Source organism: Setaria italica, chromosome II (assembly GCF_000263155.2).
Source record: "Setaria italica strain Yugu1 chromosome II, Setaria_italica_v2.0, whole genome shotgun sequence".
NCBI classification, from domain to species: Eukaryota; Viridiplantae; Streptophyta; class Magnoliopsida; order Poales; family Poaceae; genus Setaria; species Setaria italica.
The window spans coordinates 42147984-42216950 of record NC_028451.1 but is presented as its reverse complement, the minus strand read 5'-3'; the positions used below and the strand labels follow the sequence as shown (position 1 = coordinate 42216950).

The following is a 68967-nucleotide window of genomic DNA, read 5'->3' as shown; positions in this document are numbered from 1 at the left end:
GAAGTGTATAATCACCAATAGCATTAGATAAACTAATAGAATGGAAACTTTTAAGCAACAGCTAAGCTCATTTGCCTCGATCCCATGCAAAGGGAAAAGAAAAAAAGAGGTTTGACTGGATGTTAGTTTTCCTGTGGTTTTCCTATGAAATGAGCAGCATAGGAATTTTTTTTTCAATTTTCCCATACTCCAATCCTCCATTCCAAAGGCATAAACAGTGCTCAATCCTATAGGAAATGGAATCCTTCATTTTTCCTCCAAACTTCCTCCAATCCAATCCAAAGGAGGTCTGAGTTTCTTTCTCTAATCCTTTGCTGTGTGCTGTCTCAATCTCTTCCTCTAATCAGTTGCTGTGTGTTGTCTCCTCTTGGTATATGTTTTATAATTTGTTTATATTTTTTCTCATGATAATTCCTTTTCCCAGATCGTTAATGAGCTAGACAGTAAAAAGAATCAATATATTTCCTTTAATAAATGGCTCTTGTACTGATTATGATATAGGTATCCGGTTTTTTTATTGCAAAAGGCTAGCAGAACTATAAATCGGGTGTGATAGAATGTTTGTTTAGTGTTCCGATTCTAGCGTAATTGTTAATTAACTTGAAATTAGTACAAAGTAACTCAATTAAATTGACATTTTGGTTATTTCGTCTAATTGGACGTGTGAAGATCAATTTTTTTCCTGCGATCCAAACAACGCAAGCTTTACATTCATGTGTTTTTGGAATCACGTAGTTTTGTCCAGTATGTTTTTTTCATTCCTCTGTTTTACATTCCTGTAATCTAAACAGCCCTAAAACGGTACTTGTTTTACATTCCTGTAATCTAAACAGCCCTAAAACGGTACTTGCCATTACGCGTCGTACTCGTCTTGGGACCACTACTCGTGTCGTACTCGTCTTGGGACCACTACCTGTTGCCCAGCACGTGCCGCCCATATCTCGTTTTATTTTATCCAATCTGCTCCTCTATCTCCGATTTGTACTTTAGGGCTTGATTCGATCTAATTTCGAGGAGGGTTGTGCCGTATTTGAGGTGGAAACGAATTGGGGTCAACGTAGAGGAGTCCTGCTCGAAGTAAAAAAGCATGAGGGGAAGCACGTGGGCAGGAAAAAGAACTGGATGAGTCCCTGGATAAGGGTCCACTTTTCCATGGAATAAATTGAAGTTGGACCCACTACCAATGATAAATACATAGATGTGGCCTGTGTCATCGCTCAATTATAAGAATATGTCTAAAAAGAACTGGATGAGTCGCTGGATAAGGATCCACTTTTTCCTGTTTGGTTCATTTAGTCCATGGACCATTTAGTTAGATCTGAGGTCGGCATATGCTGGTCTCTACCCTGTTTGAATCCAGGGACTAAAGTCCATTAATACAGATGAACAAAGATGATATTACCCCTAGTCAATGCATAAGGGAGGGTTCGGGACGGGTGGGAATGGGCAAAATGAGGGGCATGGGTGTCTTCTAGGGCTTTTAGTCCACTTTAGTCCACCCCCTTGGACTGCAAACTAAAGGGTTTAGTCCACATGTTTAGCACTTTAGGGACTAAAAGGGTCCAAAATGGATGGATTGAAGTTTAGTCCATGGTAACCAAATAGGGTCTAAAAACAAAAAGACTCCAAATTTCAGCATGGTAATTCATTCACATTTCACACCTCTCTCTATATATAATGCTGGCAGATCCTCAAATCCTGCTCCATTAACCAATTTGGCTCCTCCGCTTGCCACATAATCGAGATATCTCTATTCAAGTTACATTAACACCCCTAAACTTGGACTAAGATGACGCCGCATCTAGCTGCAGCATCCTATGGATAGAGATGGAGGGTGACTCCTGTGTTTCCAATCTGGAATTTTTACAATGGTAGCCTGGTTTTAGGTGCGGGAACTTGTTGGGTATTAGTATGCTTAACAATAGCAGATCAATAGCAAGGACCCAATCTCATAACGCACACCGCCGTTGTCAAACAATGAAGTAGTAAAACACTATCGTAAATTAATTGCCTATGCAATTTCCTATATGTATGTGAAAAATTTTCATGTCCAAAATGATATCTCAGTTATAGCAGAGATTAAAAAAAAAGCAAGACGAATGCTGTCTCCAACAATCGATAAACAAAGGATAGAAAAACCATTTTTTCCCCTTGAAATTTCACCAATAGTCTCAGTGTCTGAGAATCAGCCACCCACTCATACATTGACAATGACGCAAAATGTAGTCTCAAAGATGATGGTTAAGGTCTCTGAGTCACCAGAATTAAAATAACTGGATAGAGTTTAACATGGATCTGACATTGATCAAGCAGTGGTCTTACTCTATTATTAACTGGAGAATTCACCTCTAAGACAATTCATTTGAAGTGAGACGCGGACTTATTATTAAATGCTGACTAAGGGGTTCCTGCATGGCTGGTTGGCCTGCATGCATGCATGCAGTGGGAGTAACGGGTGTATGTGGGAAACGGACTTTGTATTTGTGATGAAATGTGAAGCAATCAGCCTAGTAGCTGACTACGCTGCATCTGCCTCTATCTACCTAAAAAGGGAAAAAAATCAGAATAACATGTCAGCTGCTGCCATCCAGTTGCATAGGAAACATTCATGAAACAAGGCTCATTATGCGTGGGAGTTTTGAGCTAAGCATTCGAGGTTGGTTCGGATTTAAACAGATAAGCATCTGGAAGACATGCCAGATTACATTAGTTACATCTTGAAGAACAAATACTTCTAAGAAAAATAAGGAACAATTTCTAGCTAAACCAACTCTTGGGTCTTGGCCCCATTCGTTGGCATGTTCGAGCCCCAGGCAAAGATTGACTTGGTGATTTGTATTCTGTCTGTCTCTTGGTAGAAGAAGAATAGCGGAGCTAAGCTAGTCGCCGGCGTCCGGGGCTTGATGGCCAGCCCAAGAGGTGGTGGTGCCAATGCAATCGCTGTCGAGTCGGCGACGCTGCCTTGGACGCTCAGCTTCTTCGTTGGGCAACACCTTGGGCAATGTTGGAGGAGGTCGACGCGCCGGTCTCTGCCACCGCTGGAGCTTTAGCCTTCAACACGTAGAACCAGTCCTTGTAGATTTCATCGAAGTAGACACGGCCAAATCCATTGTTTCCAAAGCCAGTTCCAAGGCTGTTTAAGAAGACCAAATACGCCTCGTCATATATATCATACCCATATCCCACGAAGAGAACGTAATGGGCAAATCTGATTTGTCCATGAGTTTCAGCCTCAGTCTCAGCCTCGCAGTGGTATATTTCTTCAGGTTCGAGCGTGTGAAACTCCTCGTCCACACGAAAACACCCCACAACAGGCTTCCCTTGCCTTATGAAATCTGCAATTCTGTGAAAATGTGCTGAGGCCTGCTTGAGACAGCTTGTCAACTTGATGCGTCGTTCTCCTTCCCAATTGGCAGAGGTTGCCAGAGCACCCTTGTTCCGAAACAAACTGCGGATTGTCTCTTGACGCACATCTGATGGAAGGTTGGCTGTGGACTCTTCCGAGATCTTCCGTCCAGTGTGTTCTTCGTAATCCCTCACCAATGAACTTGAACTGAATTTCACATCGCAGGTCTTGCCTTCCATTGCAGCATCTTGCCGAACAGCCATTTCAGCACCTGCACTGAACGCCTCAAACACAAAGTATCTCCCTCCTGAACACGAACCTCGTCGGGGAGCAGATTGATTCCATTGTATCTAGCATTGATCCAGGAAAACTCCAAGTTGCCATTCGACATTGGCACCAGAGCAGCTTGCAATTTCGCTGTGAATGACATTTTACTGCAGACATGAATTGAATATTTTGACTGCTTGCAAAACTTGACAGAGACAATGTATCGTAAGTTGAGTTATGAGTACAAGCGCAGATAAGGAATCCTAAAAAAGAAATTTGACAGAGTTCGTAAGAAATTTGTCAAAAAGAAATTTGACAGAGTTCGTAAGGAATCCTAAAACGGCGAAGGGGAGAGGCGGCACAAGGACGACGAGGCCCAAGACTGGGGCTTGGTGGCGTGCGGGCGACGCGCGCGGAATCGAGGCATCCCTCGTCCGCGGCGGAAGGGCTGCTAGCGACGGCGGCCGTGGCGAGGCGGCAGTCCCGAAAGGCGGCGCCTTTTGGCTGAACGGGGTCGTCGACGGCACTGGCGGCTTTGGTGGCGAGCAGCTCGCGGCGGTCGCGACTCCGCGCGGACCAGGGTGGCTGGAGTCGCTGGACGGCGCGGCCGCGCGGGGCACGGTCTTGCCATGCCCGCGGGCGTGTGCGCTGTTCACGGCTTGCCGTGTCCGCGGGCATACGTGCACCTGTGTCCTGGGCTCCTGGCCACGGCGAGGAGATGCCGAGGCGCGGTCGCCATCGGCTCGCCGCGGCGGCGCTCAAACATCTTCTTCTGGATCAAAATCAAGAAATTGTTTTTCGCAAAAACGGAACTTTTTCCTCCTGTTATTACATCCACAGCTCCATCTTCCTCGCGCGCCCCCCACTCCGCCACGCTTCGCTGCGCCGCCTGCGCCCCTGCGCGTGACGCACTGATGGTGCGATGCCCCTTGCCACCTCGCCACTCCACCGCAACGCCCTCAGTGCCGCCTAGCCCCGTGCGTGCGTTGGAATTTCTGCTTCGGAAAAAGTATACTGTAGGGAACCACACATCTGGAAAGTAAGCTTTGTACTGCCGCCGCCTCCATCACCGGCGGCATCCCAGCTCGGCCGCTCCCGCAACACAACAAAAGGAAATATATAAAAATCATTTACTTTGCCATCAGATACCTTCGTGATATGGCCATGTTTATCTTATAGAGCAACACAAGAAAAAGAGAGACATTTTCATTTTCTTCTTCTATATAAAAAAACTTTGTAGACTATAAAATCTAGTGGCACCTGCAACATTCTAATATACTCTCCAGATAAAAAAAGGTCGGCTCTAGTTTTATCCTAAAATTTTGTTAATGGGTTTGACAGGATTTATCGAGAAAAGTGTCAAAAATTTAACCGAATAGGTGTATAATAAAAATATAATATAAACCTAATGATACTTATTTGGTATTACAATACATGTACTTTTTGTATGAACATAGCCAAACTTGACTTATATCACGCTATGGCAAAAGTCTAGACTCGAGAGGAAGGAATTAGGAGAGAAGAAAACAGGAAGGGTCGTTGTTTTCGATGGGCCGAAGGATCGGTTGTTGGGCTGAATCTTTTTGCCTCCTGTTGTGTTATTGATTGGGCTTAACTTTTTCGGCCGTTGATGGCTTGTTTTTTGTGGGTTTTTTCTTCTTTTTTTCTTTTTTATTTTAGTATTTTACAAAAATATATACCAAAAAATTGCAAATCAATTTGAAACGGCTATATCCAAATGATACAATGGAAGGTAACTGTAGCAACCTTACCGTCGGTTCAACCGGCGGAATCTCCCTCCTCTGTACAGATTTCAAGAAATCATAACTAATTCATATGAATTGGGCAGTACACTTTCAAAAAATTATAACTAATTCATATAAATTTGGATGGAGATAAACTTTGTATGAAAATTGTAGATATCGACGAGATCTACAATTTGTAGTTCAAATACTTTTCATTTGGTACCATCTTGGTGCTCAAATAATTAACACAAGTTTCAGATTAAAATTGAGCACCAAGATGGTTTCAAATGAAAACAGTTTGAACTATAAAATTGTAAATATCATCGAGGGCTACAATTTTCATATAAAACTTATCTCTATCTGAGTTCATATGAATTAGTTATGATTTTTTGAAAGTGTGCTACCTAGTTTCAGATCTAAAATTTGAATTTTAGATCTAAAATTTGAATTTTAGATCTGAAACTTGTGTCGATAATTTGAGCACTAATATGACATTAAATGAAAAAGTTTAAATTACAAAGTTGTAGATCTCGTCGAGATCTACACTTTTCATATAAGTTTATCTCCATCCAAGTTCATATAAATTAGTGAGATCTACATTTTTCATATAAAGTTTATCTCCACGAGTTCATGTAAATTAGTTATGATTTTTTTTGAAAGTGTAAGATTCTGCCGGTTGAACCGTTGCTATAATGTGACGCCGTTTCTTGGTTATAACCGTTTCAAACGGTACAGAGTTGTAATTTTTTATTAGGTATATATTTTTGCAAAATATTAAAATAAAAAATATAAAAATATAAAAAATCTTTTTTGGGTTGTTGGTGCAAAGCCCATCCGAAGAAGTCGCACGGCAGGTTAAAAACTCTTTCTAACGAACAGAAACGCATCCGAGCGGGCCTGGCTTCCATCGGTTATCGGAACGCCGCCGCCACGACCGGGCAAGTTGCTTTCTACGCCGCCGCCAATCTCCTCCTCTTCGTCCTCCTCCATGTCCACCGCCCGCCCCGCTCAGAACTCGCGACCCGCCGTCCAGAGCGAGCGGGACGCGAGGCCGGTGGACGAGCGCGTGCAGCGGCTGCTCGAGGCTTACCGCCCATGGGAGGTGCTGGACGGCATGGCGCTGACCATCATCGACCAGACCTACGCCGCGCTGGTCGAGATCCTCGGCCTCGACGCGCCGCCGACGGGAGGCGGGCCCGTCAAGGCGAGCCACCTCCTCGAGCCCCCCGACGACGCTGACTCTCCGGGGCTGTTGCCGGTGCTCGTCGTCGTCGAGGCCAGCGCGACCCACTGCTCCGTCCGCCTGATCGACGGCGGCGGCGGCGGCCCGGACCACGCGAGGCCGCACGCCGCCCTCATGAAGGCTGCCTCCCGCCAGCGGCAGCACGGCGTCAACCGCCGGGCGATCGCCAACGCCTCGCCGGGGATGATACACCTGGCCCGAGCCGCCGCCGCCGTCGGCGGCGGCGACGACGACGAAGGGGGCGAGGGCGCCGACAGGTGGAAGAAGGCCGTGGGCGACGTCCAGCTGGACGTCTCCGAGAAGGCCCTGCTCGGGGTGCTGGACGCGATGAGGGCGCACATGGACACGGCGATCTGGCTGGAGGACGGGGTGATGACCATGGCGAGGGCCGGCGGGTGCAGGAGCCGCATCAGGGCCACGGACATCATCAAGGTGCGCATGACGCTGGGGCAGATGAGACGGGAGCTCGACCTCAGCGCCGTCATGCGACGCTTCCGGAGGCACCGCTGCATGATGCAGAACTTCAACCGGCGGCGGCCGGCGGCCGAGATGGATGTGGACCAGGTGGACGAGGAAGATGTGCTGACCAAGAGGTTGAAGGGACTGCACGTTATGGAAAACACCAGTAGCGAGGCAACTCACGGCGAACAGGGAAACAACGCAAAGTATCCTTTGTAAGTTGTAACAGCTGGGGCAAATTTTGTTCTGTATAAGCTTCCTTTGGATTGCACCTGTGTATTACTCCGCAGAAAATATTATTTGAGAAATGTTATTTATCTGTTGATAGATTTTTTCTGGGGGGGCAAAAGTCTGTTAGATTTGCAATGTTCCAGCCTCAGGAGAAATATTCTGGCAGTGAAATAAAATGTGTCCAAGTTGATAGGTAACATGTTCCAAACTATTGGATTTTAAACTTTATATGTCATGCGAAATCACTTTAAAATTTGAATCAACAATACTAAGTTTCTATAGTATCTGCAAATTCTTAGGCTAATTTTTCCTCAGACATTTAAGAACTGTGAATTTTAAAATGCAAGTGAGCCTTAAAAAAGAACGCCAAGAGGAAGAACGCAGCAAAGATGCAGATGAACCGTTTGATGACAGTGGCCTGGCAATGGCATGTCTAGTACTCTAGCCTCGCAGTTCGACTTCCAGACGGTTTACGAATCCGAGTTGCTTGCTGTCCGTAAGAGCCCACGCAGGTTGCAACTCCTGTTTTAAAAACAAAAACCTAAAACGATCTAACCCGAGTAGTCAGACATGTTAGCTTAGGTTATTATGATACCAGACAACCATCAAATAAATTGCTTTCGACGTCGCCGCCGACATGCCGGTCTCCTCCTTCAGTGTCTGCGCCGCTCCGAACTCGCGACCCTCCGCCGCATCACAGCACGAGGGGGAAGAGTCGCCGACGGCTCGGCGCGAGCTGCAGCTGCTGGAGGACCACCGCCCATGGGAGATGCTGGACAACATGGCGCTGGCCATCATCGACCAGACGTACGCCGCGGTGCTCGAGATCCTCCGCCTCCCACCGCCGCCGCCACAGGAGGGCGACAGGCACGTCACGCTCTCGGTCAGCCAGTGCGTCGGCTCCACCGACCCCGACTCGCCGGTGATCCGCGTGGAGGCCAGCGCGAAGCACTGCTTCATTTACGTGATCGACGGCTTCCACGTCGGCGGCGACGTCATCGGCCGGGAGCTCGCGAAGCACGCCTCCCCGGGGCAGCGGAGCAGCTGGCCGTCGCGGCACCGGCTCACCCGGGCGAGCATCGGCGCCTCGCTGGGCACGCTGTACTTGCGTGTTCCTCCGCGCAAAATATTTGATTCCTTTTCTGTCCGGAGGTTAAACACTGATAAAGACAATACTGCTCAACAATAATGCAAATGTACTTCCTCCAGCGAAATGACCGAGAAAAAACAACCGGCACTTCTCGCAGTGCATTTGAGTTGCTAAAGGAGAGTATTCAGCTAATTAAGAATCTAATTGGATATTTAGCAAGTCTTAAAGACTCATATGAACAACTGATGAGAGCAAGAAAGACATACTCAAGGCATCGTTAAAAATGTATAACTGAAAGTAGGAGCATTGTAGCCTACAGAATAGAGTAAGTGATTATTGATTAACCGTCGAAATTATAAGGCCAGCTTCCGAAGATGAGACGAGGGTGTTCGTCTGTACTCCCTCTATTTCAAATTGTAGGTCGTTTTAAGTTTCCTAGATACATAGTTTTTGCAATGTATCTAGATATATATAGATGCATAACAAAATCTGGGAATCTAGAAAAGCCAAAAAACTTCAATTTGAAATGGAGGGAGTAGTCCATAATATAGGATAACAAGATGTTCCTAAAAAAAAGGGTAAGGAAGGCTATTGAACCTATTTATAAGGGATGCTTTTGACTTGTGAAAGGGAAATATTCCACAATTAACTAAGTACTTGTGGATCTCTGGTGAAATCTTAGAGACTGATCATGGACAACATATCGGAGAAAGCAGGTAAGACAAAGCTGAAGACAGCTAAAATTGTATTACTGATTCATGCTTCGACAATTGTTGCCTCACACCAAATTCTTCATGATATCAACGAGCTGAAGATAGGATTTGGAGAACTGAAGATGACAAAGACAGAGAGACCAAAATTTCTATCGCCCTCACAGATCCTCAACGTCCTGTTTCGATGATGCCGGGCGACCTTCATACTCCAACTTCGCCCCTAATGTTGCAGTGATAACCCTGAATTTCAGCCTTATCTTCTCCATCACATCTTGAACTTGTTCATTCTCCGGATCATACAGCGGATAGCTGCTCACCAGTGCAGCTAGTTGCTCAATGTTCTTCCTGACCCTAGCTGAGAACACGTTCTGATCAATGCGAGCTGCGGAGGCCCACACATCCAGACAGCCCTGATAGAAACCCAGCTCTTCACCGACCTGGAAACCCATCTTTAAACCAACCTGTCTGCCCTCTTCCTTCCCTGATGACAGGCCATCATGATAACCATTTTTGTAGCCCTCCTGGTAATGTGTCTCATCTAATAGTACTGATGGCTCAAGAAAATCAGCATCACTTTGAGGTTGCTGGTCCATAATGTGATCAGGAACCTAATTTTGCTATACAGCAGATAGTTCTTCAAAAATCGTGATTCCAAAAGGCCTGCTTCATTGACAAACAAAAGGTTGAGAATAATAAGTTCAATGAATACATACCACAGGGGGGGGGGGGGGAATAGCTATTGTGCTGTAAAGTAAGAGAGGGAAACCGCAGATGCATTAATGTCTTCTCTAAAAATATCACCTATATTTGTAGCACTTGACATAAGGAAAAGTACAAATGATTCATTAAAAAAATTCAAGAGACTGTGAGTTGAACTTCAGGAATCAGGACACACCAGATTCATTATTACTATGGAAATGCAAAAGGATATTAAGTGATGGTACATGTACCAGAAAGCCATTATCACTCTGACATCACACGAACGAAGTTCAAGCATCCATAACTCTCTAGTTTTGTGTAATCTGTTCCTCGGGTTTGCGAATGAGCATAGTGAACTTCCGAAATTTTCTGTCACATGGTGAGTCCTCAAACAGCTCTCAATTTTCAAGGAAAGGTCGATTCCCCAATTTTCGCAGGCGTGGAACTACGGCAATATCTAGTTTGGACTAGACCAACCCCACAGGATATTCAGTTCAAGAGCGAGCAAAAACTTCTAATCACTAGGAAGCCACAAGTCGCCGAGTCGCAGTTACAGCTCGAAATTTGGATTGAATCAAGTAAACTTAGGGATTAGGGATTACGAGAAGGAGGCTAAGTTCTTCGCGATACCTCTGAAGCCGCCGCACCGCTCGTGCCCCTCCCCTGGCCAAGCCGTCCGCTCCAACGACGGCGCCGCTCGCGCCCAAGCGCTGCTTGCCGCCGCCTCCGGATGGGGTAAGCGCCTTCCTGAATCCACTTCCGGTTCCAGGTTCCCTCTCTTACTTTATGTCAAGCGCTACAAATATAGGTGATACTTTTAGAGAAGACATTAATACATCTGCGGTTTCCTTCTCTTACTTTACAGCACAATAGCTATTTCCCCTCTTTATGTATTCATTGAACTTGAAGGACTGGAACGGCGACATGGGTGGTGAACAGGAGCCTTTGAAATTTCTTCGAAAATATGATCTATATCCCAATTGCCACCCAAAACATACCTCGTGCCTAATCACTAATATAACACAAGTCAACTCGTGGCAAGCTTACTCTAGAATGATTAGGAACGCTCAAAGCGTAGCGGAAGCAAAGTAAAGCGAGGCATCGAAAAATTTGCACAAGCGATTGAGCTCAAACGCTACCAAATCATTACTCGACTAAAAATACTTGAATTAATTAATTAATAACTAAGCATGATTAGCAAGTGACAAAATAATTGAACAAGGTAGCACAGATTAACTAGCAGTAATTAACTTAGCAGGAATTAAAAGCACTGGACCGAACCTTGATGGGCCAGCTGGAAATGATGAGTTGCTTCTCCTTGGGCCACACGTTGGTGCTCTTGGCTAGAGTGCTGGTGTCTCCGGCCTGCTCTCACACGTGCGTGCGTGCGTGCTGGGCCGCTGGCCACCAGGCTGAGCTGCGGTGCTCGCCAGGTCTGCTGCTGTCGGCCTGCCGGCCTGGCCCGCGAAGCACGAGCAGGACGTGCTGCTGCTGGGCAGCCTGCTGGCGCTAGCTGGGCTCGTGCTGCTGGCCTGGCCCGATGCGCCGGCCTGGCGCAAGCACGCGCTGCGAACGCGAGCGCTCGCTGCCTGCCCCGCGCCCGTGCGAAGCTGCCGGTCGATTCCTCCTGCGCCCGAACAGAGAAGAACAGAAGGAACCAAGAACAAGGCACCAACTTCAAACGAAAAATACTCCCTCAGATTCAACGATTCGAGACGAAACTTGAGCCATTGATGCAACCCCTCCAGGAATAATAGATCTAGGAAGAAGATCTTGAAAAGTTCAAGTATCCATCGCGGATTTTGAAGAAAATCGAACGGCCAATCAAGAACACGGTTTTGGGGAGAATTTTGATTCAAGCTAAATTCGTGAAGGATTAGAGGGGGGAACACATCAAAGTTGCTCACAAGGATCCTAACAACAAATTCTCCCAACAACCCTCACGGATTTGGGTTCAAACACGAAGAACAAAAATTCCCACGAAAATACTCCGAAAACCCGAAAAGGGAAAATGGAAGAAACCTCAAAAACACAAGATTTAGCCACGGATTTGAAAGACAAATTCAACTAAATCACTCGGATGGAGAAATCAAGATCTCTTACTCTCTTCTAACAAAATGAAATTAGGGTTCCATAACTACCCCTCAAACCAGCCAACATAGATATATATGGTCCATGACTAATGACGAAAATACCACTACAGCTACAACTAAGATAACCGCTCACCCAGGGGCATTTTGGTCCAGATTTTTTAGACGCATTGGACGGGCATGCCGCCTTCACGACTTTGCCTTCCCTCTTTTATTTTACAGCACAATACTATAGTTTCCCCCTTACGTATTCACTAAACTTATTATTCTCAACCTTTTCTTTGTCAACGAAGCAGGCTTTTTGGCGGCGACTCGAAACCGGCGGGACTGCAGCCTTCATAGAAAAGTTCAGTACCAATGGACTTGGGTAGCGTAAAGAAGGAAAAGAGGCATAGCGAGGAAGATAGTGCAGCATAGAAAAAGAGTGCCAATAAATTCCAGTGTCCTACATAGAAAATCACAGAAACGGAGTCTCCCCTAGACAAGTTTTCTTGAAAAGTATTGTTGGAAGTTTTAAAACCATCTGATTATTTATCACATCAGAAGAAAAAATGGAAAATGTTTTTTTTTGCATTTCCAACTGACACAACTTATGTTTTTATCCCTTGTCATATCTATTGTTATAAGCAGTGAAGCATGCTTGGAAGATGCATTAAATAAGTTGAAGAATGTTTCTGTGAAGCACAAGATATAATCTGGCTTCTCTGTGTAAGATGTGCTTCTGTAATAAGTTCCATTCTTGTTATCTAATCCATCCTAGCATGAGGATATAAACTTTTGTACCTTTTTTATTTTGTTGATTTTTACTACTTTTCTTGTACCTGTTTGTTTCCCCTGTAGTTGCAGTCTTATTTATTTTAGGTAGTAAAGTGAATTGTTCACTTCATGAAAATGCAGTGGCCTGAGTTCAGAGTAAATCTCCCAGAGGTTGGTGATGTCAACATCAATGCAGCTTTCTTTAGGAAATTTGACTATAGTAATTCAATGGTTAGTACAATTCTTTGATCTCAAAGTTGCTTTAAACTTACATGCAGTGCTGAACGGTTTAATTTTTTTGGTTTCTCTCTTAACTAGACTAGCATATGCAATGATGTTAGCACTTCCGTCTAAATGTCATTTGGGGTTATAGCAAGTTTCAATGCTTAGCTTTGATAAACAACAGAAAAATGGCAAATTATTTACCATGTAATAGTTGGCTTTGGATATTATGTGCATTGTTGATGGGCTGCTTGACCAGGTTTATATCATGCCAAAAAAGTTACATACTCTGTCATTTTGAGCGTCGTTTGGCTGCTTACCATACAAAGTGTTCATTACTTGGAAGAATTTTCACGTTGATTCAAAAAACACACTATGCGTTTTTTATCCATTTTGGCCTGCTACTTTCCTCGTCCGCGCCAATTTAACCCATCCTTTTTAACTTATCTATATATTATTTAATCTCAAGTGATCATTTGCAGGTCAGGTTGATTGGATCAGTTCCTGTTATCACGTGGGCCCCAATATTAGAAAGTGGGGCCATATGAAGCTTCGGAATGTTCTTGAGGAATGCATGTTTGATAAACAATTTTGCAAGTCCCCTCTAATTTATCAGGTACCTTTTGTCCATTTCTCCATTTTTTGGGGCATGCAACTTTGCAAAATAATCGTTTGATCTTTATTATGTAAATGTTTGAAATTAATAAATAAAAGTGATATAGTACCAAATTTTATACCTAATCTTTAATAACTTAATGTTGTAAAATCTTTCGATGGTATTTAAGTGTACTGACCAAGTTTGCTTGTATCTTTACTACTTGAAAAAAATCTGAGTTGTTTGTGGTGGTTGGTTTTACATTCGAGGATCTTCTCTGCATTTGATGTGTTTGAATGGAGAATCTTCAGTGCTGAGTTTGTATTCATGTGATTTCTTTGTAGCTTAATTATTGGGTGAGTATGTAAGTTTTAGATATAGGGACAATTAAACTTTAAGTATCTTAGCGAGTAGCATTTAGAAAAAATTTTAAAGTCCATCACAATGCATGGGCACTCCCGGCTAGTATTTCTAAAATTGAGATATTTCATTGTCATGAATCCAATTTTCCAAAAGTTTTAAATGTATTTATTATCATCTATCACTGCCCAAGTTGAACTTTTAGTATGTTTAGCATTTGTTTATTCTTGGCTGCAGTTTTCTTCCTTGGGGTCACTTGATGAGAAACGGATGAGTGAATTTGCATTACTCGCTGTCAGATGGATCACAGCTAGGTATCGGGAAACCACTGATTGTCCGGCCTACAGTGGAAGATGTCCATTGCTCGATAGAGGTAAAAACAGCTGAAAGGCTGATAATTTTCGTCGCATCTTCAAGTGCTCTTCTTAAATTTGTGAATGTAAAAAAAAGAAGAAGTCTCCCTGCTGTCTGTGCATTCTTAACTTGTTGAAAACATGCAGAAGCTTCTGATATTTTTCAAGATGGATCTGTACTGGCCTCAAGATTAATCTTCCATTCAGATGAATTCTTGGCTTCCAACATCCATGGTATCTATTTTTCTATCGTATTTACCTGAGTACCACCTGTCTTATTTTCGTGCTATTCTCTGTGTTTCATATTCATATGTAGGGTTATGCAGCTGGTAGTTGCATTCCAAGTCCTCAAAAGAATGTTGGGAAAGACTTCTTGAAGAAATATTGGTCCAGGTGGAAAGCGGACCATGTAGGTCGTTGGTATGCTCACTTTTCTTGTAATTACCTGAAGAACTATGATGTTATTTAAATGAAATTCCATGACTGTTACACCGCCAGGATGCTTATAGCATTTATTGGCCCATCATGATGTACCACTGCACCACCATGTTTTGCCACTTATAGAATAGCTTCTGCGTAGCCATGATTGAAAGACTGGCGTTTCAGGACCTTTAATTAAGTGCCTAAGGCTTCAAACCTCCTGCACAAGTATAACTTCTCCAGATAAATATTTCTTTACCTATTAGTAGCCAATGGGGGAGTGTCAGTAAAAGAGGTTAGGAAGGATGAAGGCGACGCTTCTGGCCCTGCCATTCTTTGCCATTTTCCTAAGGCAGCAGATCAGGTCTCCATGTTTCTGTATGCATAATAGTTCTTAACATAAAACGTCTACTACTAAACAATAGCTTGATAGCATAGGCCAGGTAGATTTAGCTCTACTTAACAGGACAGGGAATAATCTCTCTCTCTAAACCAAGCAGCATCAGTACATCACTTCATAGCACTAGTGGGTAATGATTGTGATATTGTATATTTTTTCGAGTGTTCCATTCAAGTGAGTATATGGCCTCCAAAAGATTTCCTCATGCTTTCTAAATCTTCCTATGGTGCTTACTGTTGACATGGACATTCTGACCTTGATTTTCCCCCCTTGTTCCAGTCGGGCAATGCCTCACATAAAAACGTTTACTCGTTACAGTGGTCAAAACATTGCGTAAGTTTTGGTATAGCTTAATTCCACTCCAGGACTAAATAACTCCAGTATTTTTCTGGATGATCACATCTGAAATCTTGTCTATTCCCATCAGATGGTTTCTGCTTACGTCATCAAATTTAAGCAAAGCTGCTTGGGGTGCGCTGCAAAAGAACAGCACACAGCTGATGATACGCTCATATGAGGTACGCTTTCTTGCATTTTCATGATATTTTCTGGACATTCAGGGTTACAGATTTTGCAACTTGGAGCACTACTCAGCTCTTAAGACCTAGCTAGGAATAGTTTTTTACTACAAGTTGCGGATGATCCATGGTCATCATGGAGTCACCACTTATGCCTTGTTGTTTGACCACTTTTCAGCTAGCTGGTGTATTATTCTTGCCCCCAAACACTCCAATCTGTACCTCAATTCTCGTGCACGGAGAGGAACGCTTCAAACCGGGTAAATAGCAAGTCGTTCCTTTCTAATCGTATACCCTGCAATTATCTCTCTACGAATCCGTTCCTGTCATTACGCCTTGTTTTTACATGCATATCCAGGATGGCCTCGCCCTTGGCAAGACAATCAAGACCAAGCTGGTCACGCTCTGCTGGAAAGGCGACGAAGAAAAGGAACCGTCTACGAAGACCGTCAGATTGCCTGTGCCGCATCAACTCCCTCCACGACCTTACGGCACAGAAGGTTAGCCTTCCGCTGTCTTAATTGTTGCTGCATCTTGATTGATCATTGTAAAAAGTCCTAAAAAGTTATTCTTTCACTTGCAGACGTCCCTTGGTCATGGGATCGGAGGTACACAAGGAAGGATGTGTATGGTTCAGTCTGGCCGCGTCATGGGGTAGCTACCGTCTGTATTCCCAGTGGACGATTCCCAACCCTGTTCCAGTGTTAACGGCGATAAAGCCAGTGGTTTATTGGCCTCTCACTGGGCAATTATTCTATTCTAATTCGATAAAGCCAGGTGCTGAAAACACATGACCTGTGTGTAACTTTGGATATTTTCAACCCATCGTGGCAACGGATATTTCCATCCTCCTATTGAGGCGTGCGCAGAATGGCATTGGCCGCTTGCTACCGTGGTGTTGATGCGCCTAGCTGTCCTGATCGAATTTATTCCGTGCAGCCGAGCATAGTGCTCCCATAAAGAGCGATCTAAAATTCAAGTCGGGTTGTACTTGCCAACCCTTGCAGTCGGTCCTTGATCTTGTCAATCTAGGGGCGGGCCTGTTTAGGCCTTCCCCAAAATTCCAACTTTGACACTATGCAAAAAAGAAGATTTCCCATCATATCAAACTTGCGGTACATGCATGGAGTACTGAATATAGACGAAATCAAAAATTAATTGCACAATTTTGTTGTACTTTGCGAGATGAATCTTTTGAGCCTAATTAGTCAATATTTGGACAATAATTCACAAATACAAACGAAACACTACAGTAATTTTGGTTGCCTCAAACTCCCAACTTTGACACTATGCAAAAAGAAGATTCCCCATCACATCAAACTTGCGGTACATGCATGGAGTACTAAATTTAGACAAAATAAAAAACTAATTGCACAATTTTGTTGTACTTTGCGAGACGAATCTTTTAAGTCTAATTAGTCAATATTTGGACAATAATTCACAAATACAAATGAAATGCTACAATGTACTACAGTGCTACATCAGTGATTTTGCATCTTCAAAGTTGGGTAACTAAACAAGGCCTTGATGCTACAATGTACTACAGTGCTACATCAGTGATCTTGCATCTCCAAAGTTGGGTAACTAAGGCAAGGCCTAGGTTGGTCTTTGATCAAGTTTCAGTCTGGGCACTGACGCGAAACGCGCCAGACGTGTCCGGCGCCGCGTCGAGCCAACGACACCAGTGGCGCGTGGCCCGGTCGGCTCGGCGGCCCCCAGGTCACGGCAAGCGCGCCCGCGCTGGCGTCGGATGAGCCCGCCACGCCAAGCACGACGCGAACCCACCGCCCTGCGCAACGCGGCGCCACCCAACCAAACGCCGAAACGAAGCCGGGGGTGGGGCGCACGACGTGCGCGCATGCTCCGGCCGCGTGTCCCCATCGCGTCGCCCACGTTGACGGCCGGAGCAGCACAGCACCCCCCCGTCGGGCCGTCGGGCCGTCGGCTTCGGCTCCCCCGTGATTCCGGGGGTCCGGCGTCCGCCCCACGCCAACCCCCGGGCGGGCCCCCGCACCCCACGGACAAGTGAAACGCGCGATGCGGAGAGGAGAGCAGGATGCCGGCGGCTACGGCTGCGACGCCGCGAGCCCACGTGAAGCCCTATCCGCGCGGCGGTGGGCCGACGACGCGTTGCCGTCGCGAATCTTCTCCGCTCGGGGAATCCGATCCGTTCGTCCGGCTTTCCCGATTCGGGAGATCGCTGGCGCGCTGCACGCCACCGCCACCGCCACCGCCGTCGCCGGCTGATTAGTAATTATTAACACCTTATCGTTACGGCCCGTTTGTCTCCGCATACGTATGCGGCTCATCGATGGAAATAAGCGAGAATACCACCGAACATTTTACTTATTTCTACTTATTCTCACTTATGTTGCATGTTACTTTAGATATTTAAACTACGAGGAGTGAAGCGGAAGCGAGAATCTTCATTTAGATTATAAATCAAACGTGTGTAATCCTTCGGTTTAGGCATCGTCTGATGCTGCTCGAAATGCTGACCATTCGCGTACGTCGGTTGCCTTGTTGGGATTCTCTGCGCGCGCGCGATCGTGCTGCTGGGGCCGGGTCCTGAAGCAATACCACTGACATTTTACAACTCCTCGTGTCGCAAACGAGACGTGTATCTTAATCGCAAATTGCTGCTTTAATACGTAGGATTACTGACTTTTCTCCATAACTAAGAACAACTCCATAATTGAGAACAAATGACTATGAGCAACATGTACCCTTTGAAGAATTACCACACAACCGGCAATTAGAACAAACTACAAATAAAAATGCACTGTGGTTGGAACATGTCTTTTTTTCTCTCAATCATTTCCTAGCAAACCAAGCGTGCCTTGCCTGTATCACCAAGTTCTTACCAATTGGTGTTACACTTTACGAGCTTGCAAATGACTATGAGATCGTGGTGATCAGCTAATTGTCATGGTTGCAACCTCCAAAACGATTTGCAGATGCTCCAAACAAATGGATAAAGATGGATTGCATCACTTAGTTGCTCCCATGATGCAATGGTGCCTAACAAAGTATTAAACACTAGTATCTCTTATTTTATACATGATCAAGGCACGCGGCAATTAACTTTATCTACGAAAGCCAAACTGTGTTTTCCCCGTGCGACCTCTTTGGCCAGCCGGCACAGAGGGACAAACAGAGTCGTTGCCGCAGAACAACCAGATCAAATCAAAATATTCTATAACGGGGGAGGACAACCATTAAACAGCAGTCTTTGTGGGAAAAGAAAAGAAAAGGTTGGAGAGAAGCGAGGAGGAAAAGGGAGGCAAGAAACCGCGGAGCGTCCTCCTCCTCCCGTCTATAAATTCCCCTCCTTTTCTCCCTCCATATATAGGAGGCCTCGACGCCAAAGAAGAGGGAGGAGCACCAAGGACTTCCGGCGCTTGTTCAGGATCTACATCTTCCCGAGCGAGTTCTTGGTTGATCTCTTCCTCTTCGACCACCTCCCGAGGGTACGCACCGCACCCCTTCCCCTTTCCCCTTTTTTTGAAGAAATCCGTTGATTGTTGTTTGTGCCCTTGTAATTTCTTCCCGGTTTAGCTGTTTGGCGTTCGTTTAGTAGGAAGATCTTGGTTGTTTTCGTAGAAACCGTTTGGGATTTAGCGTGGAGACTTGGAGTTCACTCTTACTCTTCGAGGTAGAATCTCGGTTCTTTTAGTTGTGAGATGAGATGATGCTAGGTGATAATTTTTTTTATTCCATATGTGCTAGGTTTTGTGTTAAATTGTATTGATCTTGCTTTTTTATGAAGGTTCTACCGCCCTTTGTTATAATCAGCCCTGCTAATGAACAAATGTCCACTACCCTGATTTCCCCTTCTTAGGGGGAGTTTGCAATCATTGAATTTTTGTTCGATAATTCTTTCATGAATCATGTTTAGATATTAGTATGCTGGTTGTTCTCTTGCTGTCAAGTAGTTATAACCAGATTGGGTGCAGTTGTTAGCCATGGAGTCGGTCAGTCAGCTTGCTCTGGTTTGAGGATGTTGTGTTGGGTAATTTTAGCATGTGTGTACAGAGAATTTAAGCTAGATGGAAATAATTTAGATTACATGAGATGAAACTATGTCATCTCATGCCTCTTGATTACCAAAGAGTTGCTTATTAGGTTTGTTTGCTTGTTAGAGAATATAAATGGAACTGAAAGGGCTGAACATGGTGCTTACATGGCTCAATTTATGTTTTGGCTGGTTAGTTTGATTATAGCTTGACATCTTGCTACAATTGAGATGCCTTCATTTAACCGTAGGAACACTTGATTAGAAAAATTGACTGGATTCTAGGAACAAATAGTTGCCAAGAGGAATAATGAAGTGTAAATTACAATTGCACATGTCATAGACAGCTGCACGAACAAGATTAAAAAGCAATTGGGATCTGAATATGTCACATTGGTGGGGGTTATGACTGAATTCTTCAGCATACCCCTTTTCTATCCTTTTTTTTTCTTGCTTCTAGGAAAAGCTATGTCATAGAGTTGTGATTTTATTAGAACTGTACAGATTGCTCCTAGATTCCAATATGTAGTCAGTATTGTTCTCTACTCTGTAGTGTTTCTTGTTGTCTACCCCTATCTGACTCGAGCAGAAATTTGTCCTGACCTTTTAATAATGCTTGATCATGGAAAATATATTTGTTTCAATTTGCAATATGCTCGTCCACACTGCATTATTTAATAATTTATTTCATTTCTTTGTACAGCTCTTGGTGTAGCTTGCCACTCCCACAAGTCAAGTTTTCATGTCTGATCTCGACGTTCAGATCCCAACTGCCTTCGGTATGCTAGTTAATAGTTTTTGTTTCAGTTGTCTTTGGGTTGCAAAACCTGGAATACAAGTAACTTAATTCTAATTTGTGTTACACGTACAGATCCCTTTGCTGAGGCCAATGCTGGGGACTCTGGTGCGGCAGCAGGATCAAAGGACTACGTTCATGTACGCATCCAGCAGCGTAATGGTCGCAAGAGTCTGACTACTGTCCAGGGATTGAAGAAAGAATTCAGCTACAGCAAGATCCTAAAAGATCTCAAGAAAGAGTTTTGCTGCAATGGTACAGTGGTCCAGGACCCAGAGCTTGGACAGGTATGATAGTTTTTGCCAAACTTGTTCGATCATAACTATGTGTTGTTTAACCTTGTATGTCTATAAGCTACTTATCTGAACAAATGTTTTCCTGGTTTAGGTCATTCAACTCCAGGGTGATCAGAGGAAGAACGTCTCAAATTTCCTTGTCCAGGTAGAGATCATTTTGCTTGCCTCGTACCTATGGTGATAATGAGATGCATCACGCATGAAAGATGACTAATTCTTCTTGTACTTTGTCCTCCAGGCTGGCATTGTGAAGAAGGAACATATCAAGATTCATGGTTTCTGAGCAACTGCCAGGACCATAGCAAGCCCTGCATGCCAAGCAGCTATATATCCGGGGTGGAGTATATCTGGCTGTGTAAAAGCAGGCCTACGCCTAGCCACCTCTCTGCGTGTATGCTTGTTACCGTTGCCTCAAATCTTGTACGAGGTTCCATCGTTCGATGGCTTCCCTCTCTATCAGAACAAGTTTGAATAAACGCTATTTTACAATTGCCGTGTGTCAAGTGCTTTTGCTGAACTTGCTTTACTCAATTTCTATTGCCATGTTCACATCTATTAACTGAGCTTTTCCCGTGTTTCTTGCATAGCATTATGCCAAGGTTGTTCAACACGGGAGGGTTCAGTTGTGGTTGGTTGTGAAATGTTCTACTGCTGTTTTGTTGCCGGTGATTTTCGTGCGGTCAGTAGTTTTCGGGTTCCTATTTGCCTGTTCCATGTGGCTCTCTGAACGCTCGTTCAGTTGGTGATAGCTGAAACCATCGGCAAGATTTTTGCCTTACATTCGGGTAACTCGTTTAATTTTTTGCTTTCCTGATCGTGGTTGTGATCATCGGAATCCTGTGAGAATAGAGAACAGTTGGATTTGCTGCATCAGCTGGAAGAAAAAGAGGCGCAAGCTTTGCGTGCGCGTGATCGTGAAACAGAAAAGGTTGTGTCAGCTGAATGCTTGAACTTTACCTCATTTTCAGTCACGGGTCCTGAACTAACGCGGGTAGCACGAAAGGATGGCGAACTGAAATTTAGCAGGATTTGTTGGACGAGTGAAACAATTTACCTCCTTTTCAGTCACTGATCTCTTGTTTATGAGCCCGGTTCACCTGCTATACCTTGTCGGCGTGTAGCTTATACTAACAGTTTGCAGCCTGAACTCTGAAGCAAAGCCGGCTGGCTGTTACTCCAGTAGTCCAATCCGAGAGTCCAAATCAGGAACAAGTTGGCAATGGCTCACCGTGCTGTGTCCCGTGGGGTCTTGTTGAAAATGAAATGATTCTCCGACATCTCGTCCCGTGTCGGCAGGTCTGCTCAGGATTGCAGCACCTAATCTTATCCTTCGTTTATGCTGATTACGACCAGATTTATTACCTTACCCAGGCAACGGTGTGATCTTCTACACAGCGTTGTGGTACTGTCAGTCATCATGCTGCAGTTCGCACAGGGGAATGATTGAATGAACATGGCACAGGCGAGGCGATGAAGGAGGAAGAACAAGTTGTTTGGCCCCTGTGGCTACCATTATTGTTCATGAAAGTTAAAACATCCTGTGTTGTCAAGGCGAGGGTAAAACCCAAAAGGGGGTTCGTCCTCCAAGTTGAATCATCAGAAGCGATCTTATGCTTCCGTTATCCTGTAGTGTTGAGAATCTTAGCCGCGAGAGGTCGGCGGTGGGTTTCTGATCCTGCTCTGCCACTGGCTCGCTCGATGATGCTCGGCTATTGATCCCCTGAGACGAGAGATCAGACGGGGCGCACGACGTCCATGTCTCCGTGTGTCGCGCCGGGCAGGCGCGGTGAACATGGGATGCACGTGCTCGCGCCCCGGAAATACGGCGAGGTCGACCTCATCTTCTGCTTAAGGTAGCCTAATCTCGTAGTGGCCGTTAACGTTATCAGCAGGCTAATCCATCCACTGGAACGGACATGAATGGGTTGTTCGCTTCAGCTTATAAGCCAGCTGAAAAGCTGAAACGACTGATTTGTTGTGAGAGGAAAATACTGTTTGGTGGCTGATAAGCCGGCTGAATAAGCTAAAGCGAACAGGCCGAATGTGCACGACCTGGTGCCCGGCCGCCACCGCTGTCCGTGGACCTGCTGCACGGATTATATTATATTCCGGTCGTGCAGTCAGATGGCCCAGGCAAGATCAAATTAAAGCGCACTAGGAAACACGCAAGTAGTGACATTTAGTTCATTCAAATATGTATACGATGAACAAAATTGAGAATGTGGATCAATACGACCCTTCAAAATACTACCTAATTAATTGGCTTGTTCTAAATGTCAAATACTCACAATTACTTGCGTATAAGTTCAACAACTTCAACAATTTTCCAAGTAAAAAAGATTACGATCACACACATGTGGATTAGAAATATTTATTGAGGTGAGTCCTTCGCTAATGGTTGGGATGCATTATTTTCCACGGGTTTCCGAACAATAATTTTAGTACTCGGCGTGAAAGAACTTGTACTAACATATAGGGAAATTATTGCATAAACTAATAAAATTTCATTTATTTCTAGAAGGGATACTTTAAATACATTTTTGTCCTAGTGAGGCTTAGTTCCATATCCATGTCGTGCAAAACATGTTGTTCTCATCGGTCACTGCATCAATTTACTAGTAGCTCCTTAGTTCAAAGATCCATTTTCTACCCATAAATAAGTTTAGTTGTAGTATATAGTAAGCTTTCCATGATATACTGCAACTAAATCGATTGACTAAACTTATTAATAAATGAATAAAATAAAAGGGGACATATGCTCCCACCCTACAATACTTAGACCTCATGCGTTGCATTGTATAGTTTATATCTGCAACAATGAGGGTATGATTTTGCATCCTTGTTGTGGATAGTCATCGATAGACTGTTTAATGAAACATTGGTTTTAGAAGGCGAGCTTTTGTTTAAAGCTGGCAACTGAAATCTCACACCTTAGTTGCTGAATCGGCCTCGATGTTTAGATGATAATGGATGATTTCTTCATCATAGTCGTTAACTAGCCTATTTTTGCAACATTTCTTGAAAGAACGTGTTTAGACGGATAGGCCCATCGCTTTTAAGGATACCATGAGAGCCTCCACTACCGTCCAGGTACAACAAACACGAGTCTCTTTCATGCGATTACCCCACTCCATCTCTTTCTCCGTCCGCTTCGCGTGCCTGCAGGCCCTCACCCCTCCCTGAGCCTCCTTACATGCATTGTTTATAACTTTGGCAAGAATTGCACTCCCCACCTTCCCTCTCCTTTCGGATATGAGGTCATTACGCCACCACCGCCATCATCATCTTCGCCTCTGGTGAGCACTCCCGCTCTACCCTCATGCACTATCTCCAGCAGTCTAGTGGCTCTGCCGTTACCGTCTGCCACCACGCTAACCTGCCTCTACTAGAATAGCACCATAACGTCCCCATCCTAATATTGCCCACCGTTTGTCCTCAGCTACCCCGGCTGCTGGTAGCGCCACTACTGCTCCTAAACTGCCTATTACCCGCTAGCACCACTAGGCAAAGCAACTTCCCGACCATCCCTGTAGTCCCACGGCCATGAGATCGACCAATATCGCACCCTGCACCCTAAACCCAAACCCTAAAGGTGTCAGAGTGTTGCCATCATTAGCCATCATCATGGTGATGTTCGTCAAGTTGGAAGTAGTAGGTAAAACTTACTTCCTTGTGACTGGAGAAGAAGAGAATCTTTCTTTTCTACTCTGCTCGGATGAAATATAGAAGCTCTCAATTAGGCCCTGTTTGGTAGAGCTCCCGGAGCTGATTCTCTGTTGAATCCAGTAGGAGCTCTACGAAACAATTTTTCAGAGAGAAGTGATTCTGTGCTGATTCTGTGAAGTGATTTTTTTGAAATGAACTAAGAAGCTAGAAGCTGAAAAAAGTAGCTTCTCCTGATTCTGTGAAGTGATTATTTATCCTAATTTTAAGAATTTATACTAGAGAATCAAAGAGATTCACTTTCAGCCACAGATGTTGGATAATTAGGCAATTGTTGTATTAATTTTTGAAATAAATAAATCATGACAAGAGACATTCCTAGCATGCAAAACTCTAACATACTAGGCAACAAGAACATCATAATCATGATCTCAGAAAACATGATTAACAACCAGATTAGGTCATGGCACACATACCGGGAAGCTGTGATGACGAGCGGTGCTGACGGGACGATGACGGTATTGCGGATGGATCACAGCAGCCGATGTTGAAGACGATGGTACGCTACAACGCCTAACTTGGACGGAGGACGAGCTATGATGGCAAACTTGAGTAGTTGTGCGGAGCGCTTCCCAAAAACCTTATTCGCCCTCTCCCGGTGTAGGATCACAAGGACGAGTGGTTTCGGAGACCTGCTCTCCCGCTCGCCGGTGAACGCCGACGCAATGGAATGGAGAAGCCTACAGTGGCAGTGCAGCAGTGTAGAAGAGGCAAAACCTAACTCGTATAGACCACCTTAGGAATACCCGAACCTAGGGGCCTTCCCGTATAGTAGTGTATGGTGCGTCTTTTCCATGAGGGGGGTGGTCCATATTTATAGGGAGGAAAACCCCCAAGACCCTGATCTATTAACAATACGGAACTAATAGATGGTGTACCCCCTCTTACGCTAATGAGCCTTTAAGATTTATTCAGAATTATTTATATGGGCCAAGACCATATATCTAACAATTCCCCACCAGATCTCAAATACCTATTTAGGTGTTTTGCACGTTTCTCACTATTGTTTGATATACCGGTGTTTCAAGAAGGACTGTTAAGTTGAAGTCTTGCCTAGAGTTTCAAGCTACACTTATCCACAACTTGACAATGGACTACGCCTTGAATTGCTAGTTTTACATGGACAAGTTTCACTCAAAGTCATAACCAGTACCTGGCTGCTTGTAGCCTACCCCGCGGATGGAGCATATACGTCGTACTCCCTGGTCTCTTTCATGAGCTTACTAGAGATCACCCAAATCTCATAGATTGTGACGTTTAATAGCCGGACTCATATAAGTGTGTTCTTTCAAGAATGCTATGTAGGACATCATCTTCCCTTATCAAAGCCAATAGAATCACATTAAGACATATAGCCAACTTGTCTTACAGCACACATGCCTTACAACATCCCTGCCTTACAATATTTGAGAGTATTGCATTTTCATTTAGAAAGGGTTAAATAATTACTCTCCTCAATTAACCAAAAGCTTGTTTTGTTCCACATCCTAATTCACGGGATCTCCGATCATATAGGTTGGGTTACCACTATGGCAACTCAAACGGGTCTCATACCCATCTCCCTCGATACACTTTCTCTCACATTCCATGATAGCCCTTTTGTAAAGGGATCTACCAGGTTTTTATCTGTTTGAATATAAGTCACACGTATTACTCTGAAGTTTCTCAATTTTCTGATAGACTTCAGTCGTCTCTTGACATGTCTTGATGACTTCGCATTATCCTTAGCGTTGTTCACTTTGACTATCATAGTTTGATTGTCGCGGTTCATTAGAATGGCCAGCACTGGTTTTTCAACCATAGGCAAGTTCATCAAGAACTCATGTAGCCACCCTGCCTCAACAGTGGCTGTATTTAAGGTAGTAAGTTCTGCCTCCATGGTTGAGCTCGTCGAAATGGTCTGTTTGCAAGACCTCCATGATATTGCACCACCTCCAAGGGTAAATACATACCCACTCGTGGCATAAAGCTCATCAGCATTAGAAATCCAGTTCGAGTCACTATATCCCTAAGCACAGAAGGGTGCCCAGAATAGTGATCCCATAACTCATAGTGCCCACCAAGTAGCGCATAACACTTTCAAGTGCATGCCGATGATTAGAACCCAGGTTTGACATGAACCTGCTCAATTTGCTCACAACAAAAGATATGTCAGGTCTCGTTGTGCTAGCTAAGTACATGAGTGAACAGATAATCTGAGAGTATCTAAGTTGATCTTTCACAAATTTCTTATTCTTTCGAACTATCACACTAGGATCATAAGGAGTTGCAGAAGCCTTGCTGTCCGTGTAGCCAAAGCGGCTCAAGATCTTCTCCACATAATGGGATTGCAAAAGAGTAATCCCATTCTCATCCTTAATCAGCTTAATGTTTAGAATAACATCAGCTTCTCCTAGATCCTTCATACCAAACACTTTGATAGAAAAAACTTGACCTCATTCATCACATCAATATTGGTGCCAAAGATTAGTATGTCATCCACATACAAGCATAATATAACTTCTTCACCCCCACCATGGCGATAGTACATACATCTATTAGCCCCGTTTATGACAAAGCTCGTATAAGTTAAAGTTCTGTCAAATTTCTCATGCCATTGCTTAGAAGAATATTTCAGTCCATACAAAGACTTTAATAACTTACACACCTTACTTTCTTGACCCTTCACCACAAATCCATCAGGTTGATCCATATAGATCTCCTCATCCAGCTCTCCATTTAGAATAGCTATCTTTACGTCTATCTGATGAAAAATAAGACCATATGAGGTAGCCAAAAAAAGTAGTACTCGAATTGTGGTCAATCTAGCGACACGTGAGTAAGTATCAAAAAAATATTCACCTTCTTTTTGTGTGTAGCCTTTGGCCACAAGCCGTGCCTTGTACTTCTCAATAGTACCATCAGGCCTAAGCTTCTTTCTGAACACCCATTTACAACCCACTTGTTTGCAACCATAGGGTCATTCAATGAGCTCCCAGGTTCCATTGGAAAGAATCGAGTCCATCTCATTATGGACAGTTTCTTTCCAATCATTTGCATCTGGAAATGCAAATGCCTCAGCAATGGATGTGTGCGTATCATCCACAAGGTACACAGTGAAGTCATCAACAAAGAATTTTGCAGATCCTTTGTCTCTTACTCCTTCTAGGAGCCTCACTGTCATCCTTCTCAATGACCTCCTCATGCTCATCAGATTGTTCAGAAGACTCAATAGATGCAATTGGTTCAAGAATTATCTCAAAGGAAAATCTGGAATTGCTTTGCATATCTTTCATAGGAAAAATATTCTCAAAGAATGCTGCATCATGAGATTCCATAATAGCATCAACATGCATATTGATTTTACTAAAATCTATAGGCAATGCTCCTCTGAGCATATCCTATAAAGACACAATCCATTGTATTAGGTCCCAACTTGCATTTCTTAGAAATTGGTACATTGACTTTCGCCAAGCACCCCCAAGTGCACAAATAAGAAAGTGATGGTTTTCTCCCAACCTACAACTCATATGGAGTTTGCTCTTTATTCTTGTCCGAAACTCTATTCAGGACATGACATGAAGTCAATAAAGCCCCCCCCCAACACACACCATGCCTTAGATAAATCAGCAGTGTCTAACATAGCGTTAACCAGATCAGTCAGCGTGTGGTTTTTCCTCTCAGCAACCCCATTTGGTTCGGGTGAATAGGGAGGCATCCTCTCATGAATAATACCATGTTCCTTACAGAATTCATCAAAGATTTAAAAAAAATATTCGCCACCATGATCTGACCTTAGACGCTTGATCTTTCTCTCTACTTGATTCTCAACTTCAGCTTTATAGATTTTAAAGTAGTCTAATGCTTCATCCTTAGTTTGCAATAAATAAACATAGCAAAATCTAGTCGCATCATCAATCAATATCATAAAGTATCTCTTTTCACCTTTTGTCAACACACCATTCATCTCACAGAGATCAGAATGTATGAGTTCTAGAGGTGCCAAGTTTCTCTCCTCAGCCACCTTGTGAGGCTTCCAAGGTTGCTTCGATTGCACATAGCTATTGCACTTAGAACTTTTGGCAATGGTGAAGTTCGTAATTAAACACATGCCGAAAAGCCGAGACATCAAACAAAATTAACGTGACATAGTCGTGAATGCCAAGCATTCGCATCATCACTAACATTGCCACAAATATGGATCACTGACTTATTACAAAAATATGCAAGGAAAAAGCGGAACAAGCCTTCACAATCATAGCCTTTACCAACAAATTATCCATGTTTCAACACGACTAATTTATTGGACTCTAACACTACCTTAAACCCGTCCTTGCACAGGACTGAGCCGCTCACAAGATTCTTGTTTAGTAGGGACATGATGCACGATCTTTCCCAAAGTAAACTTCAGATCTACCGTGCTAACACCATGAACAGAAGTATGTGACCCATTCCCCATCAGGAAGGAGGAATCATGAGCGACCTGGTAAGAAGAGAACATAGATATATCACCACACACATGAACATTGGTACCCATATCAAACCACCAACTAGTAGATTGAAAAACTAAAAGAACAGTAGGTAATAAATTACCATACCCATTTTTAGTATTGCCTATGGTCACCGTGTTGACATCCTTGGATCCAGATCCATGAGTAGCCTTTTTATCCTTGCAATCTGCGCGATCTGGACAATCCTTTGAGAAATGTCCTAGCTCGCCGCAGGTATAGCAAGACAACTCAGCTTTGTTCATCTTCTTCTTCTTGAAGGTAGTAGTCTTAACAACCTTATTTTTCCCTTTATTCTTGTTGCGTGGGAACTTCTGCACCATGTTGGCGCTAGACTGGCCTTGATCTCCTTTATCAGCAGCATCTTACATCCGAGTCTTATCCTCAACATTAAGAGACGCCATCAGGTTTTCAACTTATATCTCCTATGTTTCAGAGTTGTGGCGAAATTCCTCCACGTGGAATGCAATTTTGCAATAATGCATCCAGCCACAAACTTATCGGGTATCTCACACTTGAGCTGCTCAAGGTCCTTCACAATGCACTGCACCTCATGCGCTTGCTCTACTACAGAACGATTGTTCACCATCCTATGGTCATGGAAGCTCTCCATGAGGTACAGTTCATTGCCTGCATTTGTTGCGCCATACTATGTAACCAAAGCATCCTAAAACTCCTTCTCATCTGTCGAGTCCACATAGACATCGACTAGACAGTCAAAGAGCACGCTAATCATACATCCCAAGAAAAGATTATTGGCATCCGCGAACTTCTACTGCTGCTCAGCAGTCAGTTCGCCTTCTGGTTTGCCTTTTCTCGTGTCCTAGATGTGCATCGCATCAAACCACAGATGGACCTTTGATTGCCATCTTTTAAAGTTCACAACAAAAACTTTTCTGGCCTCAGTGACTCAGCAAAACTAGCCATAAAAAATCGAAAAATTGCCTATTATAAGGGTTTTGGATTGTTTGATAATCAAGCAATTGTTATATTAATTTTCAAAATAAATAAATTATGATAAGAGACAATCCTAGCATGCAAAACTCTAACATACTAGGCAACAAGAACAACATAATCATGATCTCGGAAAATATGATTAACAACCAGATTAGATCACGGCGCACGTACCGGGAAGCTGTGATGACGAGCAGTGCTGACGGGACGACGACGGTGTTGCGGATGGATCGCAGCAGCTGGTATTGAAGACGACAGTACGCTACAACGCCGGACTTGGATGGAGGATGAGCCGTGATGGCGAACTTGAGCAGTCGCGTGGAGCGCTTCCCAAAAACCTTATTCGCCCTCTCCCTTTGCAGGATCACAAGGACAAGTGGTTTCAGAGGCCTGCTCTCCCACTCGTCGGTGCACACCGACGTAACAGAATGGAGAAGACTACGGTGGCAGTACAGCAGTGTAGAAGAGGCAAAACCTAACTCATATAGACCACATTAGGGATACGCGAACCTAGGGGCATTCCCGTATAGTAGTCTATAGTGCATTTTTCCATGAGGGGGTGATGCATATAGGGAGGAAAACCCCCAACAACCTCGCCTATTAGCAATACGGGACTAATAGATGTTGTATCCCCTCTTACGCTTATGGGCCTTTGAGATTTATTCAGAATTATTTATATGGGCTAAGCCCGTATATCTAACAACATAATCACTCCTCTTGCAGAATTAGCTCCCATAGAAAATTAAAATCAGACGGAGCTCACCAAATAGGCCCGCAACGCAAATGCGAAAAGGAAGGAGATGCACCTCGTAAACTACTTTAGACTATTTAGGGGTAATTTTTTTTATAAAAACGTATATCTGATAGCTACTATGGTTAAAATCTATAATTTATCTATTCTTCTAACGCGTATCATGAGGATTAATGTATAGGCTACAAGAGGAAGTATCAATCAGTAATAGCAAGATTTGTTCTTTTGTGTATATATTCTATATCTAGAAGAAGTCGTTTTATCAAAAAAAATTAACAAGATAAATTAGAGTCAGAAAATCGTTTCATTAGAAGAGCTAAGAGCTAAAGTCATTTTGGCATGACGGAGAACCGTGCCAAACGAGTCTGATATGGCCTGAGTGAGAAAAAATGAAGGAACGAGTTAAACGGACAACCGGAGCTCGTGTCGTGGCCGTGCACTGTCGCTCCGATTGTGCCGTTGAAACGTCGCGGCGTCTTTTTGGATGCTTCTATCTTTAACTTGATCCCTCCTCCCCCTTTCTTTCTTTTCCTCGTCAGCCTCACATGCACTTGTTCGCTCGTAGCAACCTTTTCCCTTTCACTTTTCCTGGTTCCTGGATTCGTGATGCTCCCCGAATTTCCCACGGCACCACACGAACAAAAACAAAAGGCTACCATAATATGACCCTGCAGGTGACCAGTAGTCCAGTACTAGAATACTTGGTGCTATCGATCATTTTCGTTTCAGCATGGCTACTTGGCTTGGCTCGGCACAGGGAGCATCCGCAAGATCAAGATCTGCGGCCGGACAGGAGCGTTGGAGCGTTACTGTTCACTGACAGGCGTGCCGGACGACGCAGCTGAGATCTGCGCGCGCGCATGTTCCGCCCATGCCCTGCGACGCCGCACGTTCTCTCGCTGCCGCCTTCCATCTTCCAGCGGTGCCCATACCCTTCGCGAATTGCTAGGATGATTGCAGTTTTCAGGTTACGAGATCAAGGAACAGATTGCTTTGGAGCGGCAAAATTGAATCCATTCCCCCAAAAGAATGACCGATACATTGTTCGTACCAACGCGACAACCATCGATCTTGGCCACCATATACGACCTTTCTCCCCAAAAATCGATAACCAGTTACACACGAAAAATGAATCATCATCTCGTCAACCGATGATCCTGCTGATCGTCTTCGTCGGCGAGGTCCCGTCACGAGGCGGCGCCGGCGTTCCGGAGCGCGCACTCCTCGGGCGGCGTGGGGAACCGCTTGCGGTCGTCGCAGTAGTCGTAGATGAGCACGTTGCGCCCCACCCATGCGTTGTCCAGCCGCTGCGCCTCGTCCAGCGCCCACGCCGGCGGCTGGTCCCACCAGCTGTCCCCGGTGGCGGCCGCGCACGCCGGCGGCGGCGACGGCGCGCCGGGCTCTCCCGGCCACGCGCAGGCGTCGGCGGCGAAGTCGCGGTAGGAGGAGACGAAGGGCGCCTTGGCCCAGTCCGTCTTCTCCAGGCCGCCCCGCGTGGCCCAGTCGTCGGCGTTCCAGATGCTGGAGAAGATGTACATGGGCTTGGACACCGGGAAGAAGCCGTTGCTGGCCGGCTTGCTCGCGTCGTTCGGGTACACGCGGATCGGCACCTTGTCCACGAAGAACCTGCACGGACAATAAGGTCAGGGACGATCGATCGATGGATCGGTCGGTCACAGGGATCGGCGACACCGTGGGCCACTGCCTGATCAGTGATCACGAGCAGGTTGCCAATTATTCCGCGCAGCTGAACAGTTGCGCAGCAGGGTCGCCAGTGATCTGCACTGATGAGCAGTAGCAGCAGCAGCAGCTAGCGACTGGCGCGGATGCATGTGCGGTGTCGCGGCGCTGGATGGAGGAGGCTGGGAATGGAGTGGTGGCCATGGGAGAGGCGCGGCGGCACACATGGTTCGGCCCCAAACAGGGGCGTGTACCAAGTTTCGCAGCTGCAGCGGCGGTGTCGACGGGGTCGAATCGAATCAAGTGTAGCGATGTGGTAGCGGTATGCTTTGGCATATCTCGGGGGTCCCGGCGCTCTGATTTCATGAGGGACGAGGAGATGGGTGGGCGCATTCAACTCGCCTGCCTCCCTGCGACTCTCCCTGCCCCGTCGTCTTCGGCAGCTGCGTGCCACTGTGCTGCCGAATCTATGAGGCCAGCAGGGCCCGCCAACTCTCGTAGCAGAGCAGTGAGCAATTGAACGAAATGAATCAGGGAATGGGATCGATCGATCGATCAGAGAATGAAACGAAACGAAACGAAACGAAACGGGATGGGTTCTGCTTACACGATGTGCTTGGGGTTCCAGAGGATGGCGTAGGTGTGGAAGTCGGCGGTGGGGTCGAACCAGAGCGAGTGGCGCATCTCCCGGCCGCCGACGCCGTTGTGGTACACGTTGGTCTGGATGATGTAGGGCTGCCCCGTCCGGTTGCCCAGGAACTCGAAGTCAAGCTCGTCGCGCTGCGGGGCCGCGTCCACGTCCGAGCACATCTGCAGAGCATCCATCGGGTCAAGGGTGAGGGTCAGCCCGTGGCGTTGGTTCTTGGCAATGGTAAAGGAGATGCAATGGACGGATCACGAACGTAGTAGGCGGTGACGACGCCGGCGGAGTCGTTGCCGACGAGCTTGAGCTTCATGCTGAACCACCCGAAGAGGTACCGCTGCTTCGTCTGGAACCCGACGCCTGCAATGCAAACGGGGGGAGGAAGGAAGGAATGGGATCGAAAGTGAGCTGGGATTTGCATTTGGACGGCACGCCATGTTTGGCATCTCCGGCGATGGACCACATCTTTCCTAAGTTTCCTTACCTGTCTTGTTGTCGAGGTAGAGGTACCAGGTCTGGCCGTCGGCGGAGGTCTTGACGTGGTCCTCGGCGCCCGTGATCTCGAAGTTGTCGCCGAAAGACGCCGCCGGGTCCGCGGCGGACGCGCCGCGGGAGAGGCAAGAGAGCAGCAGCACCGCGACGGCGAGAAGATCACCACCGCCCACGCATGGGCGCCGCCGCGATCCCATTCCCATCGCTGGTAGGTAGCCGAGACGGCCTGATCCGAGCCGAGATCGCCGTGCCTCGCAACCGGGGAAGGGAACGGGAGGGAGAGGGCAGAGCTGCCGACGCAGAGGGGAGTGATCGAGAGTGACGCTGGGTTTGGTGGCGGATGCTTTGGGGCGGGGCAAAGCACAAGGCGGAGCAGGCGCGTCCTCCTATCGCGACCTATCAGATGAGACGGGGCAGGCAGGCAGGGGCGCGCTTGTTTAAAAGCTAAACTGATGTGAGCTGCGGGCTTAAAGTAAGACACCAGTTGTGGCCGGGCCTCAAGAAGCGTGCAATCAAACAGGTTTTGTGCTCCTGCTGCTGCTCCTCTTTTTTTTTGTTTTGCCTTCGAGCTGCTGGACGGCCCGTTAGGTTTGGCCGCGTCCGCGTGCGCCGGGCGAAAGATCGCGCCGTTGCAGCCACCTCTCTCCTCCCGTTCCATATTTTACACATGAGCCAGGCAAGCTTTTGCATTTGAAACGGGACACTGTTAACGCGTTAGATAGAATATTGCGAGCACTGGTTGCGACGCACGAGCCTCAGATCCCGTGCACAGATCATGCTCTACTACCAGTAGCATCGATCAGTTCATGATGGCGATGGTCCATCCCCCTGCTCGCTCGATCGTGGACGCCACATGAACATAGATCGCGCTCGATTCTCAGGCGTAGCAGCTGGAGGCCTGGAGCAGGAGAGATGATCGAGAGCGGAGCCTCGGAGGCATGTGACCGAGGTGGCGCAGCGCAGGGCAGCATCGCTGTTGTGATCCAGGGAGGGTGAGATGGGAATCCAACTGGGATCGTGGGAAGCGCAACTGTTGAAGTGTTTATGGCCCGGCCTGGCCGCGCACCAGCCAACCGTCTCCCCTCTGCCTCTGCCTCTGCCTCGGCGAGTGATCGCAGTCGCAGCCTCGCAGGAGGAGGTCAGGAACGGGCGAGCGCTGGCGGCAGCCGGCAGACTTGAATGCCTCTGCGCTGTGAAGGGCTCAAGGGACCGAGACACCGGGCCCGGCATGGTGACGCCGGCCGCGAGCTCGCGTTTCTCGTCACACGGCCCGTGCCCACAAGGCAGAGCGTTACGCCGTTACCTACCGGAGGGATGGATACAGTGGCCGTCACCTCCAGCAGCCAGCCTATCGGTCCCGTGAACGGCCAGAGGTTTCCCCATGAGCTGCCGCAACACGCGCGCACGAAACCTGTGACCACCCGGGAAAACCGGCCATGTCGCTCCTGCACGGCTCGCAGGCCCAATCCGCTCCTTGACTCCTTGACTACTCTAGGTGTCAGTGGATCGGATCGGAGCGGATAGAGCAGATTGCAGGTTTGACTCGGGGCCATCCGACTCCGATCCAGTTGGCACGTAGTTATCCACTTTTGCTTTCTTTTTCTTTTTTTTTTTAAAAAGAGCGTCAAAGCCCTCCAAAGGTAGCTTGGTAGAATTATTGGATTCATGGACTAATTTTTAGTTCAGATCATATCACATGTTTGATACCAATTAGAAAGACTAAACGTGAACTAATTATAAAACTAATTGCATAAGCTGTGGCTAATTTGTAAGATAAATCTATTAAGCCTAATTAATTCATGGTTAGCAATATTTACTGTAGCATCACATGATCAAATCTTGAACTAATTAGATTTAATAAATTCATCTTGTGAATTAGACTTCATTTATACAATTGATTTTATAATTAATCTATATTTAATACTCCTAATTAGTATCTAAATATGACTAGATTTTAGTTCGTGAACATTCGGAATGGATAGACAAGAGCATCAATTCACTGGTGCCCCGTCCCGTTCGCCAATGCCCAGTGGCCAATGGGGAGTGCTGTTGCAGCAGAACCCAGCTGCCGGATTCGCTAGTCAAAGGTCTGAAAAAACGTACGAGGACTGACTGCAGATAGGTAGCCTGGTGCAAAATTAATGAACAGTTGAGGATCCACTACTGTACACACATCTTTTGCTATTGGCCACTTGGACTGTTGGCCGTTGGCTTGGGTCCATCGTTCTCTCGCTGAGCATTCCTGACCTCGAGTGGCCTCAGATCCTCAAAAGTCAAATCTCCGCAGGAACCAAAATTTCCTAGTACTACCCCTCTGTTTTCAGATACATGACGTTGGTTTAAAATAAAAAAATAGTTTTATTTTCGAACTAGATGATAAATATTTAAGAACGCGGGAGTTTTAAGTTCTCCACAAATGTAATCATGGCCTGAACGTTTCCTTTTCGTGCCTTCATCAAAACCACTGAAGAAAAGGCAAGAAACAGGAAAGATGCTATACATCATGCGTTTTGTTTGTTCCTTCTTCTTCTTTTAATTACGGTTAATTACTAGTCACGTGGCGATCCATGAGCATGGCTGCATGAGCTAGCTAGGAGGGATTGATAGAAGAACAGTTTCAACTTTCAAGCTTTCAGAGTGTCTACATGCCACTTGCCACGGCAGCCCAGACTCGACAAGGAATACGGAGGCCCGGAGCGAAAAATCAGGTTAACTTGGGCCTCCGGGTCATTTGTTGGATATAGCAGCAAAAGGCCGGCACTGACTGCTCCGCTCCCTTGGGCCGACTACGGTGGCTTCGCTCACTCGGACCATTATCCCTTTGGGTATTGAAGCCCAATCTAGTCTGCTGCTGGTGGCTCGCGATGACGCAGTATGCCGCCAAAATGGTGTGCGTCATGGAGCTATTGGAGCGCGCGCCATGAGCAGAGCAGGTGACTGGAAATCTGGAATCATGTGGAGGAGATCTTCGTTTGGGTTTTGGCACCACATCAACCGAAGGGTCCCGAGTACGTGACGTAACACTAGTCCAAAAATGCTGAGGCTGCAATGTGATAATTTCTTTTGCCTAACTGAAAGTTAGTTACTAGTATTAGAAAATTAGTTTCGTAGCATCGGAAAATGGTCAAAATCGGAAAATACTATCGAAATCGAAAGTTCACCGTTTCGTGAAATGATATTGAAAGAATCATCCGTCATCCGAAAATAGCATTCTATCACGGCAAAAAGAAACACCGTCAATTTCGTTTAGCTTCTCCCCTTCTCCTTATCCATTTGGTCTCTCCCGATGCCATCTCGCCCGCCCGAACACCCCTGCTCTAGGCTGCCGTTCGTGTTGTGTCCCAGTCGGCGCCCCTACTACGGCCCAGGCTGGTGTCCCCGCTGTGCCCCGCACTGGTGCTAGCCTACTAGGTGCTGCCCTCTACGCCCTCGCTCCAACGCCGCGAGGCCCTGGGGCACGCCTTGCAGCCCTGGCCGCTATGATCTGCTTGGTGCTGTCCTCGGTGACAAGAGCTTGTGGACGGAGGACGGTGGAGCTCATCCATTTCCTGCATCACCATCTTCATGCCAGCAGCGCTCACGCATGGAGGCGTATCCTAGCAAGGGAGAAAGAGCACGACACCGGCACAAAGCTTGGCTAGATTTGCCTCTAGTAGTCTAGTGCCCATCGATTTGGTGAGTTGAAGGTTGCGGTGGTTGATTTAGTGCTTGCTTGCGTGGGAAATTGAAGCAGGTAGCTGCTTGCTTGCTTCGTCTGTTCAGAGATGCAGGTGCCGCTTGATTTTTGTTTAACTTTTATTTTTGCTTGCCGATTTGAGAAGAAGAGCAGCACAGAGGGATTGAATTGAACGGAGAGATTGATACTTGTGCTTGGATGGATCGGATGTGGCTTGCTTGCTTTGAATTGAATGGAGAGAGAAAAGGAGAGCTGGCGCCCTCGCTGGGCCTAGTCGTTCATGGCTTCCCGGAGCTCAACCTCCAGCTGGCAGTGGCCACTGGCCAGGAGGCGGCGGCTGTAGGGACGAGAAGCGGCCGTCTCTAGCTTGGGAGGAAGATGTGAAGAGGTTGGCGCTGTTTTCTCCATTCGTCACAGAATGCTATTTTTAGGTGACGGTTTCCTCTTCGGATGCTATTTTACGGAACGACGGATTTCCAATGGTAATTTCGAGTTTGGTGATCTTTCGATGCTATGAAACCAAATTTCCCCTTTCCAATAGCTGAGTTCCGATGCTATGAAACCAATTTTCCCCTTTCTAATAGCTGAGTTTGATTACCTCTGCTTTGTTGTTTACTTGCGAGTGCTTTACATTACGCCTGTACCTGCTTTTCTTTTCTTTTTTTCCTCGTGAGTTGAGTAGGTATGATTTTGACATTTTGGATGCTGCTAGGTTTTATTTAGTAGGTATTTGATTAAGATCATTGGAACTTGTAACTTTCAGAGTTCTATGACAATCTGCGTAAAAGTCATTTCCTCTAGCAGGTGAACGCCTAAATCCTGAACGTGTAGTGAACGGTGAATGGGTGATGGATTAGCAGGGCATTGATACACTACCGTGGCTACCGAGGTCCTGTTTGGTTCGGGGCTGCTAAAGAATCAAAGCTTAGTCCCTTTTAATACCTAAACTGTCAAATATGTTTAACCCTTTAGTCCCCAAGATGTTGCTAAAAGGGACTAAATGAGACTATTGACAGGATATACCCCTCATTAATGCCTCCTTCCCGACAGCCTCCCTCCCGTCCGCCCCCACCATCGTTGCCCCCCGTCGGCCTCTCGCCCAACCACCGCTGCCGTCCTCCCTCCCGCCCGGCCCCCGCCGTCGTCACCCCCACCGCCCTACCGCCCAGCCCCCGCCGTCCTCCCGCCCGCCGCCCTCACCGTCGGCCTCCCTCCCACTCGACCCCCGCTGTCGTCGCCCCAGCCGCTCGCCGCCGAGCACGCGGTGGCGTAGGCTGCCCTCGCAACGCCGCTCCGCGCCGCAACCGAAGAAGGCCGGCGCTGCATCTCCGGCCAAGAAGGGTGCGGCGAGGAAGGTCAAGAAGTAGACTGGCGCCGGCGACCCCTGGCATTCCACCTGTAGATGTGCCCCGCGTTCCTCCCCGGATTAGGAGTATTTTGGTCTTTATTCATCTGCTTTAATGAACTTTAGTCCATGGATCCAAACATGGTAGGAACTAAAGTTTGGGGGACTAAAGTTTAATTTAGTTCCTAAAGGAACCAAATAGGACCTAAATTAGGGTGGAGGATATTCGATAATAAAAGCTTCTGCGGTGTAATGTTGATTGGAGGCTGGAAGGGAAATGAGATACAAGTGGGTCAGAATTTCAGGATCTGAAATCTACGTGATCCCGAGAATTCACCTTTGGCCGAACAAATAAACGTAAAATCAAGAAGCCAACAAATCAGAGCCTATTTGGATGTGATCAGAGCCTATTTAATGTGCTATTGCTAAAGTTTCACCTATCTAAAATATAGCACTTCTATCCATTAGAACTTCCGTTTGGAGACATGGCTAATGGATAGAGCTAAAGTTCATAAAATGTCACTTTTGCCCTTTATCTCATCACCTTTTTCCCTTTCTCTCTCCCCTTTTATCTTTTCATAAGCTATTAGCACCCATTAGCTCCTCCCCACCAACTAATGCTTTTGCACTTTTTTTAAAGGTGGGCTAAAGTTTAGCGCTCCTATTTGGATGGGCTAATACATAAAGGTGCTAAATTTTTATCACTTTCACCCATAACTCATGGGATCCAAACAGACCCTCAACCTAACCATTTTTTCCCCTTTCCTCTCTTTATTCGTGCTGCCAGAAGGGCCCCTAGAGTGGTGCTCCCACGAGACACCGCACACGATAGCATGGCATGACCTACGGAGTACGAACACGACACTAGCGAGACACTGCTGCTAACCAAAAGAGAGTTCAACAACTCAGCAAGCCACATACGTAGTCCCAAAGAAATGCACAAACTTCCAGATCGCTCCACCCGACGCGCACCCCCTGTTTCCAACGCCTTCCCCTGCTCACGCGTCCACGACCTCGTCGTCCTTGGACGCCATCACGAGCTCCTCGCGCCACGCCTGCGACGCCGTCTGGGTGGTCCCGTCGATGGCGTTGGGCCTTCCAAGCGCCTTCAGCGCCAGGTGCGCCGCCTTCTGCCCGGAGATCATCATGGCGCCGAACGTCGGGCCCTGCAATCAACACCATGAAGATGGAGATGCTTATTATCAGTAACAAATCCAATCCAAGAAACCAGGAGAAAGATTACCAAGAGAAAATCAATCCTCCTCACCATTCTCGGGGCGCCGTCGATCTCGGCGACCTCCATGCCGGTGACGATCATGCCGGGCACGACCTCGCGCGTGAGGCGGACGATGGCGTCCTCGGCGGTGTTCATGTCGAGGGCCTTCATCCCGGGCACGGCGCTGATCATGCCGATGTCCTGGAGCCTCTTGACGCCGGTGGCCCCGAACGGCCCGTCGTGGCCGCAGGAGCTGACCACCACCTTGGCCTCCATCACGTTGGGGTCCATGCACGACTGGGTGCCGTGGTTCATGGCGACGAGCGCCCAGTTGGTGACCACCCCGGCGACGCGGCCCTGCTTGACGATGAGGTCCTCGGCGGCGACGGCGTTGAAGAGCTTCACGTTGGGCCGCGCCAGGAGGCGGCTCATGACGGTGGAGGTGAAGAGCGCGGCGTGACTGACCACCACGTAGTCCTCGGCCTCGTCGTACGCGACGCCGAGCTCGTCGAGGAACAGGTGGGCGGGCTTGCGCACCACCATGGCCGAGAACAGCTGCCCGCCCAGCCAGGCGCCGCCGCCGGGGGACACGGACTGCTCCACGATAGCGACGCTGACGGAGGGGTCCTTGGAGAGCTCGTACGCGCAGGAGAGGCCCGCGGAGCCGGCGCCCACGACGACGACGTCGGTGTCGGCGTGGGTGATCATGTCCGTCATGTAGCGCCGGGTCATCTCGCGGGAGACGATGGACTCCTTGATGGGGCTGAACTTGAAGGACGTGAGGTCGTAGGGCGGGTTGGAGATGGAGGCGCGGATGGGCACGCCGGCGGCGCGAGGGGTGGCCACGGCGGCGGCGGAGGACGGGGCGCGCGGCGCCGACGGGAGCCGGGCGCCGCCGAAGGAGGACTTGTGGAGGGTCGACGCGGCGGTGGCCATGGCTCTGAGAGCTTCTTGGCTTGTGGAGATGGCAGCGCTGGCAAGTGTGAGAGGATGAGGCTGCAATGGCAGGGTATTAGAAGGGGAGAAGGCTGCAACAAATATTTGGGCGCCGTGCATGCTACGAATGCGTTAACAGATGGGGCGCAGTTGGCCACTGGCACCGGATCGCTGGCAACAGTAGTGGCACACCCCACTATATCAGCGCAGATATTTTGCGAGGGTTTATGGATGGAGGATGCCAGGATGGCTTTTGGACCTCCGCCGGCGCCGTGCCACTAAGAGGACTCAGACAGCACCTGATGGCTGCTGCTGCTAGCGTGGGAGGAGGAGAGAGGGCGTCGGAGAGGGACGCCATCGGAGTGGGAGGGCGGCCACCGCCTCGACCCCCGAGTGCCACCGGCCTCCTACACTCTGGATCCGCCGCCCGCCAGTCATGTCCGTCGTCGGAGGAGGGGAAAAAAGGAGGGGTAGGAATGATTAGGAGCAAACAAGTCATTAACCTCAAACCAAACAGGATTCTGATCCTTTACAATCCACATAACATTTCGTGGAAGTATTAATTATATTAGCTATTTTTAATCTATAAATAATCTTTTTGTAATTTTATCTAGCAAAATGTGTGTTGGAATACATCCTTCCAGTTAGATCTGAGCAAACCTTGGGCCGAGCCGTTAAAAAGTCCGATTTCTTTCAGGCCTAAAATCTCTGCCCAAGCCCGCCCATTAACCCCATCGGACCAACAAAATCGGGTCTAATTCGGGCTCGGGTCGCCCATCATTTTCTAGTATAAATTTAATTCATTTTATTATTCAGGCCGGGCTCGAGCCCGCCCATTTTTTTCGAACCGCAAAAATCAGCGCCACGCCCGACCCTAAATGAGTGTCGGTCCATGCCTATTTTGCTTAGGTCTACTTCGAGTACACCATCCGGCACAAGTACTACCGCAGCAACAGCTGTGACCATGCCAGCTCACATCCCTGATGTGTAGCTTGTCATGTATCCTTCTGTAGCTTACTATTGGAGTGTTTGGTTTGAGTTACTTATGCATAAGCAACTAAAAATAAGCAACTTCTAGCCCAAAGAAACCAAACACCCTTGCTTATTGGAGTTAAAGTTGGGTTGCTTATCATAAGTCCATAAGCAACACTTGGGTTGCTTATTGGAGCTAAAAGGTGATCTTTACACTCCTACCCTCATTTATGTCTGGTTGTCTCCCCCTCTGTCTCCCCCTCATTCAATGCTCTTTAGGGGTAAACATGTCAATGTCAACCTCATTCAATGCTGTTTAGCCCATCAAACCAAACACCTAGGATTAAAAATAAGCAACTCCAAATAAGCAACTTTAGTTGCTTATGATAAGCATCTCAAACCAAACAGGCCCTATGTATAGGCGTATAGCTCTCGGTTGTAAATTTGCTATATTATCGACCTATAATCCTACTGTACATGACATGTAAACGTGTATATATCCACGGTCAATCAGTAATGAGAATCTTTGTGCAAATCAGGGATATAAGCTGGCCGGTACGCATGGTTGTAGCTGTAAAGAAGATTAAATGTAGAGATGATCCTTGGACTCCATAACTAGCTGTCTAGCTTGGTGATCCTCGGTAACGCATTGGTAAAATATCGTGGTTGTTTCAACATTATCCACGCATCACAAAGATCTTTGTCACTCCCTTTCTCGAGTGATATTTCTACATCCTTTTCAATTTAGTTATGTTACATGCTTTTGATTTCTGAAAGTACGCCGCCTAAATTCTGATCGCTGAAGTACCTATCATGTCTCATCAGCAAAACCCACCACCTGCGAGAAGAGGTCATGCAAATAAGACACAAAGCGGGTTCATGTGTAATTTAGATACCTTATTAATTACCACATTATTGCGATGGCATTCTTTCTCTATGGTAGTGGTTGAGCCTCAATTTTAATCTTCACTAGACTACAAAATAGGTCAAATTCTGGTCCATATGATTCATGAAAGTGACCTTGCATCCATAAAACCTTTCTAAGAACCGCCTGGCCAATCATCAAGCATGACATCATGCGTGCCTTTCATGCGCTCTGGTCCCTAGATGATCGCAGCCTTCATTTAGTTAATCAAGCTTACATGGTACTTCTTCGGAAAAAACAGGATGCGTAATGCATTGCTGATTATCGTCCGATAAGCCTCATACATAGCTTCTCAAAGCTCTTCACCAAGGTTTTGGTCAACAGACTAGCACCCAAGCTGAATGAGTTGGTGCGGCAGAATCAAAGTGCCTTCATCAAGGGGCGTCTTTTGCATGACAATTTCCATGCCGTCGATCTTTCTGCAAAACTGCTCCAGAGACGCAAGACACCCTCGGCCTTGATCAAGGTAGATATCTCAAAAGCATTTGATTCGGTGAATTGGATTTATTGCTGAGAATCCTAATACACATGGGTTTTACAAGACGTTGGCACGATTGGATAAGCCTGTTGCTTTCTACAGCTAGCACGAAAATCATTCTGAATGGAGCTCCAGGAAAGCGGATATGCCACGCCAAGGCCTCCGGCAAGGGGATCCCCTGTCGCCCATGTTATTCATCCTGGCAATGGAAGCTTTGAATTCTCTGATCACTTTGCCAGACAAAGAAGGCCTCTTACTTTCGCTGGGATCCAGTGCCATAAACGAACGTCTATTCTGATATGCTGATGATGTGGTACTCTTTCTGACCCCGAATCAACAAGACATGATTGTCATCGGAACTATACTAGATCTTTTTGGACGAGCTTCAGGCCTCCAAACCAATCTGAACAAGTGTGAGATCTCCCCTATCCAGTGTGGTCTAGAGGAGATAGTAACTTTGATCAGCCTATTTCCTGGGCGCCTACAGCATCTCCCTTGCAAATACCTGAGAATCCCAGTCTCTACCAAGAAGTTGACAAATAAAGATCTTATGCCACTGGTGGACAAGATCAAGACGGGCTACCAACATGGAAGGCAGAGATGATGAGTAAAGCGGATCGTGCAGTACTGGTTCGAGTGAAAATGTTAGCGGTTCCAATTCATACCGCAATGGCAGTGTCACTGTCTCCATGGCTCATCAAAAGTATTGATAAGCGCAGACGTGCTTTCCTATGGAGAGGGACTGAGATGGTCTCGGGAGGACACTGCTTACTAGCATGGCCGAAAGTGTGCAGGCCATAACAACTAGGTGGCCTGGGGATTACTAATCACCAACTCATGGGATATGCTCTACGCATGCGGTGGTTATGGCCGAAAAGAACAGACACATCTCGTCCATGGTTCTCCCTTCCTGATAAAGTGGAACCTCAAGTAGCAGAGTTATTCTTCTACTCCACCTCAATTCAGGTTGGAAATGGCAAATGGACTCTATTCTGGACAGAGAGATGGATTGAGGGTTGATCGGTTGCAGAGATTGCCCCATGTTTGGTTCAAGCGGTTGGCCCAAGAATTAGGAAGAATCGCACGGTTCATGAAGGCCTCCAAAACTGAAATTGGGTGAAAGATATCTCTGGGGCACTCACAGTGCATGTACTGCTAGATTACTTAGCCATCTGGGACAAAATACAATCAGTGACACTTGATGAAGATGCACAAGACAGGGTGCTTTGGAACTGGACTAAGGATCAGACCTTCACAACATCAAGTGCGTACAGAACTTTTTTCATTGGACAGCACCCAATACCAGGAGCTTCGGTTCTTCGCAAAACTCGAGCACCTGGTAAATGCAAAACTCGAGCACCTGGACAGCTGCAAGATGCAAGAAACATAACCTGCAGGATGATGATAGTTGCATACTCTGTAGACAGGAACCTGAAACTATTACTCACTTGCTTATCAGATGCTCATACACAAGGCAAATCTGGCACCTGGCTCTTTCAAAGGTATCCTGGGAAGTCCCGACTCCATCTCCATCTCCAGAGGATCACTGTTTGGCTGCCTGGTGGACACGATCAAGGAAGCGAGTTGACAAAGCTGACAGGAAGACTTTTGATTCCATGGTCATCTTGATCTCCTTGTCTATCTGGTTAGAGCGCAATTGTCGGACTTTCAACAGTACCGAGAAGAATGTGGTTCAGCTGATGCAAACGATCATTGATGAAGCTTCACTATGGGTCGCAGCTAGATTTAATTCTTTAGCTCATTTAACTATGCCTACCTCAAATAGTAATACAGCTGTAGGTCGCGAAATGATTTCTCTGTAACAGCAAGCTGAACTTTAGCTGTGAAGCAGGTCATCAAGTCTAGATGACAATTCTCAACCCTGTACTTTCTATCTCTTCCTCCTAATGAAATACATGCCAAGGCACGGCCGTGAAAAAAAGAGAAAGGATGAGGTATTGTGCACATTTCCTTTCCCTGGCTATGTGATCATTGCGATCCTTGTATATTGATTTGCCCTTTTCATGGAATTGCTAGCAAAATGAAAATACAAGAAGATCTATATCTTTCGGACCACCAGCCAATGGAATTTTTTTGGCAGCTCACTAGAGGAAAAGTATTAAAGTCGTAACGATTCCATGTTATTTGGTGATGTTGTTTACATTTGTGCACGAATTTCATTTACACTATATCTTGTATTGGCACATCAATTATATATTGCATAGTACATGTTGATCCCATTTAAGTTCGGTGGGAGCTGGAAAAATATTTGGTGAAACCACTTTCGGCCTGTTCGGCTGTGATTGCGGCGGCGGCCGCAGCCACCTGCAGGTCATAGCTATCGCCGTGGCCTGCAGGCTGCTGAAGCACAGCCGAACACACGCTTTCTTGGTGGCTAAAAAAAACATACTTAAAAGTGCGGCCCAGCAGCAGCATTCATTCCGGCTGGCATGAGGCCGTAGCATTTCACGTGCAGCCCAGCTAATAAACGTGCGCCCCAGGAACTTGGCACCAAAGCCCACGACAAAAATTAGCCCAGTCCAGTACGTGAATATTCATCCCAAACTAAAAAATAATAATCAAGCTTCTAGAAAGCCACTTGAGCAGTGGCGTGCCGGCCTGGGACGGATGGATGGGATCAGCCGCACGAAGTTGGAAGTCTGATCCATTTCATTCGTTCATTCAGAAATATACAAAAGAAAATAGAAGAAAAGGCCAGAAAGTGTGATGTGGACGATAAACATTAGCATTTTGTGCCATGCTTACTTGGTCTCCCCTCCTTTCCTCCGTAGCCCAATCAATCCTTATCCGTTCTCTTCCGGTAGGTGCGTACCAGGCCCAATCCTGATTTGACTCCTGCGTCACGGGCCTTGCAACCTGCAATGATAGATCATTCTGTCTGTAGTAGATGTGTTAATTTAGAGGCATCGCATTTCGGCAATTCAGTTCCGTTGGAACATTTTTCCATAAGAAAGCCGGAAGCGGCAGCAGAAATGGAAGACTATATTTTTCACCTTATTGTCACTGCTATATCGCAGTCCCATTTTCCAAACTGCGGCGGAATATCGAATTGCCTTGGCCATGTGCTAGTTTGTTATCCCACTAGGTCCAGCCGTAATCACTCTCTCTCCGTCCCAAATTACTACTCCCTCCGTCCCAAATTATAGGTCGTTTTGACTTTATTAGATTCATAGACTTTGTTATGCACTTAGATATACCCTATGTCTAGATGCATAATAATATCTGTGTATCTAGAAAAGTCAAAACAACCTATAATTTGGAACGGAGGGAGTATTCATTTTCACTTTTTTATATACACACCTTTTAATATACACCTAGATATATATTTGTATCTAGATACATAGCAAAAGTGATGTATCAAAAAAAAATTAAAATAAATAGTAATTTAGGACGGAAGTATTATGCTTCATGTGGTTACATGAAGAATTTCTTTTTCACGGTGTTAATGCGTATGCATGATGTGTAATAAATAGTCATCCTTAGCTCGTTTCACTGTCAAAGTTAGCAAATAAGTTTTTTTTTTCAGCGAACCAACGAGTGATATTATTGTTTTCCTTAGGGTCGTAGCAGTAGCACACAGTGGCGGACGCAGGAATCAAATGGAGCATGGGCGAAACTAAAAAATTATCTTCCTATCTCCAGTGAAAGAGGGTGCAACCATACGGAACTGCTCTAGCAACAATGACGCCGGAACTGCTCTAGCAACAATGACGCCGGAGCGCCTAGGCTCGCCCAGCCCTGGGTCCGCCCTTGGTAGCATACCACCAGGCCGGATGGATGCAGGATGAAAAGCTTGGGGAGCTCATCTCCCTTCCGCTTCCTCTTGTCCCCCGTCTTCTTCTTCATCCTTCCCTTCTTTCATCTACTTCTTCATCCTCCCCTCTTCTTTCCATGGAGTTCCAGGGGTAGGGGGCTTGAGCCCCCCAGCTCTACGTTGGATCCGTCCTGCCCCAAGCCCTACCCACTATTGGACCTGAGCATTTTAAGCCCAGCCTAGCCCACAGGCCCGGCCCCAGCCCAGTGGGTTTTGACCCGCTCAAGGTAGCTGTCGGGCCGGGCATGGTCAGTGGAAACTAAGCCAAAAAAATCAGGCCGACCCGAGCCCGTCCAAACAATTAATTTCATTTATTTTTCAACTAAAAAAGAATGGGCAGCCCAAGCCCGGCCCAAAAACTTGGCCCAACAACATCCATGGGCTATTCGTGGACACAAATTTTCAGCTCGAAATGAACCGGCCTTTTTGTCAGCCCGGCTCAGCCTGCAAAATGCTCAGGTCTACCCACCACCCCATGTTTGGCGATGTCACTATCACCGAATCTACTCTTGCATCCCCACTACAATGCTAAAGACTCTAGTTGCCTTCCACCCCTTCCACCGATTCGTTGAGCGTGCATGCCTCACACAAAGCATCTCTCTCTAAACCTTGCGGTGATAAAAATTCCCCTAGAAGCAAACCCTACTACTACTACTGAGGGCATGCACAATGAGGCAATAAAAGGTGCTTATAAGTGAGTGCTTAAAGAGAGAGAATGTTGTTATATCATTAAGCACTGATTTAGGTGTCAAGCTCTACAATACCACCTTGTTAAGCGCCACTGCTACACATCTCGTTGAAGCACAAGGTGCAAATGAAGTGGTAAAAAAAATCAATTTTTTCACTAAACCTCTCTTTTATGCACCTCCATGGTACATGCATGTTCTTAAGAAGTCACTCGTGATCCTGACCGAACAACTACAAGTTTTTACTCTCTTTTGCCAATTTTTTTAATGACTTTTAGGTATCTTTGTACTGGCAGGTGCCAATTCTACATACCAAAACTATAATTTTTGTGGACCAGCACAAATCGTTTCTACTGTAGTGCACGATGCGTGAAAAAAAAATCTTCCAGTGTCCATTAGCTCACTGGTCGCAGTTCAGTTTACGCAAAACGATCGGATTGGAGGAGCACGCACGCAACCGCTCTCGGCTGCAGTGTGCGAGAGTGTCCAGCTAGCGCTAACCGCCGCAACCTTACAAAACGTTCGAGTGTGGTGCGCGCGAAGCAAGTTTTTGTCCCCATGCGAAACCGATCAGGCGACGTACGTGTCGGCCATCACTCCCCGTTGCAACTCTCCCAACTGCACCAGACGATAAGGATCGGAAGTTGGAAGCCTACACGTTACGTTCAAGTTGCATGCATGATTCTGCGAGCGCTCCTCCAGGCGTACGTACACACCGCTGACTATAAATACGGCAGGATCGTCCCAGCCGATACAAGCAACCAAGGCACGCTCGCACTTGCCACTCCTCATCATCCATCTCCAAGCGCGCGTGTCTTGATTCGTGTACCTCTGCACCGTCGCTACCAGCCATGGCGTCGCCGTTCTCCGTGCCTTCCCTGGTCGGTTTCTCGATCGACTCGCCATGCTACTGCATTCCATTTTCAACTGTTTCTGCATGTGATCTCATGGTAAACTTGCTTTTCGTCGTGTCTGGACACGTGCAGATCATGGAGGAGGAAGGGAGGTTCGAGGCGGAGGTAGCGGAGGTGGAGTCGTGGTGGGGCACGGAGCGGTTCCGTCTGACCAAGCGCCCCTACGCCGCCCGCGACGTCGTCCTCCTCCGCGGCACGCTCCGGCAGAGCTACGCCTCGGGGGAGATGGCCAAGAAGCTGTGGCGCACGCTCAGGGCGCACCAGGCCGCCGGCACCGCGTCCCGCACCTTCGGCGCGCTGGACCCCGTCCAGGTGACCATGATGGCCAAGCACCTCGACACCATCTACGTCTCCGGGTGGCAGTGCTCCTCCACGCACACCTCCACCAACGAGCCCGGCCCGGACCTCGCCGACTACCCCTACGACACCGTGCCCAACAAGGTGGAGCACCTCTTCTTCGCGCAGCTCTACCACGACCGCAAGCAGCGGGAGGCGCGCATGTCGCTGCCCCGCGCCGAGCGGGCGCGCGCTCCCTACGTCGACTTCCTCAAGCCCATCATCGCCGACGGAGACACCGGCTTCGGCGGCGCCACCGCCACCGTCAAGCTCTGCAAGCTCTTCGTCGAGCGCGGGGCCGCCGGGGTCCACCTCGAGGACCAGTCGTCCGTCACCAAGAAGTGCGGCCACATGGCCGGGAAGGTGCTCGTCGCGGTGTCCGAGCACGTCAACCGCCTCGTCGCCGCGCGGCTCCAGTTCGACGTCATGGGCGTCGAGACCGTCCTCGTCGCGCGCTCCGACGCCGTCGCCGCCACGCTCATCCAGACCAACGTCGACGCGCGGGACCACCAGTTCATCCTCGGCGCCACCAACCCGGGCCTCAGGGGACGGAGCCTCGCCGCCGTTCTCTCCGACGGCATGGCGGCCGGCAAGACCGGCCGGGAGCTCCAGGCCATCGAGGACGAGTGGCTGGCCGCGGCGCAGCTCAAGACCTTCTCCGACTGCGTCAGGGACGCCATCGCGGGGCTGAACGCCACCGAACAGGAGAAGCAGCGAAAGCTCCAGGAGTGGGACGCCGCCACCAGCTACGATAGGTGCGTGTCCAACGAGCAGGCGCGCGACGTCGCGGCGCGCCTCGGCGTCGCGTCCGTGTTCTGGGACTGGGACCTTCCCCGGACCAGGGAAGGGTTCTACCGCTTCCGGGGCTCCGTGGCGGCGGCCGTGGTCCGTGGCCGCGCCTTCGCGCCGCACGCCGACGTGCTCTGGATGGAGACGTCGAGCCCCAACGTGGCCGAGTGCACGGCCTTCGCGGAGGGCGTCAAGGCGGCGTGCCCCGAGGTCATGCTGGCATACAACCTCTCGCCGTCCTTCAACTGGGACGCGTCCGGGATGACGGACGGCGAGATGTCGGCGTTCATCCCGCGCGTCGCGCGGCTCGGCTACGTCTGGCAGTTCATCACGCTCGCCGGGTTCCACGCCGACGCGCTCATCACCGACACGTTCGCCCGGGACTTCGCGCGGCGGGGCATGCTGGCCTACGTGGAGAGGATCCAGAGGGAGGAGAGGATCAACGGGGTGGAGACGCTGGAGCACCAGAAGTGGTCGGGCGCCAACTTCTACGACAGGGTGCTCAAGACCGTGCAGGGTGGCATATCCTCCACCGCCGCCATGGGCAAAGGCAAGTTGCTCGTGCAGTCATGCCAGTGAAATTCATTTGCCGAAACTCCAGTGTTATTTGAAATTAGTTTTATCTTGAAATAATTTTGATGGAGTAATCTGTTTGGATGTGTGCTTGCAGGAGTTACTGAGGATCAGTTCAAGGACTCGTATCCTGCATCTGGAAATGGTGGTAGTAGCCTTCAAGTTGTTGCCAAATCCAGGATTTGATGAGGATTGAGAGAGGACGAAGGCTCTAATAAAATAAATGAAAATAATAAAATGGCCTCAGATCATCAGCTATACGGGAAGATGCTCTTTACAGTACAAATTGCATTGTGATGGGCGTGCACGAATCAATCAATCGCCTAGCTGCATGTATATGAATCGAGGAGTTGCATGAGTGTATGCCTACTGGAACAATCCGTTGGGTTGAAAGTATTATTAGGTCAACCTTTACGATTATTTATCAATTGAAATTGAATAAATCATTTGATTTACAGTCTTGTGCTCCAAAACAAAACTCGATTTGCAGTACGTGCATACACACTGAGGTCATGAATTTCAAGAAATTATGTTGCAGTTCAATTAATTGTCGAATACACAGTCCTCGAAAACCTGCACTTGCAGTAGCATACCATGCTCCTCTTCTTCACAATATTGGAGGAACACGCTTCTTCACTTGATGATTATTAAATCCAGAAGCCAAAAGGTTGGCGTTCTGATGAGAGGTGAGGCAGCTTGTAGACTCTAGCCCTCCTGTTCACAGCGCAAAGCTCACCGTCGCCGGAGTACTTGACTCGGAATGTAACCACGCGAAGCAGCATCCTCACCTTGAGACCGAAGGTCGAGGCCATGCTCTCGCCCTCCGGCGCCAAGGTCTCCTGCAGACAGAACTCGGCGTTGCCCAGGTAGGTGAGGTTGGCCTCGAGATGTCTCTTCAACCCCTTGCTGAACAGAAGGTCCTTCCCGTACTTGCAGGCGGGCTCCACGGTCCCCTTGCTGAACAGAAGGTCCCGGCCTTGTCCACGGACAGGAAGACGGTGGCGGCGTCCGGGTGCACGGCGTGGGACAGGACGCCGCCCAGCTTGAACGGCGGCGACGGGAGAACCTCCCACTGCCACTTTCCACGGCCGGGCCGCGGCTCGGGGCCGAGCCTCTCGAAGCAACCGGGCTGCTTGCCTTCCCTGAAGCGCCGGCATACCGGGTGGCAGCCCAGGGCGTAGACCGTGCGGCCTAGCGCCCAGAACGCGGGGCCATCGTTTGGTGCTTGGAAAGGTGGGGTCGTGGTCACCAACCGCGTCCTGGTGTCGAACACGATGGCGGGCCTGCTGGAGGAGAACGGGGAGGAGGGATCGAAGATCCTGGTGCCCGCGGCCAGGAACTTGTTCCCCGATCCGTCGGCCAGGCGGACGACCAGCCGGCGGTTGCCAAGGCGTCGAGCACTGGAATCCATGTCGTCGTCGGAGTCCGAGACGTCAGTGTCGAAGTGGTCCACGTTTAACTCGTACACGCTGAATCCGCGGTCGCAGTCGTTGGCCAGGACATGGAGCCGCCGCCTACCGTCATAAGATCGCCGCCGCCACCTCCGTGGCCGCCGTGCCATCGCCTTCCGTATGTCTAGTCTCCAACCTTGAAACTATATCTACCCACGATCGTAGATTTGGATTTGGAAGGAACCGCATATCGACGGCCATCTATGTATAGTAACAGGACTCGGTGTTCCGATAGATGCATACTCGGTGTCGGTTAGGCCTAACCGGGCAACGCAGGCCACACCGGGCGCAGCCAGGTGAGCGAGCGGCGGCGTGGTGGAGATGAAGGAGATCGTGCGGCCCTCGTTGGCCGCACGAATCTCAGACACCGGAAGCCGAGCTCGAATGGCCCGTCTCAGCCCACGACAGCACATGACTCAGTCCTCGTCTTCCTCGTTGTAAATAGGCGCTCTCCTCGGCTGCCCCTCGTCACTGCTGAGCTCAGGCGCCGTTTTCCCGGGCACTCTCCTCGGCTCCTCCTTGTCACCGCGGAGCTCAGGCGTTGTCGTCCCGGAGTGTCCGGCCGCCGCCGCCGCCGCCGTCCCCCACCCGTTCAGCTGCCGTTATGCTTTGCTCAGGCACCACTCGATGGTGAAGTCGCAACCTCCTTGCCGACGCGCCTCTCAACCGCGGACAAGCTAGAGTCCCCCGGCGCATGAGTTCCATGTACAGAGCGTGGCCCCAGATTAACTCTAACCAACTCTTCTGCTATTGAAGACTTGCTCTGCTTTGACTGTTGAACTGACGACATCGTACTTTGAAGAAAACTAAATGCCAGAGCGAGACACCAGACCACCCCACAAAGCTCTCGCTAGCTGTAAGTAGTGTGTTTTGTAAATTGTGCCTGCATGGTGTTCATGTCTCGATCAAATGGAAGGCAAACACAATCTGAGCGCACAGGAAGAGACGAGGAGTGCACACCGCGCACCTGTATTCTGGGAGAAAGAGGCCGTGCTCTTGTTGGGCCGAGGCCCAGAACGTGGAGGGGTCTTGTTGCCGTAGGATGCCAGCGGACGATGCAGATCGCTGACTGCAGACTAACATCAAGGAGCCCGACTGCAGAGGATCTGATTCCGATCGGATTTTCCCGGGAATTATCTCCTAACCTCCCTATTGATTAGTCTATAAATATGTACTTGTTGGCTCATTAATAAAATACAAGTTTCACGGTTCATCTGTCTCTCTTCTCGAGTACATTCTGTTCTCTCCAATTTACAACAGGATGCACGCATCCACCAACGGCAAACTACCAACATCCTCATCTTTTCAGATTTTCCACCCGACGAAAACTAAAGGTTATCGTTGGGTTACAAAATAACATTTTACTATTCACAAAAATAATGGTGCCGTTAATTTGTGTCCCATATCTTTCGCATCAGCACCGTCATCATCGTCAGTGTCGATGACCTTGTTTTTTTTATTTAGCTTGTTTGTCCAACATAATGGTCATGGTGGTGTGGAGCCCCTTTGACACGTGGTGGTGTTGGTGGAGATGTTGGTTTGAAGTTCAGTATAAGAGCATCTAAACCTGTATTGGGAGAGTTAGTAAAAAGATAATGCTCCAACAGACTTCCTTTATTTTTTTCTTTTCCCAATAATTATTTGGACAACCTAATAATTTACGCCAACTCTCCCTAAATAAAGAAGGAGTTGTGACTCTTCCAATACTGTAGTTCTATTGGAATGAGATTATTGGGAAACTGCAAAAATAACTCTCCCAATAACAATGAAAGAGATATTGTGATATCCCTATTAACTTGTTATTGAGAAATATTTATTGGGAAATTGCTGAAGATGCTCTATGCCCAACAAAATGGAAATTTTGTCCTAGCGGCTGCCGTGGTGGCTGAAAATATGGTTTTTGTAAGATCTGCAAAAGTGAATAGCCCCTAAAATGTTCAGACGATTTCGAACCTCAGTGCAACGTCATAAGGTAACAAAAACTGATAACAAATAACCATCATATTTTAGGTCTTTCTTCTTCAGGTCAACCTGGGTTGCCTTGCTGTTAATTATAACAATTGCTCATTTTTTTTTGCCTTCGTACTTCTAAGCTCAGTAAATAAGAGCTTCTACAGTGATATCTATGCTTGCAATTGTTCCTAGTTTTAGTCTATTTGGAAAAAAAAAGCAAATTTGTATATTTTTTCACAGAAAAATGATGAGTAACTTGACTCTAATGTACAAACACACAAGGACTGTTCACAGTATCTAGATGTAAAAGGCTAGTAGTTTTGAATTGAACCAAGGTGCTAAGCATTTGACTGAGAATACTTGCATTTATTTTGGGCATTTGACTGAAACATGTATGATCATTGTACTACACTAATTATGGATTCAGTCCTTGTAAAAAATAATAGGAATGACATCTACTTTACAAATCATGCAATCACACATGTATCCGGACAACAATCACACAAGCATTTGGAAAGGGAACAACACAAGGATATGGAAAAGTTGTTTCCTTGGGGTCGGGCGAGGATTTATGACGATGTTGTCTCCACATCGGGACCACCATCCTCCCATTGTTGAGGTATCTCCTGACGATCCATTTCGTGCCGTCTGCATCATCGCCGTTGGTCGTCACCGAACGCCACCTGCCTCTCATGGCGCCGACCAACCACGGGCGCGACAGTGGAGCAGGTGGCGGCACCCGACGACGGCCTCAACTCTGACAAGATCCTTACAAATTCCGTTACTGAAGTCATAGAAAAATGGCACCATCTTCATCAACTTTAACAGGATATCATCTTCCACCCTTCTTCATGTACGAAGATACCTGGCCAAGCTATAGCAGGTGCGCCATGGACCAGGTCAATACCTAAGAAAAGGACGGCGCCCCAGGACGAACTGCACCTCCATGGCACCCAACACGGCTCGACCGTTCAACCGCCTCCACAATAGCACATCAGCGACTGGAGTGGGACCTGCGGGGCCGAGCGAGAGGAAAGGCAGCGCGTGGGCGAGCAGAGGACAGGGCACCAGGCCGCCAGGGCGTTGTGGGCAGCAACGCCAGGAAGGGGCAGTTTCGTCTTTGCAGATGCCGATTAATGAAATGAATAAAATACTCACCCCTTCCAAATTATAAATCGCATTAGTGTTACATCCAGATATAATGTATATCCAGCTAGATAATAACCTAGGTTCGAGTAGTTTTACGACACCGTTCTTTTTATAATTTTATGAAACTAATCTTATCCTCCTCCAGACTGCAGTAAGCCACACTATTAGTGGCCAAAATCCAAATTTTCTCGAGGGGGCACTGCTTCTCCAGGAGCGAGGCAGCGACCCTGGCCTGGACCCGCCGCCGATCAGTTTTCCCCCATTCGCGCCGCCACTTACGAGAGCAGCTTCCCTCCTAACAGTCAGCGCCCCCTGTTCTCCGCTACCTCGCCTGCGCTCTGAACCTTCCCAAGTCATGCTGGCACCCTTGCTTGTGCCGCTGCTCCTGGGCACATGCTCGCCGCAACTTCCTCAGCACGAGGACTGAAGACTGATAGGCAGCTAAGCGTCTCCGTGTGGTTAGGTTGGAAACCGACGAAGCCCAGGAGTCGTATCCTGTTTGCCCTCACGGCAAAGATTGTTGCAGGTCATCATCAAATTTACCAATTATGATTCTAGCCATTAAGTGCAATTAGATTGATTTCCTTCCATGTAAAACAACCGTGTGCGTGCGTTCGGAAAAGCCTGCGTTGTAAGAACTATATTCATTTTTCTTCTTAATGAAAAGATACGCAGCTCTCCTGCATATTCTCGAAAAAAGATTGATTTCGTTCCACTTTTAGTTAATTCTCTAAGTTTTATTGTGCCAATTCCTTTTCCTTAACAGTTGAGCTGAAGATTACTCTGAAGTCAACAATACTTCAGACTTGTTTCTTCCCTATGAGTTCCACAATATATATCTTTTCATATTGCTGAAGCTCCACCCCCAACCCACAAGACTCAGGAGTTACAAGGTCAGAATAACACTCCAACTGAAGAGCAAATGACCCTGCGATAGGCTGGCCAACAAGCCTAAAACATCTCTGGCATTGGAGGAGCAGGCCACTCAGTTACCGATGAAGAAGAGCGGCACTCCAATCATGGACGGGGTTGCCAATACTGCTGCTCACTCCCTCTTCATCGAGCAGTTACCTACACCTTTGAGGGAAGTAGTTCTTCAAGGTATCAGGGACCTGTTCGGAATGAATGTCCCCGATGGTGTGCAGACAATTGTGGCGATTGCGATTGACGCCAAAGCTTGACCCATGCCAGAGAGAGTCTCCCTGGTTCATTCTGGTGTGTGTCTAGATTTGTTGTTATGTTAAGTCAGCTTCAGTGTTTAGGGGGGCAGATTTTTAAGTCAGCTTCAGTGTTTAGTGGTCTGTTCCTTGGTGTATTGGACCTTTGTGTGTGGTCCAGAGCACTTGTGTGTGAGGGAGGAGGGTTCAAAGGTCGGTGTGGCTTTGTTTCCTTTTGCAGCCTTCTGGGCCTGAGACCGAGTTTCCTTTGGTTTATGATGAGTGAACCAAAATGCTTAATTCTGCATTTGAATGTAACTTGAACAATTCATCCTGGAGAAAGGTGGTCAAAGATCTGGTTAGTTAAAGAGATAAAGTTGAGCTTCATTGACAGTTAAATTGTGAAGGAGACCTTGGGTTCTGAGTTTACGACAAATTTTGCTTTCTTGCCTGCTCAAGGTACAAGGGGAGGTGTGTTGGTGGCATTGTCTGAGGATTCCAACAAGTTGACCTTTTCTTAATCCAGAACAAACACGGTGACAACAAAGTTGGAGGCCAATACCTCACCTGCTTCTTGGTGGATTACTGCTGTATATTTGCCCCAGAGGACAATGATAAACTAGCTTTTCTGGATGAGGTCAGGTGGATAAAAGATGCTTACTTCTTAACCTTGGCTGATTGTGGGGGATTTTAACATGATACTGCAAGTTCAGGACAAAAGTATCTCGAGTCTCAATAGCAGGCTTATGGGAGCGTTTAGAGCTGCTGTGGAGGATATAGAGCTCAGAGAATTTCTCTTGAAGGGGAGAATATTCACATGGACAAATAATGTCACTCACACACGGATTGATAGGGCGTTCTGGACCAATGGCTGGGAGTTTATGTTCCTGAACTGCTTACTACATGCCATCTCATCTACTATGTCTGATCATTCCTGCTTCTGCTGATTGGTGATGCAATGAGGAGAACTTATAGAGGGTTCAGGTTTGAATCTGTTTTGGCCTCGGCTGCTAGGATTCATGGGAACCGCGACTGAAGCTTGGAACAGGCCGTTAAATATTCATAACCCTTTCCTGAGGCTTCATGTTAAGCACCAGCGTACCAGCAAGCGTCTTCATTCCTGGCCATGAACCAAGATTTGAAATAATAAGTTGTTGCTCCTAGTTCCCAAATAGCTTATGTGGATTTTGGATGCAGTAAAGGAATACATGCCCTTGACTGCGGCTGAGCATTTGTTGTAAAGGAAAAACATGTTTCTGGCTATGAAAGCGGTGGAGAAACTCAGAGCAAGACAGTTTTCCAGGCTCACTTTTATCGAGGCGGGAGATGCAGATTCAGAAATTTTCTTCCTGAGAGCAAACAGCAGCAGAAGAAAAATCTTCTTTCAATCTGTGGAAACTGAGGCTGGAAATGTGCATCTTCATGTAACCCGTGTGCGTGAGCCCGGTAATGGCCCGCGTTGTTAGCAAATACTATTTCCTTTCCTCTTAATTGAATGATACGCAGCTCTCCTGCGTATTCTAGAAAAAAAAAGGTGGCTCTTGCTGTATCTGTATCCCCTGTTTGCTGTATGCTTCATTAATTCATTCAAAATTTTGCAGGTTTTGTGGCACTAAGCTTTCTCAAGATAATGGTTAATGAGATGTTCACCGTCGGAAATGTTCTAATATACCACCTAAGAGAAGGAGATGGCTAGTCAGGACAATTTCATTATGGTCAGCACTAAGCAGCTCATCCTTGCAATAGTGAAGAGGAAATGGATATTTAGATTATAACTGTTTCTTGCTTGCTGTTGCAGGTTGGGAACCATTACTTTGCATAGACACACCTGGCACCTTGCTGACGGTAAACAAGAAATGAGCTTCGACACTTCGACAGCATAGAAACTAGAATGAATGCTGTTGCAGAACTTGAACTGGATGAGCTTCAGAACTATTGAGCTTGGACGGCCTAGAATGCCATTGCCGAACTAACTGAACGAACTTCAGATCTGAACGAGTTTCGGCCAAGAATGTCATTGTAGCTCCAAATTATTGTAGAGATCAAACTGTAAAATTTAGATGCAGAGAGATATTGTATTGACAGGATCAAGTGTCGATGGTGGATGTTTTGAATGATGTACAATGCATTTGTTTATCTAGACTACATAAGGGTGTTTCGAAATCCGCAACATGATGGACGAGTTAAAAAGATTTGATTGTTTCTCTGATTTATTGCAAAATATAATATGTACACATTCACAAGTTGACTGTGATTTCCCAGTCAGGTTTTCTGAAATATTATCTAGCAATTAAAAAATTCTGTAATGCAACAATGATGAATGTGAGGAGCCATGGAAATCAACTGTTTGGAAAGGAAGTTTCCACTGAATATGATTCGCTATCTCCTGCCCGTCGGCTCCGCACAATCCCCGACGACCGCGCGGTCCTCGTGTGCAAAAGAGGAGGACGGCAGGACGGCTGTCGTCGTCCGAGGGCCGGGAGCCCGGGAGTCGCTCCGCCGGCTGTTCGCCCTACGCGTCAGTCAAGCGATCGCCTGGCTTGCTTACGCGGCAGTTCGGGAAATCGGGAATGGTATTAACATGCATGATCTGCCACGTCCGGATTCGATTCCTAATCCTTAATAACTGGTGACAAATTATCCAAAGCATACTCCTCGGAAACCTGGAAAACTTATTCCAAAAATTGCACTTGCAAGAGCATACTATGCTCTTCTATACCATATTGAGGGATCATGCCTGTTCACTTGGTTAAATCCAATAGGCAAAAGGTTTACTACGTTCTGATGACGAGTGCCGAGACAGCTTATAGATCCTAGCCCTCCTGTCCACCGCGCAAAGCTCACCGTCGCCGGAGTACGCAACTTGGAAGGTTACTACGCGAAGCAGCATCGGCCCTACCAGAACGGAGCCCATGTCGCGAGAAAGTCTGTTGGACACAGAACTCGGCGTCGCGCATGTTCGTGAGGTTGGCCTTGACATGCCTCTCTCGGTCTCTCCGCTGGGCGCCTGGGCTTGCGCAGCAAGTCCTTCGTCGCGGACCTGCAGGGGGGTTCCGCTGCAACGCCGCCGCGGCCGTCGACCACCTGGCACGAGGCGACGCGCCCCCTGTGTTCCACGGAGATGCCGACGACCCACGCGCGGACGTAGTAGGCCTCGCCGTCGAACGGCAGGAGCCAGTCGCCGCGGCGCGCCCACGCTAGGCTCTCGCCGTCGAACGAGAACGTCCCGCGTTGTACACCGACAGGAAGACCGTGGTTCCGTCCGGGTGCACGGCGTGGGACACGACGTTGCCGAGATCGAACGGCGCCGGCAGCAGGGCCTCCCACCGCCACACTCCGCCGCCGGCTGGAACGCGGCGGCTCGGCGAGGCGTTGCACGAAGCAGAGGAGGCCCTCCGCCCTCGTCGCGCCGCCACCAAGCTCACGGGGTGGACGGTATTTCATTTACCGTCCACCCCTTGGTTCCCCGACCGCCGTCCGATCGGATCAGTGCGGCCCAGGATCGCAAGAAAAGCAATCTGACTCGGTCGTTTTCCTGCCTCGTGGCCGTGATGGCGCTCCTGGAGGGCGCTGGCAGCCTCGCCGCCCGCGGCGGCGCTTCCAATTGCGTTGGTGCTCCATCGGTGCTGAAGACGATGTCCCAGCCGGCGTCGGGAGCTACCGTATCGTTGTCGCCGAGGAATTCGAGCAGCGCCGGATGCTCGGGGCCGAACGCGCGCAGCTGATGGCGAGCTCGAGCTGCCGGGGCACGGCTCGACGAGCGCCATGCCGGTGTACTTGTTACCATGTCGGCGCTCGCCGCTCGGGCACGGCGACTGGCGAGGCAGGAAGCAGATGCGGCACGCATGGAGGCCCCTGCCGGCCAGTGGTCGCCCCTTGGGCCCCTTCACCCGGTCATTTTCTGCCTCGACAGCATGGATCGCGTCGCGCGAGCATGGACCCCACGGCCACGAACGCCTGCGACGATCCGCCGGCGAGGCGGACGACCAGCCGATGGTGGTGGAGGCGTCGGGGCCTGGAAGCCATGAGGTCCTCGGTGTCGAAGTCGTCGACGTCTAACTTGTACACGCTGAATCCTTCAGCGCAGTCGTTGGCTAGTACATGTAGCATTTTGAACCTGACAGTTGAAATGCTACAGCAAACAATCATGGTAGCGTTTCCAGTAGCATTCATGAACCTTTTGGGTTCCCTGTGATTAGATCGACCAAATAATAAGAAGAAAAAAGCTACAAGCCTGATTCTCTAATTGCATTGTGCGTAAACGAGTGATAGAGTACTACCATGCCCGCAAAAATCTGAAAAGAAACAGTTCATGCCTGTTTGGAACCATCAGCAAACGATGATACACTGTCATAGCGTCAGTGACGCAGTGTCACTGGCGGTTTTGGCCTCTGGGGGTCAGAAATTTAGAACTAACAGTGTTGGGACTAAAGAAAAATGAATGGAAATATTACCACGAACACTTTTTTTTGGATAAATATACACTGATGAATCGTCAAGAATATGCAGTTATGTGGTAGTGATATAAACAAGATATAAACAACGTATCTCCAATAGTCTTTACAAACAAACATGAGAAACCCAATCAAGAAAAAAATTACTATGAGAAACTGCTGTAACGGTAGCATGCTTATAAAACCAAGGTTCTTCACTTTTTCTTTAGGGTCGTCGTGCTTTCTTCATCACTTGATTAAACCCAGAAGGCTTGTGTGCTCTTTTGCAGATGCTTTTAATTTTATCTCCTGACTCTTGTGTACTCTTTTCTCCTTACTTGTCGTAAGCAGATGCGAGTTTGTAAAACCAGAACGCTGTGTGCTCTTTTGCAGAGGCAGGAACATTTCCATTTTCTAAAAAAATTAAACCCAGAAGGCGAGAGGTTTTTCCCCTGACGAGTTGGAAGGCAGCTCATAGACCCTAGACCTCCTGTCCACCACGCAAAGCTCACCGTCGAAGGAATACTGGACTCGGAAGGTCACTACGCGAAGCAGGATCAGGTCGGCGGCGTCCCAGTCCCAGTGGTTGGCATCGATATGCTCCCGGGTCACGGTCTCAAGGAGACAGAACTTGGCGTTGCCCTTGTACACGAGGTTGGCGTCGATATGCCTCTTCCACCTGTGCCTGAACAGCAAGTCCTTCCCGCACTTGCTGGCCGGCTTCGCCGCCCCGCCACGGCGGCTGCCTCCCACCACCTGGCACGCGGCGAGGTGCCCCCTGTGCCGCGAGCAGAGCCCGACCCACGCGTCCAGCTCGCGGACGTGGTACGCCTCGCCGTCGAACGGCAGGGCCCAGCGGCCGTGGCGCGCCCACTCGAGGCGCTCGCCGTCGAAGGAGAACGTCCGGGCATTGCGGAAGGACAGGAACACCGTGGCGCCGTCCGGGTGCACGGCGTGGGACTTGAGCTCGAGGTAGCGGTCCCCCTTGAACGGCGGCGGCGGCAGAGCTTCCCACCGCCAATTCCTGTAGCGGCTCTGCGGGTCGGGGCCGAGCCTCTCGAAGAGGCAGCGCTCCTGGGATTCGCCAGCGTCGCGGCTGTTCAGGTCCAGGGCGTAGATGGTGCCACCGGCCGTCCAGAACGTCGCGGACTTCTTGGGCGATTGGAAAGGAGGGGCGGCGGACACCAGCCGCGTCGCGGCGTCGAAGACGAAGCTGACGTCCGTGGCGTGGTAGGTAGAGCGGTTCAGCCCGAGGATCTTGGTGCCCGCGGCGACGAACTCCGGGAGCCCTGCTTGTCTGCCCAGGCGGACGACGAGCCGGCTGTGTCGGAGACGGCGGGCCCTTGAATCCACGTCGTACTCGCAGTCGAAGTGATCTTGAGGCCCCAAGTAATGCATCTTGTCCTCGGTGGAGGTGGAGCCGGAGCTTTCGGAGTCGGAGGAGGAGATGGAGACGGAGTGTTCGGAGTCATCGGAGGAGATGGAGCCGGAGTCTTCGGAGTTCTCGAAGGAGGTGGAGCCGGAGTCCTCGGAGTGCTCGGAGTAGGCATCGTCGGAGTCGAAGCCATCCTCGTTCAACTTGTATATGCTCGGTCCTTGATCGCCGTAGTGCTTGGTTAGTATGTAGAGGCGCCGCCGCCGTCGCCGCTTCTCTCCGCCGTCATCAGATCGCCGCGGCGGCCTCGCCATCTAGCTTGTCGGTGCAATTTCGGTCGATGTCGTTCCAGGTCGCGGACTTACTAGCAGGGGATTGCCCGGTTCAGGGCTCCCCGATCGGCAGGAGCCCATTATATATACAGGGAAAAGGCGCGGCAACCGTCAAGTTTACCTTGCCGAATTAGAGTCGGATTCGTGCATCCTTACCTGAAAGCTTGCCAAAACAGAGTTGGATACGCGCATCCTTATACCAAAAAAGAATTCGAACGTTTTTACTCCAGCACGATTCTTGTGGTGGATCACGGGCATCCTTACACAGCATGTTGGGATACAGAAAAGAATGCCAAGCTTTTATGAGGGCAGTACAGTTTTCACTTTTCAGGTCGACCTCCAAGCAACTGCACCTAGTTTTCATTTCAGAAAAAGAAAACCAGCATGATAAACTGAAACCTCATTTGGTTTTCAATAATCTACATCCACGGTAAAGTTTTTTGGCCTTCATGACGCTTTTTTAAGTACATAAATACGGCTTTTCTGAGTGATATAGCCAAGAGAGGTGGTCGCAACTTAAAAGAACTGTAGTAGCCTAGTTTTGCAAAACATGCAACAGAAGATAGTAGTATATATATTGCTCGTTTTCTTCTCCCTCCTTTACTTAGCCCAAGGCTTTAAAATGGAAAGGACAACGATGACAGCAATTACTAGCAGAAGGATAATTGCAATCAACATGCACTTCCTCGATTTCTTCTGCAGGCTCTTTGCGGTGCGTAGCGCTTCAGTACCAGTTACCACATGGTTTACAGCATTTTGAACCTGACAGTTGAAAGGCATCAGCTACCAAGCATGGCAGAATTTCCAGTAACACTGACGAAAATCTGAGGTTTTTCTGTGACTCAGATTAGGAAAAGATTAATCAGAGAAAAAACATCAGTGACAAACCTGATTTTCAATATTGTCTAGAATCTCTCCTTGTGCATCAACGAGTGCTGCCATGTCTGCAAAAATCTGAAAAGAAACAGTACATGCCATGGTTTAGTGATCAAGGGGAATTTGGGAGACAATCTTGCCAAAATTACCTGTTGCAGTTCAAGAAGCCTTTTCTCAATCTCCATGACTGCATCGTGACGTTCCTGAATTTCTTCAATTGTTGCAAGAATCTATACCTCAAGTGCAATTTATGAAACACGAAGCAAGAATAGTTAACCAACTGAGAGGAACAGTTTATCTTTTAACTGAAATCAATTAAGCTTTAGTGCTAACTGACCTGCCCTCGGCCAGTCCCCTGAATTGCTCTCTCAAAGATCTGCTCACTGCTGCCAGTCTCAATGAGGCGGTCGATTACCTAATCATTGTGCCAAAATTATGATCAGAAAAGGTTAGCATTCACTGTACCTAGTTTAGTAGAACCAGCACCCTCACCTCTTCAGAAGGCTTTGTACCCGTGACTGCTCAAGTTCAAGATTGAGGTTTGTAAATATATGTTCACAAGATAACTCAAACCAAAATGATGGTCAAAGAGAACAATGGAAGATTTTTCTTACCTGTGAAGATCCTCCTCTCTACAACTTCTCGGTACTCTTCTTGTATGGTTTGCCTTAGATTCTGTTACAGATACTTAATAATGTGATGCCAAATTTTTAATTTTATTTTTATATAGAAGATGAAGGGAGTAAGGCAATTGCACCTGGAAATCGTTCATTCTTTCTTTCATCTTCTTCTTCAATGTGCTGTGAGAAAAGTTAAGCTTTTGTCCGTGAAGCAAATTTTTTTTGATATATTGAACAAGTAATATATGCCGTACATTAAGCTACTAATCTCTGTCCAAATCCAAAATATTACGGACTAACTGATATGCTTACCAAAGGTCTTGAGAAAGTGATAAATATATGTGATGATTGGAGGGTTAAAAACAGCAAACCTGTTTAAATTTTGTAACTTCTTAGTTTTATGGTAAGCAGCGACTAGCTAGTGCTTAGAAGTATTCAGTTGATCCGGACCACTCTAGATGCTTTACATATGCACAACAAATGCATGAAGATCTTACATGGTCATTGACATCCTTGATCGATCTACGCTCGTGCCCTTCCCACACCCTGGCTTCTTTCTGTTCTCAAGATTCTGCAAACCGAAAAGGAGAATGAGCCCTGACGAACATCAGGTTAATCACATACGAAGGTATGATCAGGTTAACATCGGTACATTTCTGTCCATTTGTTCCAACTTGACTTTTACGCTGCGTGCGATCTTCCCTACTTCATCAATGTCTTTCTCCATGCGCCCTTTGATCGCTGGAAGGTGCGTTATTTCAGACAAATGTTTCAGTTAGATCATCTTGTTAAGAAATGAATATATTAGTCTTTTTCAACAAGTGAAGTTTGCACCTTTCATTGCAGACGCCTTGGTGACTGACTTTGACTCCTCATTAGCTTCCTGCAGGTTAGCAAGAAAGACGCCTTAGTTGTCTGCATAATGGTTCAATCCTGAATGACGAGGATTAGTTACCTGAAGCTTGTGAACTATTTTGGACATCTTATCCAACAGCATTTCAATCTCTTTGACCTAACACAAGAAAAAACTCCTTGTAAGAAATATGAAAAGCTATCTCTGCATAATTTAACTAAAACCACTACCAAACTGCATATAAGAAGGGTTGAGGGAAAAATAAAATTCAGATCTGCACTTTTGGGCTTCCATTATAAACTGAAGACCAAACCTCTTCATAGAAGTCCTTGAGACCATAATCCGTTTTGTCCTTCGGATTTCGATTCCCCATCTCAACATCCCTCTCCCTTTCCGGCTTCTCGTCCCTTTCAAAGGAATCCTATCATCGAATTGACAGAACCCACAGCGGTTCCAACAGTTAGTACAGATTCAGCACTGAATTTGGTATCTCGGTCTTTACAGTTACAGTTTATCCCAACAAGAAAGCCAGTTAGGCTTCAAAATCAGATATTCTGAGCATGACGAAATCACTGTTTCCATAAGTCTAGCTGCTGAGAACGAAAATAGAAATAAAAGATACAAAACAAGGGAAGAGATAATCTTGGAAGAAGGAACTGAACATACCGTGAGAAGATTGTTCATCTTGTCGTCCCCAGAGAAAGGGACGGAGCAGGCCTCCCTTGGGTTTCTCGTGTGAAGAACAGCAAGCCGATCAGGAAGGAGATGGTGTATTTCAGAGGACTTTGGAGAAGCCGTTCTAGCGAGGATAAGTAGTAATAAACTATGCAAGGCTGATCTTGGCGACGCCGGCCAGCACTAGAAACAATTAACTAGCAAACAACCGGGTTTAGCAACTAACTAAAGAGACTTAATGCGTTTTGAATGGTAATGAAGACGCTGCCGATGGATGGGAGATTGGGAGAATGCAGAGGTCCAAATGGAAGAGACAGCCGCGTTACTTTATTCTACATCTTCCTCGAGTCATCCATGTCAATAATGTATCGCACGGGTTTAACGGGCTGAGCTTGTGGTATTTGCATCCGGCCCAATTTATACGGGCCGTTAAAGAGGCTACTGGGCTCTCTTCGGCCTCTTTCCAGCGCGGGATTTTTTTTTTCAAAAATAAGAAACCTGAAGCTGCCTGCGGTAACAGCGTCGATATAGTTGTTTAATAAACAGATTTTGTGGTAATTATCTTAATTACGGCTACTCTTGGCCTACCAAATCTTTACTAATCCGTTTTTCTTTTGTTTGTTTTTGCTTCGAGGATTTTTAGTTACGCTTGTTGTGCGGGTCTGGGTCGTCGTTCCATTTTGTGTTCGCGACTCTTTCTAATTAAAAAGGGAGGTGTGCTTGGTGATACTTAGGCTCTCTTTAGCACGGCTTATTTCGACTTTAGCTTCATCTATTTCACGCAAATTGAGACACTGTAGCGTGAAGCCGTTTTGTAAGTCGGGACTAAAATGAATTAGAAGCCGGGTGAAGCCAGTTTTTTTTAGCTTCACCGACTTTGGCTTCACCGTGGGATGAGCCATGCTAAAGGCAGTCTTGGAATAAGCCACTCAAGGAATCGATATTTGCTCGCACAAAGTGAATTGCTTCTGGAAGTGCGGAATGCATTTATCGCCTCATTAAGCACAATTAGATATTAATTATTTTAAGGCTTGCAGAAGTATTTGATCGAAATATGTTTTCCTATCAACGCTGGAAAAATCCTAAATTCACAAAATTTCAGCGAAATTGAAACCCCTGGTCCTACCATCCCATGGAAAGGACGGTTGTGTGGGTTCCATTTATTGCGGTTTTACCGGGTTAAGACCAATCACCAAACAGTTTAGATGGGCCGTGGCTCGGTCGTGGAGGGACGTCGTCGTGCCTGCGTGGATCGAAACGATCCGGCCCAGTCGCGTGTGGGTCCCAATTTCTTCAAGACGTGTTATGGGCTGTTTGGCAACAGGTGTTAAAATTTAACACCCGTCACATCAAATGTTTGGATGCTAATTATGAGTATTAAATATAGGCTAATTACAAAACTAATTGCACAGATGGAGTGTAATTCGCGAGACGAATCTATTAAACCTAATTATTTCATGATTTGACAATGTGGTGCTACAGTAACCATTTGCTAATGATGGATTAATTAGGCTTAATAGATTCGTCTAGCGAATTAGCACAAGGTTTTGCAATTAGTTTTATAATTAGCTCATTTTTAATTCTTCTAATTAGTATCCAAACATCCGATGTGACATTGTTAAAGTTTAACACCTCGTATCCAAACACCCCTAAGGCACAGGGTGTGTGTGTGCGCGCGCGTGCAGCAAACAGTGCTCGGTTTTCCACGGCAAAAGCAAAATCACAAGCACAATCAGCTTGCTCTGCTGCATTGCCGCCTCACTGATCATTTTGCCGGTTAGTTGTTGTTGCCGGCTGGCCATCACCGCCGCTGCGTCCGATCATCTCGGATCGATCGCACTGAATCGAACAATGGGTTCAGATTCAGACAAGGAATGCTTCGACAAGTCCGGACCCAAGCATATTTCTGAGATTGACTGGTAGGTATATATATGCACGCCCGCAACCTCAATATATATTTTTCGAGACTTTTAGAACAATGCAAGTACTCTGGATAAGTTTTTCATTTCACAAACAACACTAATCTGGATCAACAACCTTATTATGATTTCAGGGGCAACGAGGGCCACCGTCGGTGCATCACCGCCTGCCTTGTGAGAGCCACTTACATTCTGGAGAGCGATCGAACCAAGGGGAGGCAGGACACACCCGGGGCGCGCGCGCCGGCGTGGTGGAGGAGCTTCCACCTGCGCCTGCATAGAAGCCCTCCTGTGCGGTAACTTTTGCAAGTGCGTCTTCTGCCACTATGAAGCTAACAGGCCCTTCATCTATATATGGCGCCATCTTCGAGCACGTGCCGCCGCCGGCGCCGCCGCCGGAGGGCGCGCGCCGCCGCCACCAGCCTCCGGCTCCACCTCCACACTTCATTGTTGCCTTCCGGGGCACCAAACTACGGGTGATTCCGGATATCAAAGACGACATCAGCATCATCCTCAACCTGCAGGACACATGCATTCGCTTCCGCAAGGCACGCGAGCATGTCGCGGAGCTCCTCCTGGAGGCCACCGGCATCAGCGGAAGCGGCGGCGTCGTGTGGCTTGCGGGGCACTCGCTTGGCGCGTCGGTGGCGCTGGACGTGGGGCGCGACCTGGTGATCCGTAGGGCGCTCAACCTCCCGACCTTCCTCTTCAACCCGCCGCACGTATCGCTGGCGCCTGTCGCCACCGCGTTAGCTGCACATGTCGGAGGTGGCCAAGCTTGACTGGTGCCGCGCCAAGTGCGTGGTGAAGGGGGCCGCAGTTGCCCACACGGCCATGAGGCCCCACAAGAAGACAATGGAGGCCCTGTTCCGGAAGCTGAGGCCGTGGGTGCCGGAACTATACGTGCACAAGGACGACAAGATCTGCCAGGGCTACATCGACCACTTCGAGCGGGAGGCGAAGATGATGGCGGAGTGCCCCCGGAATCTTACAGCCGCTAGCCAGGTTAGGGATGAGGCACTCGTTCCGTGACATGGTGGCCCAGTCCGTGCGGGTGCGGCGCAACGACACCTAGGGTCAGAGCGTTGAGGACGACGAGGAGGTGCCGAGAGTACAGCCACACCTTCTGCCGTCGGTGAGGCTGTGGAAGAACTCAACGAAGACCACCTGTCCTTGTCACGCGCACAAGCTCAAGCACTGGCGGAAGCCGGACGGAGGGCTCAACTTGAGCACAAAAAGATACAGATACCAAGCATAAACTGCTACGTACTATATATGCTCTCGAATTCTTGAAGTTGGAAACTAACTTAGAGCAGAATTTCTACATTAATTCATCACGATTTCCTTTTATATTTGTAAAATACAGTTGTATACCGTGCTTTCATTTATCAAGAAATGCAACAATGATCATAATGATCATATCGTTTGCTACATTAGCCTGGGCACGTCTTCTTACTTGAATATTCCACAAAGAGTTAAGCTCTTCAATATTCTTGTATGTATTTTCTCCTTCTCCTCTCGTGAACTGCTCGTCTTCAACTATCCTACTATTACTAATTAGAAGCTCCTTCCATAGCCTCCATTTTAATCATCACTATAGACACGCTAGAAGAACAAAGACAAGTCCTAAAATGTCACAAAAAAATTAGAAGCATTCAACCATTATATATTCTGATAGACAATAATTATCATATCTATTGGATCTATTATTATTTCAAAAAATAGTCTAAAGTAACCTGTTAAATCTATATCTAAATTACCCACCTATGCTATTATAAAATAATAAAAAATCTAATCTTCATCTAGAACATATGCCATTATAAAGAGAATTTAAAGTAACCCCTATATCTGCATATAAATTACAATATATGTCATTATTAAAAATAATTTAAAGTAATTCTTAAATCTATATCTAAATTACCCACATCTATCATTATTCGAAAGTATCATTATACGATTTTAAATTACTTATTTTTAACATTGTTAATATAGAAAATACTAAGTTAAGGTATACATGTATGCATCTAAATTTACCTACATTTACCATTACATAAAATATTGAAAGTACACCAATGTATGCTTCTAATTAGTGCGGAGTGTTCCTGCTAACTAGTCACAGTTTAAACGATTGTCCGTTAAGGACTCCTGC

General features: G+C 47.4%; 7 protein-coding genes and 3 long non-coding RNA genes across 10 annotated transcripts; 6 read left to right on the top strand and 4 right to left on the bottom strand.

The window, feature by feature from the left end:
* Nucleotides 1-9252: 9252 nt before the first annotated feature.
* Nucleotides 9253-9687, bottom strand: LOC111256409 (oral cancer-overexpressed protein 1 homolog). Its single transcript, XM_022824349.1, has one exon. The coding sequence runs from the start codon at nt 9685-9687 to the stop codon at nt 9253-9255; it is 435 nt and encodes a 144-aa protein (XP_022680084.1).
* Nucleotides 9688-12736: 3049 nt separating this feature from the next.
* Nucleotides 12737-14093, top strand: LOC111256487. The gene is made up of 3 exons (XR_002676595.1): nt 12737-12870; nt 13344-13477; nt 14054-14093. It is a non-coding gene; the product is annotated as an uncharacterized LOC111256487 (long non-coding RNA).
* Nucleotides 14094-14490: 397 nt separating this feature from the next.
* On the top strand, nt 14491-15468 carry LOC101775886. The gene is made up of 3 exons (XR_214731.2): nt 14491-14589; nt 15269-15322; nt 15417-15468. It is a non-coding gene; the product is annotated as an uncharacterized LOC101775886 (long non-coding RNA).
* Nucleotides 15469-18751: 3283 nt separating this feature from the next.
* On the top strand, nt 18752-21117 carry LOC101775210 (protein translation factor SUI1 homolog). The gene is made up of 5 exons (XM_004957849.4): nt 18752-18977; nt 20226-20301; nt 20394-20605; nt 20706-20759; nt 20853-21117. Exons 2-5 carry the CDS (start codon nt 20265-20267, stop codon nt 20895-20897), a joined length of 348 nt encoding a protein of 115 aa, XP_004957906.1. The 5' UTR covers nt 18752-18977; nt 20226-20264; the 3' UTR covers nt 20898-21117.
* A 10388-nt stretch (nt 21118-31505) lies between these two features.
* LOC101774802 (probable xyloglucan endotransglucosylase/hydrolase protein 8) lies at nt 31506-33792 on the bottom strand. The gene is made up of 4 exons (XM_004957847.4): nt 33337-33792; nt 33112-33212; nt 32817-33019; nt 31506-32155 (listed from the first exon to the last, which is right to left on the bottom strand). Exons 1-4 carry the CDS (start codon nt 33545-33547, stop codon nt 31717-31719), a joined length of 954 nt encoding a protein of 317 aa, XP_004957904.1. The 5' UTR covers nt 33548-33792; the 3' UTR covers nt 31506-31716.
* A 2843-nt stretch (nt 33793-36635) lies between these two features.
* LOC111256445 lies at nt 36636-37506 on the top strand. The gene is made up of 2 exons (XR_002676542.1): nt 36636-37077; nt 37166-37506. It is a non-coding gene; the product is annotated as an uncharacterized LOC111256445 (long non-coding RNA).
* A 1761-nt stretch (nt 37507-39267) lies between these two features.
* On the bottom strand, nt 39268-40620 carry LOC101774400 (thiamine thiazole synthase 2, chloroplastic). Its single transcript, XM_004957846.3, has 2 exons — nt 39633-40620; nt 39268-39531 (listed from the first exon to the last, which is right to left on the bottom strand). Exons 1-2 carry the CDS (start codon nt 40515-40517, stop codon nt 39364-39366), a joined length of 1053 nt encoding a protein of 350 aa, XP_004957903.1. The 5' UTR covers nt 40518-40620; the 3' UTR covers nt 39268-39363.
* A 7563-nt stretch (nt 40621-48183) lies between these two features.
* LOC101774000 (isocitrate lyase) lies at nt 48184-50482 on the top strand. Its single transcript, XM_004957845.3, has 3 exons — nt 48184-48294; nt 48400-50002; nt 50123-50482. The coding sequence occupies exons 1-3, from the start codon at nt 48265-48267 to the stop codon at nt 50209-50211; spliced, it is 1722 nt and encodes a 573-aa protein (XP_004957902.1). The 5' UTR covers nt 48184-48264; the 3' UTR covers nt 50212-50482.
* Nucleotides 50483-62260: 11778 nt separating this feature from the next.
* Nucleotides 62261-65022, bottom strand: LOC101773592 (syntaxin-132). The gene is made up of 13 exons (XM_012843902.2): nt 64891-65022; nt 64538-64645; nt 64327-64383; nt 64206-64254; nt 64024-64112; nt 63869-63942; nt 63509-63551; nt 63366-63426; nt 63244-63269; nt 63089-63166; nt 62901-62981; nt 62764-62829; nt 62261-62637 (listed from the first exon to the last, which is right to left on the bottom strand). Exons 1-13 carry the CDS (start codon nt 64906-64908, stop codon nt 62476-62478), a joined length of 912 nt encoding a protein of 303 aa, XP_012699356.1. The 5' UTR covers nt 64909-65022; the 3' UTR covers nt 62261-62475.
* A 1728-nt stretch (nt 65023-66750) lies between these two features.
* On the top strand, nt 66751-67600 carry LOC111256408 (GDSL esterase/lipase At4g10955-like). The gene is made up of 3 exons (XM_022824348.1): nt 66751-66818; nt 66953-67114; nt 67234-67600. Exons 1-3 carry the CDS (start codon nt 66751-66753, stop codon nt 67598-67600), a joined length of 597 nt encoding a protein of 198 aa, XP_022680083.1.
* Nucleotides 67601-68967: the final 1367 nt, after the last annotated feature.

Bases quoted from the DNA above. Each gene is read 5' to 3' on its own strand.
- LOC101775210 (XM_004957849.4), top strand. From the start codon at position 20,265: ATGTCTGATCTCGACGTTCAGATCCCAACTGCCTTCG. The intron at 20,302-20,393 runs GTATGCTAGTTA...TTACACGTACAG, and splicing joins TCAGATCCCAACTGCCTTCG to ATCCCTTTGCTGAGGCCAAT. The intron at 20,606-20,705 runs GTATGATAGTTT...TTCCTGGTTTAG, and splicing joins AGGACCCAGAGCTTGGACAG to GTCATTCAACTCCAGGGTGA.
- LOC111256409 (XM_022824349.1), bottom strand. From the start codon at position 9,687: ATGGACCAGCAACCTCAAAGTGATGCTGATTTTCTTGAGCCATCAGTA.
- LOC101773592 (XM_012843902.2), bottom strand. The intron at 64,113-64,205 runs GTGCAAACTTCA...CGCACCTTCCAG, and splicing joins CAAGGCGTCTGCAATGAAAG to CGATCAAAGGGCGCATGGAG. The intron at 63,427-63,508 runs GTGCAATTGCCT...TATCTGTAACAG, and splicing joins AAAGAATGAACGATTTCCAG to AATCTAAGGCAAACCATACA.
- LOC101774400 (XM_004957846.3), bottom strand. From the start codon at position 40,517: ATGGCCACCGCCGCGTCGACCCTCCACAAGTCCTCCTTCGGCGGCGCC. The intron at 39,532-39,632 runs GTGAGGAGGATT...TGTTGATTGCAG, and splicing joins TCGACGGCGCCCCGAGAATG to GGCCCGACGTTCGGCGCCAT.
- LOC101774000 (XM_004957845.3), top strand. From the start codon at position 48,265: ATGGCGTCGCCGTTCTCCGTGCCTTCCCTG. The intron at 48,295-48,399 runs GTCGGTTTCTCG...GGACACGTGCAG, and splicing joins CGTTCTCCGTGCCTTCCCTG to ATCATGGAGGAGGAAGGGAG. The intron at 50,003-50,122 runs GCAAGTTGCTCG...GTGTGCTTGCAG, and splicing joins CACCGCCGCCATGGGCAAAG to GAGTTACTGAGGATCAGTTC.
- LOC101774802 (XM_004957847.4), bottom strand. From the start codon at position 33,547: ATGGGAATGGGATCGCGGCGGCGCCCATGCGTGGGCGGTGGTGATCTT. The intron at 33,020-33,111 runs GTTCGTGATCCG...GATGCTCTGCAG, and splicing joins GCGTCGTCACCGCCTACTAC to ATGTGCTCGGACGTGGACGC. The intron at 32,156-32,816 runs GTAAGCAGAACC...TTGTCCGTGCAG, and splicing joins TGGAACCCCAAGCACATCGT to GTTCTTCGTGGACAAGGTGC.
- LOC111256408 (XM_022824348.1), top strand. From the start codon at position 66,751: ATGGGTTCAGATTCAGACAAGGAATGCTTCGACAAGTCCGGACCCAAG. The intron at 66,819-66,952 runs GTAGGTATATAT...TTATGATTTCAG, and splicing joins CATATTTCTGAGATTGACTG to GGGCAACGAGGGCCACCGTC. The intron at 67,115-67,233 runs GTAACTTTTGCA...CGCGCGCCGCCG, and splicing joins CATAGAAGCCCTCCTGTGCG to CCACCAGCCTCCGGCTCCAC.